A 72,089-nucleotide genomic window follows, 5' to 3' on the forward strand; every position below is an offset into this window, starting at 1 on the left:
GCATGAGATGGTATCTCAATGTGGTTTTGATTTGCATTTCTGTAATGACAGTGATGATGAGCTTTTTTTCAGATGTTTGTTAGCCACATAAATGTCTTATTTTGAGAAGTGTCTTTTCATATCCTTTACCCACTTTTTGATGGAATTGTTTGTTTTTTGCTTGTATTTGTTTAAGTTACATGTAGATTCTGGATGTTAGCCCTTTGTCAGATGGATAGATTGCAAAAATTTTCTCCCATTCTGTAGGTTGCCTGTTCACTCTGATGATAGTTTATTTTGCTGTGTAGAAGCTCTTTAGTTTAATCATAGCCCATTTGTCAATTTTGGCTTTTGTTGACATTGCTTTTTGTCATGAACTCTTTGCCCATGCCTATGTCCTGAATGCTATTGCCTAGGTTTTCTTCTAGGGTTTGTTATGGTTTTAGGTCTTACATTTAAGTCTTCTTTACATGCATTTTTGGGTTTGTTTAACAAAGAAAGTTTCAGGATCACTATAAAATATACTTTCTTAATTATCTGTACAGACATATTGACTAAGCTTAAAATTTGGAAGTAATATTTACTGTTTCTTAAGTTCTATTTTTGTTTATGTGAAGAAGAAAGGGCACACCTCCCCATTTGTATCTGCATCCATTTGATCTTTGCAATAGCAAATGTAATCCAGATTTAGAAAAGGAAACATAGCAGAAAAAAATTCAGTGAAATGTATATATTGTGACACGGTTAAAATAAAAGTTAAAGGTTACTTCCCCAAAGTCTTTAAAAACTAATTCTGAAGGCCTGAGTCTGACAGATATGTATTCATATAAAATAAACAGAACAAAACTGATAGTTAAGTAGATCTTAAATACTTTTTTATGACTCTTTCTATACAAAAAGTCACTAGGTCTAAAAATTGCCTTAGACCTTGAGAATGATTAATCCTTGCTTTGTTACCCAGGCTGGTCTCGAACTCTTGTGCTCAAGTGATATTCCTGCCTTGGCCTCCTAAAGTGCTAGGACTATAGGCCTGAGCTACCACACCCAGCCCCATCTTCTTTTTATCTTCTGAACATCTTTTATTTACCTCTCCTGTTTTATCTGAAGTTGTAGTTTTATGCCTTTTAAATTCTATTTTGTTGTTTTATGAATGTTAGGGGAGGAAAAGGATAAATACACATGGTTAATCTTCCATGTGCAGTCGGAAGTCCCAGAGCCCATTATTTTATTCACTATAGTATGTTGTTTTGCAGTGTTATTTATTCTGAAGTGCAGTGGAGAAATAATAGAACAAGGGCTGACTAGAACAAAGGTTAGTCTTAACAAGTAAATTTTATTTCCTGACTGTAATTATTTCCACTTTAAACCAACACAGCTTCTTCTGGGTAAACGTGCAATCTTACAGAATTATTCTCTTTATTCTTGTTTCGTAAGACAACTGGATGTAAGGTAACTAAGGGAAATACCTATATGGTTAGTGTCCATTTTGTTGTGTTATAATTTCTGGGCCTAGTTAGCAATTTGTTAATATCAGTTGTACATCCAAAGACTGCTGAAGTCAAAGCAGATGAAGTTGGGATTGTCCTCTGTTCCCTTTCTGCATCACCACCACCAGGATCATGGAGGCCCTACCCCACCAGCATCAGCTGCTATTTCTAGGTGTCAGTCAATGCCACGTCTTGCTACTTGAAGGCCATGGGCAGCACTTTCTACCCACAGTTCCAAATAGAATGTTAGACAAGCTCATTCTTTTCCTTCATACCTGACAGTGGAATCAGACACCTGACATAGCGCCTTTCTATAATACTATTCTTTGACCTGTTGATCAGTAGTGGACAATGTCTATTTCTCCTTTTTAATGTTTTTCTTTTGATAGATGCATCTCATACATCATATATTGTATTCCATGAAACTAAAACAATAATTGATTCTTCTGAGTTTTAAGTCCTATATTAAAGAGAAGTGAAGTCCTATATTTGAAAGAATAAAGTAAAATAATGTAAAATAATAAAATAAATTATTATGATATTCTCCTCATGAGTTCAACTGTTCTCCTACATTCTCCTAAATGCTACATGAGAATCAGGACAAGGTGTGAGCATATATTACCTTCCCTAACAACTCAATAATTCATGGATGCTTGCTTTCCTATTCCCCTTCGTGATAAAGTGTTGCTAGTCTCCCTGCCCATGAGAATTTGTCATTCTTCCATTGTTTTTGTTGGTTTGCTTCATTTTGTTTAGATGGGGGGTTGAAGGCATGAAGGAGGTGAAGCAAAAACATTCTGCAATTTATATTTCATTTTAATTATATATAAAATGTTGTTGTTTTCTTTTAACTTAGAAACCAATTATTTGGCATTTGACTTGTCCAGTTAATTGTGACAGTTCTCTAAAATATACATCTCTAAAAATCTGAAAGAAGAGCCTGGAGTGAGAAGATCATAGTTCTCACTCCAGACTCTTCATCAGCATTCCCGAATTATTACCCTAAAATGTGTCTATTCATTTTCTATAATTGACCCTATATAATGCCTCCGTTCAATTCAATTTAATCCTATTTTATTTTAAAATTCAGTCTTTTTCCATGTTGCTAATGTGCTACAGCTGAGTCACTTGGAAGGCAAATATAAGGAAGTAAGAAGTTCTGGTCCCTTAACTTCCTCAACTTACCTTATGTAAAAAATTAAATAGAAATAGCTTCTCAGCTTCAAAATTCTTTATAAACCACTATATTGTCCATCCAAAACCATATATATAATGTATGCTTTTATACTGTTGGTATTTGAAATGTGTGAGCACTATGTCACATTTTCATTCACTCCCTCTCTCTTTTTTTTTTTTTTTCATTTTCTGTCTTTGTGCAATTTTGATTAAAGTAAATTACATTCTTTATTAATTTCCCCTTGACTTTCTAGTGGGCAGAATGCCAGTACTACAATTTAAATAAATGAAAAACTTCTCTCAAAGTGGGAAAATCAGAAATACATACTGTGTCTTGTAACAGAATTAGAATCTTTTAAGTGTAGAAGCTGAATTGCTTCTTTCCTAATTACAGTGTTAAAGTATGTGGAATTATTAAGTCACAATTGAGTAGATATGAATATTTTACTTACATTAAATACCACCTGCTGTGTGCTTGAATAGTTATTACTGAAATATTATGCAAAAAAGGTGCCTAAATTATTTATTGAACTCTTAAAGTGTTTAGTGTCTCTGACTGTAACAAGGCACTATCATTTATTCACAGCTGTCAATTTTGGATTAATTCAAGGGTTAATTATCCATTTTATGATTTGTCCATTTCTTCCTCTTCCTTCTCTCTCTGTCTGCCCGTTGACTGTCTTCCTGTGTGATGGCATCTGAGCCGTGGCAAAGAAAATGAAACTAATGTTAGATGAAATGCAACATACCTCTATTAAATGCAAAATGCTTCTACGAAAAAGGTCTACTAGTACTAGAATTTTTAATTTGGATCTGTATTAGCCTGAAGTCAATAGTTTTATTTCATATTCAAGAAGTACATATCAGCTAAAAATGCCCTATGAGAAGAGCCATTATTCTAATTATGACAATAAATAAATAGAATTTGTTTTCAAGAATAGAGATGCATCTTGATATACTGTAGCACTGTAAAGTAAAGCAAGCTGTTTGGAGTCATTTAAAATTATACATTGCAATTAAAACATAAGGCAATGATTACAGTAAGCCTTATCCCTTATTCATGTGTTGGGCTTTTAAAAATTATTTTAGAAAATATTTTTAAAGTTCATACATAAAGGAGAAAATTTAAATATAGTTTCTGTAGCATGGGACAAAGAAAATATAGATGTTCTTTCTATAACACAAAGAACATGAACACAGAATTGCAATAGTAATCACATACACCATTTGGGGGCATCTTAGTATCAGTATGGCAATGGACTGAACCCTGGAGATAAAAAATGATAAACTTGTAGCCCATAAAAATGTCTGTTTCACCAGTTATTTGCCTTACATTTAAAAAAAAAGCAGTAACTAAATTGTTGTTATGCTTTTTTCATATCACAGGCTGTGACTGCTGTGTTAATTGGTATTTCAAACATAGATTAAACTCCTACTCCATCCAGACATTTGAGTTTGGTGTCTCAGCTTCAATCACTGCTAAGAAGAAAGTGATTGTAGTCTCAGCAACTACATTTCTCATGATTTAAGTCTGTCCCAGTACTAGAAAATAGTTTTCATCTCAATATTTATCTATTCTTTAAATTATATACCCAGCAAGGAGTTACTTTGTATCAGCTATGCATAAGATCATATTATGGAAAATTAGCTTATATAAGTTCAAGACAAGTCTCTGGATTTTATTTTTTAAAGTGAGGAAGTATCCCTCTTCAAAAACATTTCTATTAGGGAAAGGCCAATGGCAGTGAGATGATCTTTCCTCTATCCTCACCCCTAAACTGATATTTATTGAGGGTTAAGGCAAGCTCTTTTACTTACCTTCTCTATATTTCATATTGTTCTACTGTGAGATGAATAAAGTCATAATTACTACCTGCCTAACTTAAAGAGTGTTATAAAAGTTCATGAGATGAAAGCCTTAAAACATTTTGATCTCTCCAGATCAAAGGTGCTTCATAAATATGAAGTAGTTTTATTTTCATAAATTGAGTTGAATAAGATGTGCATTATATCTAAGGCAACTGTAACTCATCACTTGCTATTTCTTATAAATACAGAATAATCTAATTAGCACAGTGGTGCCTTCTACTTGAAATTGCTTTGCAGTATATGAAAAGACCAGGGCACCCCAAAGCATACAAATAATTAATCTCCTAGAGTTTTTGAGGGGAAACAGCACTCAGTTCTCTGCTATCACACTGTATTTGCGAAATTAACATTCCTTTGCAGTTAAATACTCTGGTCCTACAGCATTTAAAAAAAGAGAGAAAATAAAAAAGAGCAAACACTCTGCTAATTGAAAGAAAGAAATGCAGGCCAGGTGTGGTGGCTCACACTTAAAATCCCAGCACTTTGGGAGGCAGAGGCGGCTGTATCACGAGGTCAACAGATAGAGACCATCCTGGTCAACAAGGTGAAACCTGGTGTCTACTAAAAATACAAAAATTAGCTGGGCATGGTGGTGCGCACCTGTAGTCCCAGCTACTCGGAAGGCTGAGGCAGGAGAATTGCCTGAACCCAGGAGGCGGTGGTTGAGGTGAGCCAAGATCGTGCCATTGCACTCCAGTCTGGGTAACAACAGTGAAACTCTGTCTCAAAAAAAAAAAAAAAAAAAAAAAAAAACAATGCTTTATTTGTCTGGTTAGAAAGTATATATCTTTATTTATTTATTTATTTATTTATTTTGAGACAGAGTTTCACTCTTGTTACCCAGGCTGGAGTGCAATGGCGCGATCTCGGCTCACAGCAACCTCCGCCTCCTGGGTTCAGGCAATTCTCCTGCCTCAGCCTCCTGAGTAGCTGGGATTACAGGCACGCGCCATGCCCAGCTAATTTTTTGTATTTTTAGTAGAGACGGGGTTTCATCATGTTGACCAGGATGGTCTCGATCTGTTGACCTCGTGATCCACCCGCCTCGGCCTCCCAAAGTGCTAGAATTACAGGCGTGAGCCACCGCGCCCGGCCAGAAATTGGGGCAGGTGCAATGGCTCACACCTGTAATCCCAGCACTTTGGGAGACAAGACAGGCAGATAACTAGGTCAAGAGATTGAGATGAACCTGGCCAACATGACGAAACCTCGTTTCTACTACAAATACAGAAATTAGCCAGGCGTGGTGGCACGCGCCTGTAATCCCAGATACTCGGGAGGCTGGGGTGGGAGAATTGCTTGAACCCAGCTGGCAGAGGTTTCAGTGAGTCAAGATGATGGCACTGCACTCCAGCCTGGTGACAGAGAGAGACTCCCTCTCAAAACAAATGAGCAAAGACACAACAAAGTCTTTCTACAAACACATGATAAAAGCAAGGAACTAACAAACTATTTTTTAAATCAATTTAGTTATAGTTACCCACAATTAACTGATTGGAGAAAAATGTAGACACATTAGGAAGGTCATTGTTATTTACTGTGTGGAAACCACGGCTGTGGTAGTGATTAGTCTTTGTTTGGGTGGCAAAGCACCTCCATCTTTTTAGGCATTTTTGGCATTCCAAATCATGTGAGTCCTGCTGGAAGGCAGCGTATGCTCTCTACTGGAGAAGTTGAAACAACAGAACTTACTTTTCCAGCGTCATTTGTAGTAAAGACACAAGCACATGACCCACACTGTGTCACTGAACTAAATGGACCCCAGGATTAAAAAGGGAATCTGATTATGCACACATGCTGAGACCTAAGGTACTCAGTCTGAAAAGTAGTTTCTTGGGCATCAGCTGCAGCACTGGTGTCCTGTACAGTAGAACTGACCATGCCAGTTGCAATATTTAACATCCTGTTAAATATTAATATCCTGCAGTGGCAAATCATGTCTGCAGATGACAAATAATTTCACAAATTTGGATGTATGGTTCTTGTTTGTGTAGTCCCACACTTAAATCTCTAATTGTTCTAGCAGTTATGTGAATGAACTAAATCCATTTTAAGAAACATTTATCCTACAATCAGAGAAATAATTTTATGTAGCTCACAGTTTAGGTTCCTAGATGATGCAAAGTGAAATTAGTAGCTATTTGGTAATATTAACCACATTAAAATCCAACTAATATAAAATACTAAGAAAAAATTATTTAAATACCCAAAAAGGGGAAAGGTTAACAATTTACAACTTATACTGAAAAATAAGGTTATCTTTATCAACTCTTAATAAATAAAATGGTTGCATTCAAATAAATGACATTTTGGGATATGATATTTTATAGTGAAAAACATGTGGATCTCAAAGACTGTCAAATCTGAATTGATAGCTGTCTTTCTACTTTCTACCGTGTGGCTTTGGGTAAATTATTCAAACTCTCTTACTCTTGGTTTTCTCCCTCGGGTGTATCATCAGAAAGTTACTATTTATGTTAAGGATTGGTTGTTAGGTTAGAGGTGATATATTTCAAATGATTAGCACAGTGTCTTGGGCAGAATACATGGTTCACAAAATTATATGATGTATTACTTGATATAAATGAGTCAATTTCTCAAGCCTTTTGTTTTCTAAGGTTTTAGCTCTGTGTGACACTGAGCCAGTCAGCCCTGTTGTTTTCCTTCCTGATGGTTTTGATTCTCTGATCTTTTGACAGTTACATATTTTTTATGTCACTCTTGGTTATACAAGAAGAAGATAAAGAGAGAAATATGTTAGGTTCTCTAAATTGTATTATAAAATAAAAAAAGTAAAAATATTTTTCTAAAGTGTGATTCTTTATCCTTGTTTGTGTTTTCTATCTTTCCTGACCAACTATGATAGACCTTGTAGGCTGGCTACCCTAACTTAATTTTCCAACATTTTACTTTTTGACTGTTGAAGCTCAAGCAAAAGAGGTAGAAGATAGAGATATGTTCCCAAACTTTTAGCATCCCTCTTCACATTAGCTTCAGATATCTTTTGATACAACAGTAATTTTGGATAGTTTTCTTGATATGTGGTCTGACAAGAGACTCTGACTTGCATCTTCTGCCCCAGATACTTCTACATCTCTTTATGTACACTAAAGAGTCTCATTTTCAAGGACACATGGATAATAGAATTAAAATTTCACATAATTATTCATTGGCTTAATCCTACATTTATATGTCCACTTGTCTCATTCAATTATATTTACTACCATCATGACTACAAAAAAAAAAAGCATTTTTTTTTTATACAGGCTTTCCACTTTACCCTGTTTTAAGTAGTTGCATTATCTACTTATTAGAGCCTTACCCTTACACGACAGTTCGTTTTTATAGCCCTCATTTAGTTTTGGTGGTAAGTGCAAATTTATATTGACTGCTCACAGTAAGTTTTTCATCAGTGTCCAACAGAGGGACTTGTTTCTCTAATCTGTACTATACATTGCTCCCAAACGGTCTGAAGCTTAGATGCTTTGAAAGTCAGTTTGGCCTAATAAAATGCTTGGTTCACATTTTCATTTCTTGAGAACTGAAATATATTTCTTCCAGCATAATGCATTGTTCTTGAAAAATTTGATCTTGTATTATTTATTGCTGTTTGTTTTGTTTTCCCTCATAAATAATTTGAATTTTACTGAATATTTAAATAACGTTTCTCTCTTCCTCTCTCTCTCTCCCTCTCCTTTAAAATCTAATAATTATACTAGATATATCTTGGTATTAATTTTTCTGAGCCAATAATCTCAGAAGATATTTCAAAATCAATTTTCAAATCTTTTTAGAACTTGTTTTTACTGACTTTATTTTGTTTTGCACTTTAGAGTCTCTTATTATAAATGTGTTTTATCATGTTTGCTGAACTTCTAAACTTGGCATGTAGTCTATACATACAGATTTTTATCCTTACCTATTTTGTCCTATTGATTTTAATCATATTGGTATTAACATCCTATTATTATTTTTTTCAATCACTCTTTGTCCTCATTTCTTCTGGATTTCTTTTTTCTTTTTACCTTCTACTTCTCTTACGACACACATATCCCTATTTAACCTATTTTGCTTTTCATTTGGTCTTTGTTTTTGAAATAATGTTTTCTTTTTATTTAAATCACTTCATTTCAGAATTGCTAATTCTGATTTTTAAACAATTTTGTTTAGCATATCCTATCTTATTTAAAAATATACATTGCTTCATGTTTCAGTAATGCTAATCTGTTCTGTGATATCATCGTTCTGAAAGGTTTTTCTTATCTACAGCAGTGTTGTTCTGTACTTCATTGTATTACATTTCCTAGTCAAGTTCTGTTCTGCAAAACCACACATTCAATTTGGCATCGTTGATACAAGTGATCCCTAGTTCTTTGCCAGGGTTCTTCTTTAATCCCATCTATAAATAGGTTCTGTATAGTGGTTTGAATTATTCCAAGTTGTCCTGCATATACGTCCACCTCTCCCATCCCCCAAAAGAAGAAAAAGAAATCCAATCAGTTCAAGCAGAATCCATTTAAGATTTTATAAGGGGTAGGATTGGAGAGAGCATTTACCTTATACATTCTCAGGAAACTGCTTTAAAAAATATATAAGAATTATCTGATATTTTGGGTATTTTAAGTCATAAAATAAGTACAGGGAATAGAAACGATGAGTATTTTTTCCATGGAGTTCTCTATCTCTACATATCTTTTATCTATTAAAGATGGTCTGTCCATTATCTATTTAAAGAAAAAAAAAGTGTTTTCGCTGAAGGCAGTTCCATCTAATATACTGGTTTTTATTGTTATTATTTCGGATCTCATCACTATTTTAAATTAAATTAAAAACATAATATCTATCTGAATCCCATTGCTTTGCTAATATTTCATACATAACACAGAAAATGTAAAATCTCAGGATACTCCTTAATACAAATAAACAAAGTAGATAAGAATGATTAGATATAAATTAGAATTGTATTCCCTACAGTAATATTTTACATCTTTCTGTGAAGAGCACATCTATGACTGACTTGTCAGTTTAATTATAATGTGAAAAGAGATTTTTGTTTAGTTCAATATTCTTTCATCAAAATAAAATATTTGTTTTCTCTCTTTTTTCAGTCTAAATTGTATTACATGATAAAAGCATTTTACTAATATTTGTATATTGAGTTTCTTTATATACAAATACATTCAGATGTGCTTCGATACGTATATTTCATTATTGCCTATAGAACAACATATGTAAGCACAAGTATTTCTCTATCATCACAAGGGAAGGAATGCTTATCTGTTTTTCTCACTAATTATATCAACCTCCAAGAAGAACAACTGGAACATATATAAATAAATAGCTCCAGAAATAGTTATTGAATAGTAGTTTATGACATATCAGCTCCTCTCTGCCAAATTCTTCTTTATAGTGTGATTAATGCATGATTTGGAGGTATGGAAGATTAATGACATACAGAATAACATAGTATAGTATCTATGGAAAACTGAAATGTATGTCACATAACATTCACATAAATGTTTTAAAATATATTTAGCATTGCTGCAAGCTAAAATACCCATTTTCTTGAGGATTCATACTGAGTACTGAAATGGGGAGATGTGATGCTTTTTCTTTCCTTTTTATTATTATACGTTAAGTTTTGGGGTGCATGTGCAGAACATGCAGGTTTGTTACATAGGAATACCTGTGCCATGGTGGTTTGCTGCACCCATCAACCAGTCATCTACATTAGGTATTTATCCTAATGCTAGCCTCACCTAAACCCCCACCCCACCACAGACCCCAATGTGTGATGTTCCTCTCCCTTTGTCCATGTGTTCTCATTGTTCAACTCCCAAGTATAAGTGAGAATATGTGGTGTTTGGTTTTCTGTTCTTGTGTTAGTTTGCTGAGATCGATGGTTTCCAGTTTCATTCATGTCCCTGCAAAGGCCATGAACTCATCATTTTTATGTCTGCATAGTATTCCAGAGTATATATTTGCCATATTTTCTTTATCCAGTCTATCATTGATGGGTATTTGGGCTGGTTCCTAGTCTTTGCTATTGTGAACAGTGTTGCAATAAATATATGTATGCATGTGTTAGTAGAATGATTTCTAGGACATATGCCCAGTAATGGGATTGCTGGGTCAAATGGTATTTGAATGTTGGCCTCTCTTGCTAGGTTGGGAAAGATCTCCTGGATAAAATCCTGAAGAGTGTTTTCCAACTTGATTTTATTCTCCTTGTCACTTTCAGGTACACCAGTCTAGTGTAGGTTTGGTCTTTTCACACAGTCTGATATTTCTTGGAGGCTTTGTCCCTTCAATTTCATTCTTTTAAGTCTAATCTTGTCTTCACGCTTTATTTCATTAGTTGATCTTCAGTCTCTGATATTCTTTCTTCCACTTTATTGATTCACCTGTTAATACTTGTGTATGCTTCACAATGTTCTTGTGCTGTGTTTTTAGCTCCATCTGTTCATTTGTATTCTTCTCAAAACTGGTTATTCTAGTTAGCAATTCCTCTAAGCTTTTTTCAAGGTTCCTAGCTTCCTTGCGTTGGGTTAGAAGATGCTCATTTAGCTTGGAGGAGTTTGTTTTTACCTACCTTCTAAAGACTACTTCTGTCAATTTGTCAAACTCATTCTCTGTACAGTTTTGTTCCCTTGCTGGTGAGGATCCTTTAAAGGAGAGGAGGTGTTGTGGTTTTTGGAATTTTCAGACTTTTTCTGCTGGTTTCTCCTTATCTTTGTGGATTTATCTAGCTTTGGTCTTTGATGTTGGTGACCTTTGGATAAAGCTTTTGAGTGGACGTTCTTTTTGTTGATATTTATGCTATTTCTGTTTGTTAGTTCTCTCTCTAACAGTCAGGCCCCTCTGCTGCAGGTCTACTGGAGTTTTACGGGGGTCCACTCCAGACGCTTTTTGCCTGACTGTCACCAGCAGAAACTGCAGAACAGCAAAGATTGCTGCTTGTTCCTATGGAAACTTTGTCCCAGAGGAGCACCCACCATAGTCCAGCCAGAGCTCTCCTGTATGAGGTGTCTGTTGGCTCCTGTTGGTACTTGTCTGCCAGTCAGGGGACACGAGGGTCATGGATCCACTTGAGGAGCCAGTCTGGCCCTTAGCAGAGCTTGAGTGCTGGGCTGGGAGATCTGCTGCACAGAGCCAGCAGGCAGGGACATTTAAGTCTACTGAAGCTGTGCCATCAGCCACCCCTCACCCCAGGTGCTCTGTCTCAGGGAGGTGGCAGTTTTATCTATAAGCCCCTGACTAGGGCTGATACCTTTTTTTCAGAGATGCCCTGCTCAGAGAGGAAGAATGTAGAGAGTCAGTCTGGGTACAGAGCTTTGCTGAGCTGCAGAAGGCTCTACTTAGTTGGAACTTCCCGGTGGCTTTGTTTACACCGTGAGGGGAAAACCGCTTTCTCAAACCTCAGTAATGGCCCCTCAGCCCCACCAAGCTTGAGCACCCTAGATCAACTTTAGACTACTGTGCTGACAGTGAGAATTTCAAGCCAGTGGATCTTAGCTTGCTGGGCTCCCTGGGGGTGGGATCAGCTGAACGAAACCACTCAACTCCCGGGCTTCAGCTCCCTCTATAGGGGAGTGAACGGTTCGGTTTTGCTGGCATTCCAGGTGCTGCTGGGGTATGAAAAAAAACTGCAGCTAGCCTGGTGTCTGCCCAAATGGCTGCGCAGTTGCTTGAAACCCAGGGACCTGGTGGCATAGGCACCCAAGGGAATCTCCTGGACTGTGGGTTGTGAAGACCATGGGAAAAGCATAATATCGGGGCTGGGGTGCACCATTCCTCATGGCACAGCCCTTCACAGCTTCCCTTGGCTAGGGTAGAGAGAGTGCCCTGACCCCTTACGTGTCCCAAGAGCTGTTTCTATTAGGCCATCTTGCTAGGTCCTTGATGCTTTTTTATATCATTAAGGAATGACCTTTGTAAGCAGTATTGCCATGTTTTTGATGAAGTCCATGACTCTAATTATATATTTCCTTGGACTGAAAAATTGATTATAAAAATAAAAGAAAAAATAAAAATTGATTATAAAAATAAAAGAGCAGTTTACACCAAATAATAACTATTTTTCAATAAATATATTTCAGGTTTATTTTCAAGGCTATGATCTTGCCTATTTTTTGTGGCTCAAAATCCAGCCATCATTCCACGAGAGGGCTGGTGTTTATATTGTGCAAGGACATTCTGGATGCAGTAAGATGCCAAAACATTGAGCCTGAAGAGCACCCCAAATGTTCTTACCCTTCTGTGATAGTTTAAATTATAACCCATACAACTCTGGGTCGACTTTTGCTTTGACCATATCATTGAAAACTTTGCTGCCTTAATTTGCAAAAATCTCTTCATTCTATAGATCTTTCACCCAGAAATCAAATCAGGTCAGCTGCTGGAGGGTTTACAGACAATAACATTCTTACCTAAAACATAACTACTTTTACTTCAGTTCTTGAATAGAATCTCATTTGTCTGTTCATTTAAAAATAATTATCAACTTACCAGTCATATCAAATGGACTCTACTTGTCATTTTGCCAGTGATTTCCACATCTAGCAATTTTATTGGATTCTGCCAATTTTAGCTGTCCAGAAATTTGTAATTTTCTGTTTTCAGTATCAATAAAAGGTCATTTGGGGTATTTTCCACAAATAAATTGTCATATTCATATCTTAAGCACACGAGAATGAGGATTCTTGTCCTAAGAAAGAAGTTACTGGAGGATTTGGCACCCCAGGGGCTTGCCTTACAATAACTTAAGCTCCATGACATTTGTTTTAATAATGCTTTATCCCCTTACCCTGTTACTGTTGGACCTGATGTCAGGTTTAGCTATTGGTGAAATGGTTGGCAATTCTTGAATGTACTGGGAGCTAATGCGCTCTTATGGGTAAGTATAAAAGAGAAAATCTGTTGAACAATTACGTTTTTTCCTTGAGATAGTCTTGCTCTCTCACTTAGGCTGTGGTGCAATGGTGCGATCTCAGCTCACTGTAACCTCTGCCTCCTGGGTTTAAGCAATTCTTCTGCCCCAGCCTCCTGAGTAGTTGGGATTACAGGCACGGGCCACAATAAAAAAATTAAATTTTTTTTTTTTTATTTTTGTAGATACGGAGTTTCACCACATTGATCAGGATGATCTCAAACTCTTGACCTCAATATCCATCCAACTCAGCCTCCCAAAGTGCTGGGATTACAGGAGTGAGCCATGCACCCAGCCAAACAATTACTTTTATGAAGAAGAGGACCTTGCTCTTCCTATAGTCTGCCTATGATTAAGGAAAGTAGAGGCTGGAAAAAAATGTACTTTGAATTATTTTGATAAATTACTAATAGATTATCCTCTGACTCTCTTTCAGCTCAGAATTCCAAGGTCATGAAGTTAGCTGTGGGGGAAATTTGTTTATATATTACAATTTTCATGATCCTCCTATTGTTTATCTTCAATAATATTTCCTAATTTTTAGATAGATTATCTAATATGCATTTTTTGCATTTTCTTTTCCAGTCCTTCACTGTAGATACAAAAGTGAAGTCGCATATGAAAAATAACATCTTTGTATATGATGCAACATACTAAGAAGGCTATTGTTGCTTCTCCTCTACCTCATATTAGAAGAAATGTTGACTCAAATTTTTAAGGTTATCCATTTCTCTCAGGATGCAACAAATCCTGAGCTCAAAGAGAGAGGTTCCATACAGTTCATTTATTTATTGATTGATTTTTATTTCATTTTAGGTTTTGGGGCCATACAGTTCATTTATTCACTTCCATGTCGTTGTACCACTGATGTGCAAAAAAATATGAAAAATACATATTCCTATAAGTGTGATTTGACCAATTGATTTTTACAGTAATTCTCCACAGCAACTAACACAACTCATACTCAGGGGAGCCTGTCATTCTGGGCCTGATGGCAACAATGAAATGTGTTCCAATGTCCACTGTAGTAGATTGTATGCTGTTTATAAACACCTACTTCTTTTGTCCAGAGAAGGTTTTTATTTCCTTTTACCTACTGGAACCAGACTTGATCATATTACTGTCTTTGGCCAATGAAATGTAACAATCAATTCCTGGAAGAAGTTGTGCATTCTCTCTCTCTTTATGCCCTTAAGGACTGCAGTGCTCTAGATAGAGATGATGTTGGCATGGGCCCCCAAGAGAGGATAACTGTGAGGATTCTGTTCCTCTTGTGCTCACAGAACTAAAGATGAGAATGTAGTATAAGTGAGAAATGAGCTTTTATTGTTATTGACCACTGAGATGTTTGCCTGTTTGATTTTTAGAAACATAATTCATAGCTAACTTGTGTCAGAGGAAATGCCTTCTGCCTCATGGTCCCCAATTTACCAACCAAGGTATTTTTGTGTTCTTTAGAACTCTACCATCACTTTGTTGTTTCTGTTGTATTTTATTAGGCTATTTTAAGGACTTAATCTACCATAACTTTGTCTGCATATTAGTATGTAGAAAATTATTACTTTCCATTATGCAATTAGTTTTGTTTGCTTGTTTTCTCCACTCACAACATATAACAAATATTCTGTTTGTCAACATTTGTGACAGCAGATAAGGTATGCTTACTTTCTGCTGATTCTCAGCCACAATTATGAGATTATGTAATGAGAAGACTATGCTAGAAATCATATATCTCTCTAGAGTTTGAGACAAACTAACACCACAACCAGTTTTCCAGCGTATGTATGGTGTGATTCAAAAACAGCAATTGGAATTTCTTTGCTAGGCAGAATATTATCAAATCAGTGTTCTCGGTTCCTTTTATGGAGATCTTTTAACCTGTCATAGATATATTATTTCAATTTAATAATGAAATAATTTTGTATGTTCTCCAAGGATGAGATAGAGACCACAAAATGCTCAGTTCATAATTGATTATATTGGGAAAAAATAACTAAATTGAACCTAATGTTCAATTTTTGAACTTATAAAAATTCAGTAGACATTGCAGTCATTGTTTAAAATTTAAAATATTCAAGACCATTAAAATGTTGTTGTAGTGGGTTTCTATTTCAGTTTTCAAGCAATATATTGAGAAATTTTAGACAATTCCAGTGTCATATGTCTTTTAATATGTACTTTGACTTCGTTTTGCTCAGAAACTATAGTTGAGGACATCTCTGTACTGAAATTGGCGGTTGTGCTACAGCAACTGATTATGAAGGGCATCAAGAAGGCTCTCAGGTATGTGATCTACGACCAGATGACAAACAACCATCTTGGACACTTGTCTTCCTTCTAATTGTTCATGTATGTTGAGGAAGGGGACAAAGTACAATATGAAAAATTTTTAAATAATTTTAAGTCTACCTTTGGGCCACTTATACAACTATAGACTCCAGGAGTGCTGTAGAAATGGGCCTACTAGAGGTAGTGGGAGGATGTCATTCTGAAAGACCAGCAAAAATGGGTTTACTTATCTGCAAGGATCTAGAAAGATGGTCGATAACCCATGGTGTTCCTAGGACACAGTGGAAACCCACAGTAGGCAACTCATGAAAACATCATTTGATTTCTAAAACCAATTATCAGGAGTTTCAAGAAAAATACTGATGTCAGCTGCTGTAATGGTAATTCATATTGTCTCAGACAGTTTTCAGACCTCAGATCTAGAGCTCTTTGATTGAAAAGGAGTTCAGGTTCCTTGATAAAGAGCTCTTCCATGCCACAACAAGTGTTTAAAATAAATATTAACCCAGGGTTCCCTCCAAAGAACCTAAAATATTTAGGTTCAAGACTAATTATTATGACTAGCTAACGTAGAGGAAGAATCTTAGATCTCAGTAAGGAACAGATTAGCTAGATAGGTTGGTTTGAACAAAAAATAGAATTTGGATACATTCCAATCTAAATTACAAGTAGCTCTGAAAAATAGTAGTAAATGGAAATATTTTCATTAGCTAGTCTTGAGCCATATACTTGAGCATTCACTGTGAGTGGAGGAAAAAGTTGTTAATGCAATGGTATGTAAGGACTTTGGGGCAGTGACAAATGGCTTGGAAAGATAATTACAGTTTTAGAAGGTGCAAGGGTAGATGGCATAAGTCAAGAATTTCTGGAGGATGTATTTGTGGATGGATTTCTGGTAGTGGGTTCAAAGGAAACAGGTCTTTGTGTCTCATATTAACCCAGCTATTCAATGTCTGACTTCATTGGTCTCTTTCATCAGCAGAGACAAATGTTGGGCCCATGATAGAGAAGCATTTCCCCTATTATATACCATGTTACTCAAAAGTTACAGGCCTTAGAGAATGCTGGAGTAACCTCTTAAACATATAAATATGGCAACAAAAGTGGGATAACATCCTGCAGAAGGTTGTTGTATACTTCCAGATGACAGGCATACACTGAACTAATAGCCATTACAAGATGTTATGTCCCAAAAATGCAGAATATGAGTTCATGAGATTTCTCAAAGAACTAAAAATACAACTACCTTTTGACCCAGCAGTCCCATTCCTGAGTATATACCCCAAAAACTATAACTCATTCTCCCAAAAAGATACTGCACTCATATATCCATCACAGAACTACTCACAATAACAAACACATGGAATCAACCCAGATGCCCATCAGTCATGGATTGGATAAAGGAAATTAACTATACACCATAGAATACTATGCAGCTGTAGGAAAGAATGAGATCATGTCCTTTGTAGCAATGTAGATGCAGCTGGAGATCATTATTCTAAGTGAGTTAATGCAGAAAAAGAAAACCAAATATTGTATCTTCTCACTTTCATGTAGGAGCTGAAAATTGAGGGTGCATGAACATAAAATAGGAACAATAGACATGGGGACTGCAAAAGGAGAATGAAGCCCAAATCTCAGCGTCCCATAATATATAACGAACCTGCGTGTATACTCCCTGAATCTAAAATTAGAGAAAAAGAAAGCAATTTTAAAAATAAAATAATATGGGTCCATGAACTAAACAGTGAAAGTAAAATTGGTCTCTCTCATTATTATTCTCAAAGAGACTGGAAAAATTTGTGTTTCCAGCAACAGTGTTTAGTTCAATTAGACCAATATCTTGGTTCTGAGAATTAAATTATTCCACCAGTTGACACAGTAGAATTTTCAAAGATGCTAATAGCAAGTAGCTGTTAATTTGGGGTTTCTCAAAAAAGGATACATTGGACTTAATGTGAGAAAGCAGTAAATCTGAGTTGGACAAGTTGTATAATTTGGATATTTGATGCCACTCGGATCTCATGATGAACTGTAGTCCCCAGTGCTGGGGGTGAGGCCTGGTGGAGGTGTTTGGATCATGGTGGCAGATGCCTCATAGCTTGGTGCTATCTTTGGTATACTGAGTTCTTGAGAGATGTGGTCGTTGTAAAGTGTATGCCACCTCTCCCTTCCCGTATCTTGCTCCTGCTTTTGACACGAGATGTCTCTGTTCCTACTTCTGCTATCAGTTAAGCTTCCTAAGGCCTCCCCCGGGCAGATGCTGCTATGCTTCCTGTGCAACCTGCAGAACCCTCAGATAATTAAGCATCTTTTCTTTATGAATTACTCAGCCTTGGCTATTTCTTTATAGCTGTGTAACAAGGGCCTAACACAGCAAGGCACTGGCACAACTTAGGCCTGTTACCCGACCTATATTCCCTGTCTGTTCTGGATTCAACTGAAGCTTCAGAGGGTTCCTGTGAATAGTGCTGGCTTTCCACCTCAAAATTCTGTGACTTCTTGCTTGAGGATTTGTGAGACTGCTAGAGCATGCTTAGAATCATGGGCAGAAATATCAAATTCCTGAAAATTTAATAAAGAATGAACTAGAGTGAACCTTTTATTCTCTTTTACATGACAGTACTGTTTTAAAAACCAAACACATTTTCTCAAATATTATAGATTTAAATTCCAAGAGTATCAGTTATGAATTGTAACATAAATGTATTAGACTTAGTTGTGAGATTTCCTAATGTTCTATTTTTAAAAACATGACACACATTTTAATCACACGAATTATTTTTAAATTTATTGAGTATTAATTCTATTTATTTGATTCACTTCTCCACCTCTATATTTAATTACTAACATTTCTCAGGATAATTAAATTCATTTTCTAAAGTAAATAAGCAGCAAACTATCTCAGGTGAATTTAAGTTTCTATTTTAATACTTCAAAGCCTAATAGAGTTGAGAAACACATAAAGATGATCCATCAGGATATAGAATCTGGGTGCTTCATGCCTCCAGATTAATTATATCAGAGTCACAGTTGGGGACACTAAGCATACTTGACACAGCTAGTTTAGCAGTCTCTTCTGGCATTCTTGACCTCAGTTTGCCCTGTATTGTATAGTATTTCCTGGTATTTCAGCTGTCTTCCTTCATTGTCCCAGACTTTGGCTGTATATTCTGCACCCTGTGGTTTGTGAATAATTGGCTAACACTCTGGTTCTCATTTTCAGAAAAATTTTTGCTTTTCTTTTGGGCAAATTGTGTCATATGGATCAGGTCTATGTCACCTGTAAGTCATAAAAATTCAAGAGGGCTCTCTGCTTTCTCTCACATATATAAATGTGCCAATGCAATTGTCAGAGCCTGTTCATGAAGGCTTTAAATATGATAATGAGTTTGTACAGCTTTCTTTCTCAATAGCTTTATTTGATCCATTGCAAGACTTAATCATAAATCTCTTAAAACCTCTAGTATTTACCCATCTCAATCCATCACACCATCATCGTAATCCAAGCTACCATCATCTCCTCAATAACCTGACTTCCTGCCTCCATTCTCATCACATCCACTCATTAGTAGCCGGATGCCATTTTTGAAATGTAAGTACAATGATATCAATTCCCCTCCTACCACATTCATTCACACTTAAATCATTCCATGGGCTCTGCACAGTGCTTAGTCTTTAGTGCTTTCAGCACCTGGTATGCTCCATAATTTTTCACTTCTGATAGCTCTTCTTCCTACAATCCTTTCCTCCACTCTCCACCTGTAATTAATTTCTATTTATTGTTCAGGTCTCAGTCAATTGTCAAACATACAAGCGAGGTTTCTCTGTAGTACTTGCATATGCTACCACAGAATCTCGGCTTTATTTATTTTATTTTATTTTTGTATGATTGTTTACCTCTCGGTTCTGTGTGGTTAAAGACTAGGTTCAACATTGTATTACCAGCACTTTCCACATTTATTCAACAAATTATTCCATTTTTATTCCACAAAAATTTCTTCAATACATTTTTGTTGAATAAATACATTGCCTACTAACTACCAAGTTCCATCTTGGAAAGGCAGATATAAATATATCCTCTCACATCTAGACTTCATTTAAACTCTGAAAGCAAGATTGAGAAACTTTCTCCTTTTTTTCCTCCACACTTATCAGTAAGTAGTAAGGTAGGTTTTCAGAGTATTGTAACCATGGGTCTCTGGAACTTGAAACAGGGCTCAAGTGGGTCTGGGTTTTAGAGGATGTGAGAGACTGGAATAAGGATATTAAATCTAAAGAATAAAGGAATATGATGTTTCATAAGCAATCATCAATATGGTGGCCCATGGAGTTAAAAAAGGAAAGTAATAAGATGGTATTTAGTCTAATTTTTTTCTGTCCTTTGTTACCAACAATTAGTGGTTAATTTCTCTCAGAGATTTGTAAAAATCAGAGAAAATGTTGGTCTGCACCGAGGACATGGATATTTCTTATAACATCGATTCTACAGGAACATGCATTTTAGACTTTAAATTGAATAAATTGACTAACCAAAACCTCCAGGTACACAACTCATTCACAACCTGAAGACTGTGTTTATCAAGGACAAGTTACTTGACAACAGTTTTCAGTATTAAATCTCAAAAACATCTGTTTTTGAATGAGCAAAGAAAATATATTATTTTTGAAGAGGAGGTACTATAAAATAGTGCTTTATACACATTACTGAAAATTGTTGGATTTATTGTATATAAATTATTCATCACTTTTCCTGGGCAATGTTATGATTTTAAAATAATGACTAGGTTTTCGCTTCATCTCCATAATATAACTTTGAAAATACTTCCAGTTCTGCTTTTTAAAATTTATTTCAGCATTAATGAGTCAGCAATAACAGCTACTCAGATAACTACTGGACTACCTCAATATATTTTAGTAACAAGCCATCCATTCTTTTACAATTATATTTTATTATCTAGTTGCAAAATATATTATTTAAAACAAGCTACCTACACATACCCTGAATTTGCCCAAATCTCAACTGCCTCCAGTTTCATTAGCAATTTTATCACAAAACCATCGGCATTTACTTGCACCTTATCATGGAGGCCTTTAGAATCATTTATACTTTTGCCCAATTCCTTTATTATTCTTGCTCAAAAAAATTTTGGAGGCCCCAGGAGTTGTCCCATTTATCTTTTATGTTTGTCTGCTTGATGCTATTCTTCCAGTTCCCTGGTAGTGTCACCATCTTTAGCAGGCACTCGAATGTTTTATCTGGTCAAAATGGGCCCCTTTGAAGTATTTGCATCCCTCTCAGCTTCCCCCCATATTGTCAGGCATTATTAAGCTCCTGTAGGAAGTGTAGACTCTTGACAGGTGATGCCATTACTCTCTTGAATACTGTGGGCTTTCTGCAGCTGTTGTTCTTTTTACACTTCCAGAAATGCCTGGAGTTAGTAGTGGTTCCAAAGCTGCTTCATTAACTGTTGGTAAAGTACAGAACAATGTATTGCTCTTTTTGGTGATACTTCTCTCAGACTTAGAGAGACACACATACAGAACTAATTTTGTCCTTTCTTACATAGTTTGAGGCAAACATTGTTTTTTTCTGTATGTATTTTATTTTATAGTAATTCTTCAGCATCCATGGGGGACTGGTTCCAGGACCTCGAGTAAATATCAAAATTCACAGATGTTTTTACATAAAATGGAGGATGCCCTTGTATAAAATGACATAGTATTTGCACACAACCTAGCACATCCTCTAGTAAACCTTAAACCATCTCTAGATTCTCAATATTACTTGTAATGCCTAGTACAATGTAATTGTTATGTAAATAATTGTTATACTATAATGTTTAGAAAATAGTGACCAGAAGAAAAATGTCTATGTATGTTCAGTAGAGATGCAACCATCCTTTTTTCACCAAATATTTTAATCCGAAGTTGATTGCACCCACAGATGTGGAACCCACAAATTTAGAGAACTGAGGTACTTTATTTATCATCTACCTATTTTCCTTTTCTTTCTTTCTTTTTTTTTTTTTTGAACAAAATACATAGTTGATTTATTTAAGTCTTAGGGATAACAGTTGAAAAGTTTGAGTAAGATTTGCTGCTAAAAACAAGACATTAAGGATAATTTAAATATATGCAAGCAGTCATTTCCTTCAGTTTCATTAACATTTAGTAGCTTATTTTAATTATTATACTTTAAGTTCTGGGTTACATGTATAGAACATGCAGATTTGTTACACAGTTTTACACATGCCATGGTGGTTTGCTGCATCCATCACCCCATCATCTACATTAGGTATGTATCATCTACCTTTTTTCTATAGTTCTCAGGCATGAATCCATTAAAAATTATGCTGTGATATAAATCTTAGCATTTCTGGAAAGTAATGTTCCCTATAATTGTGCCTTTAATGCAAAAACCTTTTGGTCTTAGCAGATCATAGCAAAGGTTCAAATTCTACTTTGAATCAATCAGTGGATTCCTCTAACCCCAATTACTATTAGTTTGAGCAAGAACAAGTTTTAGAACATTTTATTACTTCCAAATTCTGATGAGGAGAGTACTGAACTGAAATGTCCTCTTCCAAAATATACCATATTGATTTTTAAAAAGGACATAATATAAAATATCATGCAAAATAAATAGATAAAAATAAAATCAATAGCATATATAACTTATAATGCAATTTATTTTACATAAAGAAGCCTTGAAAATCAAATGAAGACTGCTGTGTCTATTGTCCATTTGCCACCATTAAAAACACTGGCTAACTTGAACACAGAAAAACAACATGTTATATAAAATATGAAATATAATAATTACAACATTGTAACAAATGCAATTTATTCATTGATCGTTCTATTCACAATCAGCATTTTAAATTCATATACATTTCCTTAAAAATATAAAATAAAAAGCACTATACTATAATGTGAAATACATTTTAAAAATCTAATTACTAAAAGATCTTTCTGGACTTGCAAATAGCAATATGATTAAAATAATAACCTCAGGATCCATTTTAATAGCATTGACAAAAATAGCATCAACCAAAGCACTTTCAGAAATGCAATGACTTTGGATGCTGACTACTTGGAATTAGGCCAAACTTCACAAGTTACAGGCACATTTTGGAGATCCAAGATGGCCAAATAGAAATAGCTCTGGAATGCAGTTCCCAGCAAGAACAATGCAGAGGGTGAGTAATCATCACATTTCCAAATGAGGTTTTACTGCCAACAGACCAGGAGATTCCTGGCCTGAAAAGTGCCATGAGTTTCCAGCATAACTGTTTCAGCCCACACTGCAGGTCTCCACACAAAATCTCACACAAATCTGGATGACCATTTCAACAGGTGCCTGGAATGCCTGGGAGACAGAGTCGCCCATTCAACTGAAAAAAAAGGGGGCTGAAACAGGAAGCTAGGTAATCTGGCTCAGCAGGTCCCACCCCTACAAAGACCAGCAATCTGAAATGCTCTGGATTGAGAGTTTCACAGCAAGCATAGCTGGAACCAGGACTGTCTGGTTTGGTTGGGGGAAGGGTGTCTGCCATTACGGAGGCAGTCAGCCACTAATGAGGCATTCTGCCATTACCGACTCATTCAGCCATTACTGAGGCAATCCACCTTTACCAAGATAGACTGCCTTTACCGAGGCAGTCCACCATTACCGACGAGGCAGTTCTAACTGTACTTCTGTAAACAAAACCACAAGGAAGTTCACACAGCAGCTGGGCAGAGTCCATGGCACCACAGTAATGCCTCTGCTGGCAGACCGTGACTAGACTACCTCCTTGCAGGGCATCTCTGAAAAAATGCAGCAGCACACCAGGAACTTATACACAAAGCCCCACCTTCCCAGGACAGAGCACCTGGGAAAAAAGGTAGTTATGAGTTCTGCTGCAGCAGACTTAAATGTACCTGCCCAGAATCTCTGAATGGCACAACAGAGCTCCCAGCTCAGCACTAGGGCTCCTATGAGGAACAGACTATATCCTCAAACAGCTCCCTGACCCACATATATCCAAAGAGACACCTCATAAAGGAGAGCTCAGGCTGACATCTGGTGGGTACCCTTCTGGAACGAATTTAACAGAAGAAGAAACTGGCAGCAACCCTTACTGTTCTGCAGCCACTGCAGGTGATCCCCAGGCAAGCAGGGTCTGGAGTGGACCTCCAGCAGCCCTACAACAGAGGAGCCTAGCTTTTAGAAGGAAAACTATAAAACAGAAAGAAATGTCTTCAACATTATTCATAGCCAATATCATACTGAATGGGCAAAAACGTCAAGCATTCCCTTTGAAAGAAGGAACAAAAAGAATGTTCCCTTAGAGACCACATCCTAAAGTCATTAACTACAAAGACCACAGGTAGATAAATCCACAAAGGTGGGAAGAAACCAGTGCCAAAAGGATGAACCACCAAAAACCAGAATGCCTATACCCTTTGAGGGATCACAGCTCCTCACCAGCAAGAGAACAAAGCTGGATGGAGAAAAAGTCTGATGAATTGACAGAAATAGACTTCAGAGGGTGAGTAATAACAAACTTCTCTGAGCTAAAAGAACATGGTATAATGAAATGCAAAGAAACTAACACCCTTGAAAAAAGGTTAGATGAAATTCTAACAAGAATAAACAGCTTAGAGAAGATTATAAATGACTTGACAGAACTGAAAAACACAACATGAGAATTTGCGAAGCATACACAGATTTCAATAGCTGAATTGACTAAGCAGAAGAAAGGATATCAGAGATTGAAGATCAACTCAATGAAATAAAATGAGAAGGCAAGATTAGAGGGAAAAAAACAGTGAAAAGAAATGAACAAAGCCTCCAAGAAATATGGGATTATGTGAAAATACCTAATCAGTGTTTGATAGGTGTATCTGAATGTGACAGAGAGAATGAATCCAAGCTGGAAAACACTCTTCAGGATATTATCCAGGAGAACTTCCCCAACCTAGCAAGGCAGGCCAACATTGAAGTCCATGAAATACAGATAATACCACAAAGATATTCCTCAAGAAGAGCAACCCAAAGGCACATAATTGTCAGATTCGCCAGGGTTGAAATTAAGGGAAAAATGCTAAACTCAGCCAGAGAGAAAGGTCTGGTTACCCACAATGGTCTCTCAGCAGAAACCCTACAAACCAGAAGAGAGTGGGGCTCTTAAGAATTCTTAAGAAAAGAAATTTCAACCTGGAATTTCATATCCAGGCAAACTAAGCTTCATATGTGAAGGAGAAATAAAATCCTTTAGGGACAAGCAATTGCTGAGAGATTTCATCACCAACAGGCCTGCCTTACAGGAGCTCCTGAAAGAAGCACTAAACAAGGAAAGGAACAACCAGTATGAACCACTCCAAAAATGTACCAAATGGTAAAGACAATTGACACAATGAAGAAAATGAATCAACTAACTGGCAAAACAACCAGCTAGCATCAAAATGGCAGGATCAAATTAGCACATAACAATATTAACCTTATATATAAATGGGCTAAATGACCCAATTGAAAGACACAGACTGGGAAATTGGATAAAAAGTCAATACCTGTTTGTGTGGTATATTCAGGAAACCCATCTCATGTGCAAGGACACACATAGGCTCAAAATAAAGGGATGGAGGAAGATTGACCAAGAAAATGGGAGCAAAAAAATCAGGAGTTGCAATCCAAGTCTTTGATAAAATAGACTTTAAACCAACAAAGATCAAAAGCGACAAACAAGGGCATTACATAGTGGTAAAAGGATCAATGCATCAAGAAGAGCTAACAATCCTAAATATATATGCACCCAACACAGGAGCACCCAGGTGCATAGAGCAAGTTCTTAACAACTTACAAAGAGACTAAGACTCCACACACTATAAGTAGGAGACTTTAACACTCCACTGTCAATATTAGACAGATCAATGAGACAGAAAATTAAAAAGGATATCCAGGACTTGAATGCAGATCTGGACCAAGCAAGCCTAATAGACATTTAAAGAACTCTCCACCCCAAATCCACAAAATATACATTCTTCTCAGCACCACATCACACCTACTCTAAAACTGACCACTTAATTGGAAGTAAATCACTCCTCAGCAAATGCAAAAGAACAGAAATCATAACAAACCATCTCTCATACCACAGGGCAATCAAATTAGAACTCAGGATTAAGAACCTAACTCAGAACTGCACAACATCATGGAAACTGAAGAACTGGCTTTTGAATGTTGACTCGATAAACAATGAAATGAAGGCAGAAATAAAGATGTTCTTCTAAACCAACGAGAATGAATATACAATGTACCATAATCTCTGGAACACATTTAAAGCAGTGTCTAGAGGGAAATGTATAGAAATAAATGCCCACATGAGAAGCAAGGAAAGATCTAAAATCGGCACCCTATCATCAAAATTGAAAGAGCTAGAGGAGCAAAAAAAAAAAAAAAAAAAAAAAAAAACAAACTCAAAGCTAGCAGAAGACAAGAAATAACCAAGATCAGAGCAGAAATGAAGGAGATAGAGACAGAAAAAAACCTTCAAAAAATCAATAAATCCAGGAGCTGGTTTTTTTAAAAGATCAATAAAATAGACAGATCATGAGCCAGATTAATAAAAAGAAAAGAGAGAAGAATCAAATAGATGCAATGAAAAACAATGAAGGGGATATCACCACAGATTCCACAGAAATACAAACTACCATCAGATTACTACAAACAACTATGAACACAAACCAGTAAGCCTGGAAGAAATGCATAAATTCCTGGACACTTGCACACTGCCAAACCTAAACCAGGAAGCATTTGAAACCCTGAGTAGACCAATAACAAGGGCTGAAGTTGAGGCCACAATACCAAAACCTGGAAGAGACTCAACAAAAAAAAAGAAAACTTCAGGCCAATATCCATGATGAACATAGATGCAAATATCTTCAATAAAATACTGGCAAACTGATGGCAACAACACATCAAACAGCTTTTTTATCATGAACAAGTAGGCTTCATCCTGGATTTGCAAGGCTGGTTCAACATACGCAAGTCTATAAACATAATTCACCACATAAACAGAACCAAAGACAAAAACCACATGATTATCTCAATAGATGTATAGAAAGCCTTTGACAAAATTCAACAGATCTTTAGGCAAAAAACTCTCAATAAACTAGGTACCAATGGAACGTATCTGAAAATAATAAAAGCTATTTATCAAAAATCCATAGCCAATATCATACTGAATGGGCAAAAATTTCAAGCATTCCCTTTGAAATCTGGAACTAGACAAGGATGCCTCTCTCACCACTCCTATTTAATATAGTATTGGAAGTTCTAGCCAGAGCAATTAGGCAAGAAAAAGAAATAAAGTGTATTCAATTAGGAAAGGAGGAAGTCAATTTGTCTCTATTTGCAGATGACATAATTGTATATTTAGAAGACCCTATCATCTCAGCACAAAATCTACTGAAACTGATAAGCAACTTCAGCAAAGTAGCAGGATACAAATCAGAGTGCAAAAATCACAAGCATTCTTATACACCAACAACAGACTAAAAGAGAGTCAAATCATGAGCGAACTCCCATTCACATTTGCCACAAAAAGAATAAAATACCTAGGAATACAACTGACAAAGGGTGTAAAGGACCTCTTCAAGGAGAACTACAAACCACTGCTCAAGGAAATAAGAGAGGACACAAACAGATGGAGAAACATTCTATGTTCATGGTTAGGAAGAATCAATATTGTGAAAATGGCCATACTGCCCAAAGTAATTTAGAGATTCAGTGCTATCCCCATCAAGCTACCTATGACCCTCTTCACAGAACTGGAAAAATCACCTTAAACTTCATATGGAACCAAAAGAGAGCCCACATAGCTAAGACAATCCTAAACATAAAGAACAAAGCTGGAGACATCATGCTACCTGACTTCAAACTAATACAAGGCTACAGTAATCAAAATAGCATGGTAGTGGTATCAAAACAGAGATATATACCAATAGAACAGAACAGAGGCCTTGGAGGCAACACCACACTTTTACAACCATGTGACCTTTGACAAACCTGAGAAAAACAAGCAATGGGGAAATGGTTCCTTGTTTAATAAATGATGTTGGGATAACTGGCTAGTCATATGCAGAAAGCAGAAACTGGACCCCTTCCTGACACCTTACACTAAAATTAACTCCAGATGATTAAAGACTTAAACATAAGACCTAACATCATAAAAACTCTAGAAGAAAACCTAGGCAAAACCATTCAGGACATAGGCATAGGCAAGGACTTCATGACTAAAACACCAAAAGCATTGGCAACAAAAGCCAAAATAGACAAATGGATCTAATTAAATTCCAGATCTTCTGTACAGCAAAAGAAACAATCATTAGAGTGAACTGGCAACCAACAGAATGGGAAAAAATCTTTGCAATCTACCCATTCCATCTGACAAAGGGCTAATATCCAGATTCTACAAAGAACTAAAACAATTTACAAGAACAAAGCAAACAAACCCATTCAAAAGTGGGTGACAGATATGAACAGACACTTTTCAAAAGAAGACGTATATGAGGCCAACAAATATATGGAAAAATGCTCATCATCACTGGTCATTAGAGAAATGCAAATCAAAACCACATTGAGATATCATCTCATGCCAGTTAGAATGAGGATCATTAAAAAATCTGGAGACAACAGATGCTGGAGAGGATGTGGAGAAATAGGAACACTTTTACACTGTTGATGGGAGTGTGAATTAGTTCAACTATTGTGAAAGACAGTGTGGAGATTCCTCAAGGACGTAGAAATAGAAATTCCATTTGACCCAGCAATCCCATTACTGGGTATATAACCAAAGAATTATAAATTGTTCTATCATGAAGACACATGCACATATATGTTCACTGCAGCACTGTTTACAGGAGCAAAGACCTGGAACCCACCCAAATGCCCATTGATGATAGAATGGATAAAGAAAATGTGGCACATATATACCATGGAATACTATGCAGCCATAAAAAAACAAGGAGTTTGAGTCCTTTGTAGAGACATAGATAAATCTTGAAACCATCATTCTCAGCAAACTGACACAGGAACAGAAAATCAAACACTGCATGTTCTCACTCATAGGTGAGTGTTGAACAATGAGATCACATGGACACAAGGAGGGGAGCATGACACACTGGGGTCTTTTGTGAGGACTACTGCAGGAATATCGGGGGTAGGGAGTTTGGGGAGGAATAACATGGGGAGAAATGCCAGATATAGTCACGGGGGATGGAGGCACCAAACCACATTGCCATGTATGTACCTATGCAACATTACTTCATGATCTGCACAGAACCGAAAGTACAATAAACAATATTAAAAGAAAAAAAACAGTGAAAATGAAAAAAAAACTGAAAAAAGGGCACATTTTTCTTCAAGTCTCCTCTCACTTCAGACAATAGCTTCATGTTTAGAGATTCTGGGGTACCAACACTTCTGATCTTCTGGTGACAAATTTCAGGGCTCCCACTACCCTTTTGAGTTTAATTATTTGCTACAAAGACTCACAGAGAGCACTGAAAATATTACACTTATAAACACAGTTTCATTTAGCAAAAGGTTGCAAATTAAACAAGTCAAAAGAAGAGTCAGAGTAGGTGAGGTCTAGGAAGGTCCCAAATGTAAAGCTTGTGTATCTTCAAGAACATGTCACCTTTCTGGCATATCAATGTGTTACAATACCCACAGATTATGGTTTCCAGCAAAGCTCACTCAAGTTTCAGTGCCCAGAGCGTTTGCTGGGGTTTCATCATGTAGGCATGACTGATTGTGTTACTGGCCACAAGATTTAACTCAATCTCCAGCCTCCTTCACTCCCAGGAGATCAGACTGATAATTTCATATCTGAAAGCCCCAACTGTCTAATCGTTTGGTTCTTCTTTCTGACATGGTCAGCCTTCATCTTCCTGAGTCTCATTAGCATAAATTACCTAAGGGCCCACCAGGAGTCACTTTATTAGCATAAACTATTAGGGGACATTATGACTAACAAAGATGGTACTAATAATTTTAAAACTCCAAAGATTTAGAGGCTTTATTCCCAAGAACCAGGATGATCATTAACCAACTTGTTTATTATAAGATAGAAATATCTGTCCATGCCATCTATTTTTTTGTTTAGACTTTCCTTTTCACATTTCTCTTTTAGCCAGTAATTTTGAAGTACCACTCACTCTGTAGTGAACTATTTTATTCATATAAAGTTTATTACATTTTTAGTAATAGAGCAAAATTGCCTCTTGAAGACCTTCCTATTACCATTTTCATTTCTTTCCTATCAAACCCACTGTTATTATATTATACATTGGTAGTTCCCCAGCAAATAACATCTTCATCACTTGTGAAATAAACAGAATAATCCCCAAAGTCCATGTCAAAATACATAATAATTACACTTTTAAAAACTAAATACAAAAAATAAAATCTTGTAAGCAGTTAAGGAGAAATGACAAATTACCTGCAGGAAAACACCAATTCAAATGAATTTCTCATCTAAAACCATGGAGGCCAGAAGAAAGTAGTATGATATATTTTTTCAGTACCAAAATAAAAGATTTGTCAACCATGAATTTTATACCTGGTAAAATTATCTTTCAAAAATAAAAAATAAAGAACATTCACACACAAAGGGAAATTAAGATAATTTTGTAATGAATGGACTTACTCTTAAGAACTGACTAAAGGAAGTTCTTCAAACAAAGAAAATGATAAAAGAGTAAATCTTGGAACATCAGGAAGAAAGAACGAACAGTGGAAAGAGCAGAAACACAGATGCATGCAATACATTATTCTTTTACTTACGAGTTTTTACATGACTATTTATATAATGTAATCCTATGAGTTTAGGTATGAGTGTGTAAATATATTGGCCATATGTAGTGGCTCACACCTGTAATCCCAGCAATTTATGAGGTCAAAGCAGGAGGATCACTTGAGCCCAGGAGTTTGAGACAAGCCTGAACAACGCAGTGGAACCTCATCTCCACAAGGAAAACAAAAATTAGCCAGGCATGGTGGCATGCACCTGTGGTTCAACTTACTTGAGAAGCTCAGGCCAGAGCATTGTTTGAGCCCAGGAGGCAGAGGTTGCAGTGAGTTGAGACTACACCACCGTACTCCAACCCAGGTGACAGAACAAGACCCTGTACTAAAAAAAAGTAAATAAAATAAATATATTATTTATAATTCATATTTAATGGCCAAAATGCAATTTAGATCATGTGATCCTAAAGCCAGTGATATTTAAGATTTGATAAAATGTAGGGACCTTAGTGGAGGTGAGGTTTCCATACTTCACTTGAAGTGGTAGAATATTGGTACTAATAGATTGTTAACAGTCAAATATATACATTATAATATACTGAGTGAGATGGAAAATAATTGGAGAGTTTTGTCAGAGAAGGGATGTATTATGGCTAACATTAACACAAATAAAACAATCAGACTAGTGGGTGGAGAATTATTTCCATGAGGATAAGGATGATTAGTTAGGAAGTTACCTCATTAATTCATGTGAAAGGCTTGGCATAGAATAATAACGTTAAAGATAATGAAAATTACTGATTCTGAATGTATCATTTCTTATTAATTTTTTCATTGATATACAATAATAGTACATATTTATAGGGTACGTAGTTATGTTCAATACATACAATATATAGTGATCACATCAGAGTAATTAACATATTCATGACCTCAAATATTTATCAATTCTTATAACAAAAATATTCAGTTTCCCTTTTAGCTACTTGACAATTTATAATAAATTATTGTTAACTATAGTCATCCTACAGTGCTAAATAATGCTAGAAATAATGCCTTCTACTTGTCCATAGTTTTGTATCCTTTAACCAGTTTCTTCCTATTTCTTTCTCCTCACTACCTTTTCTAGTCTCTAGTAACCACCTTTCTACTCTATACTTCTCTATGAGATCAGCATTTTTAGCTTCTGCATGTAAGTGAGAACATACGGTATTTGTCTTTCTTTCCTAACTTATTTCACTTAACATAATCTCCTTCAGGCTTATCCATGTTGCTGTGAATTACAGTATTGCATTTTTTATGGGTGAATAGCATTCTATTGTGTATACATGTTACATTTTCTTTAAATACTGGATGTATCTTGAAGGTAAAACTGTCAGTGTTTGTTAACTTATTGGATGGTGGTGTGACTTTATAAAAAGGTTAAGGATGAACCAAAATATGCAGTTGGCTTCATTCAAATAAAGCAACTGCTTGAAAAAAAATTAGGACAACAGTATTTCATATTGGAAACAACTACTAGATGTCTGTTTTGAATAAAACTCATCCACCTGCCGGGGTGCTCTCATGGTAGCCTCACCACCAGGAATAAAATTAGGAACAAGGCTTCAGTGACACCACCATAGTGTGAAAGTTTAAGAATTTTTAATACATGTAGACCCTGGAGAATACATAGCATGCCTGGAGGCCACACACAAGTTCAATAGAGCCTGTGTTTCGCAGAGAGTGAGAAGAGGCCACTCTCAGTATATGGTGGGAAATAAAGTGTGAGTCACCTTAAATTTGTGGAAAAATGCCTGAATCATCCTATTAAAGGCAGTAGAAAACTAAACTTGCACTCAAAATGAATGCTGAAGCAAAATAAAGTTAAAAGCATTCACTGCAATGTTATTTAAAGCTTTTGTGTAGAAATGTCTGTGTGTGTATATATGCAACATATATATATATATACATATATGTATAAAATGTAAGAGTTAAGGGTAGAAAATATGCATGTGTGTATATATGCAACATATATATAAGAGTTTAGGGTAGAAAACATGTATGTATTTATAACATATATATCTATATATTATATAAGATTTAAAGGTAGAAAATAGGACTAGAGTTATACATAGGGAATTCTAAGTGTACAGATAATATTAAAGTCATTAGGATAAAATCACATTAAGATTTAAGGTACAAAGAGAAGAGGAATGGCAGGTGAATGGCGCTAATCCTGGTGAAATCCAAAATCAGAAGTCATGAATAGAGGGTAAACCAGCAAAATGCACTGAGAAGGAACAACAAATAAGGCAGAAACACTGAAAAACAGATGTCTGGAATCCTAGCTTGAAAAAAAAAAAAAATAACAGCTGTAGAGGTAAGTGGTTAACCCACTGTGACAAATGCTGCTGAAAACTCAAATCAGATCATGACTGAGACTTGGCAATTATATTGGTCATGCATCTTTGTCAGGATCTAAGAGTAATTTCAATGCCCATAAATCTCGTGAGATGACAGTACAGATTAAATGCCAGTTTCTCTCTTGATAAAGACATATGAAACACCACACACCTGAAAGGAGATAAAAAAGGTAAAGATATTTTCTATCCACATCCCCACCTTCGCTTCATGCATACTCTCTGTTTCTAGACTCTCAAATTTTGTGTGTAGTCAACCAGAAAAGCACAAAACATCTCCTTAATTCATAGGTGTTGCTTCTGAAGTGAGTATAATCATGTCAGCTGTGCTATATTAAGAAACTTTTGAAAATCAAACTTCACAAACCAATAGTGCAATAAACAAAAGCAAGGGGTCATCAAGGGCACAGTGCTTTGCATTTGATATTCCACATTCCCTCCACCTAAGTGAAATGTTGAAAGCAAGCTATAAAGAGAAAAAAATCAATATCCATAAAGTTCTGGGATTTTAAAATCCACATAAAATCTATCATTCTCTGACAGAGGTCCAAATATTGAGAAGATGCAAAGATCCCAGAAATGTCAGTAAAATCAGGCAGTGCTTGATAAATGGTGACTGGTTAATGAGAATTGTACAGAGAATTGTGTATATCAAAGTTTAAATCTAAGAAGTGAATTAAAACATCACTCAAGAAGATAGGTAATGAAGCCAAGGAAAGTCCACATTCCCTGTCAGTTGAAACACTGATTCTGGGTAGATTGCTTCCAAGCATGAGGTTTATGGGAAAAAGTGCTGCAGAAATGGGACCAGTATGTCATTCTGAAGGCACGACAGACTCAAAATTGGGGAAAACATAACTCTGGAAGTGTGCTACAGGAGGAATCAAAAAGAAAATGATTTGTTTTTTTTTAAAAAAAAAAAAACAAAAATTTGTAAGGATAGTGAAAGCTCAAGATTATTTGTAAAGATAAAATGATAGCAAGATTACAAACAAGATTTGAATAAACAATACAAGTGAACAGGAAATGTATATTGATAGTGGTAAAAAGAAAATGAAGAAAATAGAAACAGGTTACTATGTTACAGCAAAAATAAATAGAAAGATGGATGTAATCAGAACTGTCCTATAGAGAAAACTTTCAAACTTAATAATAAATAACAAATTATGTAATCACTAAGTTCTCAAAAGAACAACTACTAAATAGACATAATAAAATTAGAGAAGTCTTTCTATGTTATCAAAATCACTACAGACTTTTAAGCAAAATAAATTTGAGTCAGAAAATTTCATGTAACTAAATAGTTTTATAGTTTGTAAATCTGTGTTTACTCAGATGATTAATGACTCTGAAATTTTACCATACATGCCTTAATTGTTTTATCAAAAGCAGGTATATAAATCAATTATATATATGTGTAGACTCACACCCACACACATGCACACACACAAACACACATCCCAGGTGGCTGAGAGCTGGATTGGAATGTACACCTTAAGATTGGTGGGGTCACTGCAAAAAATAAACAATAAATTGATGGTGAGCAATATAGCCCAATTAATTCTCAATATATTTTGTAACTAAATACAAATATCAGAATCATCTTTGAAATAAAGCCTAAAACATAAGGCTTTATTTGAGAGTGTGGTACAACGACCTCTTCTCTAAATCTTAACTTATAGTAGCACAGACATAGTTTTGTTACAATGATAATAATAAAAGATCTCAAGTAAGAAAAACTATTTGAAATTCCAAGTCTCCCACCAACTATATATGTATTATAAGATATCATGTAATCATTGTCATTCAATTCTTTTTTTAACTTTTAAGTTCAGTGGTTCATGTGTATGTTTGTTGCATAGGTAAACTTGTGTCATGGGGTTTTGTACTGATTATTTCATTACCCAGGTATTAGACCTAATACTCATTCCTTGTTTTTCCTGATCCTCTCCCTCCTCCAAACCTCCAGTGTGTGTTGTTCCCCTCTATGTGTCCATGTGTTCTCACCATTTAGCTCCCACTTGTAAGTGAGGACATGAGTTATTTGGTTTTCTGTTACCATGTTATTTTGCTAAGGATAATGGCTTCCAACTTAATCCATGTCCCTGCAAAGACATGATCTCATTCTGTTGTAGTAAATTATCCCAAAATACCATAATCGCTAGCACCAATATCAAAATCAAATATATGAATTTTTTTTTTGGTCTGGGAGGCATCTTTTACTTGTTGAATCTCATCTGTGTCACTTGGTCATGAAACACATTTATTTAGGACACACTTGATGCCATTCTTATATATCTGCACTCATTTAATAATGGTATGCTGTGGTATATGCCCAAATTTATGGCTTGGTGGGTAGGATACCACTCAATTAATGATGGTCAACTCAGGTTGCATAGTGGTTTATTGTCACCAGGCCATGTCTTCAGTCTCTACTAAGGTATTAAGCCTTCTCAAAATGAGAAAAGTTAATTGCAGAGGATAGAATCGCCTTATCTGAAAACCTTAAGAATTTGTGCTGAGCTGTGATTCACTACAGTGTATTTCTGAAGGCTCCATGGCCTTCTTATTTGCTGTGAAAACTTTAGGCAGCATTGAATCTACTGAGTCACATGGTCCAAGTGGCCAAGCAGCTTTCATGGCACTGTGGAACTAAAGCAAAACTCTCCTACTTTTGCCTCCTCAAAACTAGATGCTACTCAGGTAAGTCAACAAAATGGTCACAGAAATTTGCCCAAAGAGGTTGAACCTTGCCCCCAAAATTGAAAAGGGGCTACATGTTCTTGTAGTTCTTTCTTAGATGTAGGATGGACAAGATTTAGCAACTTTTCCTTTATTTTAGGAGTGATATGACAACATGCCCTATACCAAGTCTCAGTAAACTATAGCTTATGGGGCAAACCCACTCCATTTCCTATGCTATAGATAAAGTTTTACTGGAAAACAGCCACATTTATTTGTTTTCATGTTTACTGTGGTTATTTCATGTTTCAATGACACAGTTGAGTAATTGTGATAGAGATGTGTGATACAACTTAACATGTTTGCTACCTGTCTCTTTAAAAATTGTTTGCCAAACCCTGCCCTAGACCACTGGACACCTAGAAATTTCACCCAGTGACAAGCTATTGAATTTTGTGGGATTTGTTTTATACCTCCTGACATTCACATATCTTATCAATTTATCTGTGTAGTTGTTACTTTCCGCTCACCAGATGAAAGGCATATAATTAATTTAATGAAGCAGGTTGATATCTTCTAGAATGGAGAGATGATATATATTCTTATGACTAAATTATGTCAATGGCCTGGACTATTGACACAACTTCAAGACAAAATAGTGAATGTATAGTGATGGCCGTGTGAGCTGACAGAAAATTGCCTCCTGACGTTTACTTACAGCTATAGGAAAAAAAAATGTTTTTCTATTTAGAAGTTGCATATACATGCAAAATAATGTATTGATATGTTCCAGAAATGAAACTCTATCTGGCACCACAGATAGGTGAAGTCATCACCTATTAAGTTACAATAATTAACTATTATTATCCAAGATACATCTCTCTTTCTCATTGTTTAAAAAGGTCTGTTAAGTGTGAACATGGCGGGAATCACTATCACTTGCTTCTTTTAAGTTTTAGCAGTAGCACTAATACTACATATTTTTCCCAGAAATGCAAGTGCTTAGATTTATTATTCTTGTAGATTAAGGAAGATCTTATGATTTTTCTTTTTTTTTTTTTTTGCTATAACATTAACCCTCATGCTATACATTGAGGCACTAATATAAGAATTGTGACAGTTAATGTGCATATCTATTTCTATCAAGCATTTCAGAACTGAGATAATCACAGGAGAGTTCAAGGGATGCATTTGACACAGGATAGATCAAGAGGTGCAAGGTAGAGAAATCTTAACTAAAAATTGATCTCTCAAATGTCATCTGTTCTTCCTCTGACAAGTACACTAAGGTAGTGTTTTGATCTTCCAAAATTTGTGTAAATATATAGAAAATATGCAACAACTCCAAAAAAGTCTAATTATTTTCCATTACTCATTCTCAGTGCTATGGACCAAATTGTGTCACACCAACATTCATATATTGAAGCCTAACCCCAAATGTGATGATGTTTGGAAATGGGGAATAATTATCTCTAAGGGAGATAATTATGTTTAGCTGAAAATCCTACTTTCATAAAAGACACCCGTAGAGCTTAAGGGTGCTCTCTCTCTCTCTTTCTCTCTCTTTCTCTCTCTCTCTCTGCAATGTGAGGACACGGTGAGAGGGCCATTGTCTATAAGCCAGGAATATAGCCCTTGCTAGAACCTTCCAGCCTGTGGGGAAATAAATGTATTTTGTTTGAGTCACCCAGTCTATGGTATTTTGCTGTGGCAGCTTGAGCTGACTAAACAAAATCTGGTACTGAGAAATGGAGTACTGCTGTAACAAATACTTAAAAATGCAGACTGGAGCTTTTCTGAAAGGTAGAACTTGTGAACAGTGAAATTGACTATTGAGCTGAGGATATTTCTAAGCAAAGTGATAAAAGAGTAGCTTGGTTCTGAGCATATATTTTGCATAACTGAATAAACAAAAAAGTGGAAAAGAATGCATTAGTATTATATATAACAAATGGATAAATCTGAAGCAATGCTTTTAAAAAAGGAGCAAATTATAACATAACAGCACAGATACGACATATGTAAACTTTGAAAACACACTAATAATGGCATATTCTCTTGGTAAACCTATGTATATGTAATATAATTATAAACTACATAACAAAAATAATGCACCATCTTCTGAAAAGAACTCATTAATGGAAATAAAAATTAGCAAGAATAAGTTTCTTGTGAATTATTACACAACATTTCATCTATGTCAATACATGTTTGGCGAAGAGGTTTTGACCAAATATGGCAAATGTTTAGTAAACCTGGATGTAAGTACCTGGGGCTTTGTTATTCTACCTTGTATTATGTACGGATCAAATATTTCTTTCAGGTTCGCAGCCAAATCTACCAGAGGTACAAAGATGAGCTGGAACCACTTTTTCTGAAACTATCACAAACAATACAAAAGAAGGAATCCTCCCTAACTCATTTTATGAGACCAATATCATCCTGATGCCAAAACCTAGGTACACAACTGAAAAAGAAAATTTCAGGCCAATATCCATGATGAACATTGATGTGACAATCCTCAGTAAAATACTGGCAAAGCAAATCCAACAGCACATCAAAAAGCTAACCCATCACGACCAAGTTGGTTTCATCCCGAGATGCAAGTCTGGCTCAACTATGCAAATCAATAAACGTAATCCATTACATAAACAGAACGAAAGAAAACCACATGATTATCTCAATAGATGTAGAGAAGGCCTTTGTTAAAATTCAACAGCTCTTTATGCTTAAAACTGTCAAAAACTAGGTATCCATAGAACACATCTCAAAATAATAACAGCTATTTATGACAAAGACAGCTATTTATGGCAAATGTTGGAAGCATTCCCTTTGAAATCTGGCACTAGACAAGAATGCCCTCTCTCAGCACTCCTACACAGTGGAATATTGGAAGTTCTAGCCAGAGCAATCAGGTAAGAAAAAGAAATAAAGGGTATTCAATTAGGAAAAGAGGAAGTCAAATTGTCTCTATTCGCAGATGACATGACTGTAAATTTAGAAGATCCCATTGTCTTGGCCCAAAATCTTCCTAAGCTGATAAGAAACTTCAGTAACGCCTCATGATAAAAAATCAAAGTGCAAAAATCACAAGCATTCCTATACACCAATAAAAGAGAGCCAAATCATGAGCAAACTCCAATTCACAATTTCCACAAATGGAAAAAGATTCCATTTGTTTATTCTGTGCTCATTGTTAGGAAGAATCAATATCATGAAAATGGTCATACTGCCCAAAGTAATTTATAGATGTAATGCTATCTCCATCAAGCTACCATTGACTTTCTTCACAGAATTGGAAACTACCATCGTAAATTTCGTATGGAACCAAAAAAAGAGCCCACATAGCCAAGACGATCCTAACCAAAAAGAAAAATGAAACCAAAGATGGAGGCATCACATTACCTGACTTCAAACTATGCTACAAGTCTACAGTAATCATAACAGCATGGTACTGGTACCAAAACAGAGATACAGACGAATGGAACACAACAGAGGCCTCAGAAATAATGCCACGTGTCTACAATCATCTGATCTTTGACAAAACCGACAAACACAAGCAATGGGGAAAGGATTCTCTATTTAAAATATGGTGTTAGGAAAACTGACTAGCCATATGCAGAAAGCTGAAACTCGATCCCTTCCTTACACCTTATGCAAAAATTAACTCTAGATGGATTAAAGATTTAAATGTAAGACCTAACACCTAAAAATCCTAGAAGAAAACCTAGGCAATATCATTGGGGACGCAGGCATGGGCAAGGACTTCACAATTAAAACACCAAAAGCAATGGCAACAAAAGCCAAAATAGACAAATGGGATTTAATTAAACTAAAGAGTTTCTACACAGTGAAAGAAACTATGATTAGAGTGAACCAGCAACCAGCAGATGGGAAAAAACTTTTTGCAATCTACGCATCTGACAAAGGGCTAAATCCAGAATCTATAAAGAACTTAAACAAATTTACAAGAAAAAAACAATCCCATCAAAAAGTGGATGAAGGATATGAACAGACACTTCTCAAAAGAAGACATGTATGCAGCCGACAAATATGAAAAGAAGCTCATCATCACTGGTCATTAGAGAAAGGCAAATCAAAACCACACTGAGATACTATCTCATGCCAGTAATAATGGCATCATTAAAAAATCAGGAGACAACTGATGCTGGACAGCATATGGAGAAATAAGAATGCTTTTACACTGTTGGTGGTAGTGTAAATTAGTTAAACTATTATGGAAGACAGTGTGGCTATTTCTCAAGGATCTAGAACTAGAAATACAATTTGACCTAGAAATCTCATTACTGGGTATATACCCAAAGGATTATAAATCATTCTGTTATAAAGACACAGGCACACATGTTTATTGTGGCACTGTTCACAATAGCAAAGACCTGGAACCAACCCAAATGCCCATACAAACAGTATAACCTGTTATACAGATTTGTAACCTAGGAGCAATAGGCTATGGCATTTCACCTGGGTGAATAAAGAAATGTGGTGCATATATGCCATGGAATACTATGCAGTCATAAAAAAGGATGAGTTCATGTCCTTTGCAGGGACATGGATGAAGCTGGAAACCATTATTTTCAGCAAACTGGCACAAGAACAGGAAATCAAACATCGCATGTTCTCATCAGTAGATGTTCAACAATGAGAACACATGGACACAGGGAAGGGAACATCACACACTGGGGCCTGTCAGGGGATGGGAGGCTAGAGGAGGGATAGCCGGGGGGTGAGGGGGATAGAGGAGGAATAGCATTAATAGAAATAACTAATGTAGATGATGGTGTGATGGATGCAGCAAACCACCATGGCACGTGTATACCTATGTAACAAACCTGGACATTCTTCACATAACCACAGAACTTAAAGTATAATTAAAAAATATATGAGGACTAGGTGTGGTGGCTCACATCTGTAATTACAGCACTTTGTCTGGCTGAGGCAGGAGGATTGCTTGAGCCTAGGAGTTTGAAACCAGCTTGGACCACACAGTGAGACTTCATGCTGGGCATGATGGCATGTGCCTGTAGTCGCAGCAACTCAGGTGGCTGAGGCTGGAGGATTGCTTCAGCCAGAAAGTTCGAGGCTGCAGTGATCTGTATGATGCTACTGCACTCCAGTCTGGGTGATAGTGGAAGACACTGTTTCAAAAAGGAAAAGAAAATTATATGAGTAACAAACCATAACAAAATTTTTAAAATACTATAGCCCAATTAACATCCCATGACATTTTAACCTTCAATCATAAATTACAGATAGTGAGAAACTTGAGAATGGAATACATGCTTAGACCTTGGGCAAACATAGCAAGGACTGGAAAAACAGATGCAGTCATGGTCTGCATAATGAAGTTTCAGTCAATGGTGATCTACATGTAAGATGTTGGTTCCAGAAGATTATAATGGAATTGAAGAATTCCTATCACCTAGTGACATTTTAGCACAACACATTACTCATGTTTGTGGTGATGCTGGTGTAAACAAACATACTGTATTGCTAGTTCCATAAAAGTGTAGCACATACAATTATGTACAGTACATAATACTTGATAATGAACTAATGTGTTACTGGCTTATCTATTTACTGTAGTATACTTAAAAATTTTTATTTCAGGGTCTACTCCTACTATTGATAAAAAACAGTTAATCATATAACAGCCTTGGGCAGCTCCTTCAAGAGGTGTTCCAGAAGAAGGTATTGTTACAGTACGACATGGCAGCTCCATGAACACTATGACCATAAAATCTTTCCAATATGACAAGATGTGGAGGTGGAAGACAGTGATATTGATAATCCTGACACTCTGTAGGCCTCGGTTAATGTGTATGTTTGTGTTTTCATTTATAACAAAAAGTCGAAAAAGCAATAAATAAATGCAAATTTAAAAAGTAAAAAAAGCTTATAGAATAAGGACATTAAGAAAGAAAATCCTTTTGTAAAGATGTATAGTGCGTTTTTGTTTTAGGCTATGTGTTATTAAAGAGGAGTCAAAAAGTTTTAAAAGAATGTTTATAAAGTGAAAAAGTTATAGTAAGTTAAGGTTAACTTGTTATTGAAGACAAATATTGCTTTATAAATTCAATGTGGTCTACGTCTACAGTGTATATAAATTATACAGCAGTGAGCAGTAATGCCCAAAGTCTTCACATGCATTCACCATTCACTCACTGACATCCTGAGCTACTTCCAGTCCCACAAGCTCTATTCGTGCTAAGTTTTGCATACAGATGTACCTTGTTTAATCTTTTATACCATATTTTTATTGTACCTTTTCTATTTTTAGATGTGTTTAGATATGCAAATACTTACCATTGTGTTTCAATTGCCTGCAGTATTCAGTACAGTATAACCTGCTGTACAGGTTTGTAGCCTAGGAGCAATAGGCTATGGCATTTCACCTGGGTGTATAGTAGGTTACATCATCTAGGTTTGTGTAAATGCACTCTATGATGTTTGAGTAATGATGGAATTGAGGGAATGTATTCTCTTTCCTGGTCCACAAGGGGGCGTAGTTTTAAACGCAAGAACTTCCCAGTGCCATGCCCCCTCCTGTCTCTCTTCATCCTGGAGATTTAATGGTCTCTGTTTCCGGTGTGGGGAAAGGGTAGACAGTCAATCACTCCAGTGGAAGATCTAAGGAACTCCTTTCATTGGCCAGGGTTCTTGGAGAAGGTGGGGCTTCCTCCCAGGTTAAAAGTCCCCTTCTTCCACACTCCTTTGGACTCCCTGTTGGGATCCCCTTCCATGAACACGCTCCTGGAAGCTGCCTTTCTCTCTCCTGGGTTTCCCCTCTGGGGTCCCCTTCCACCCAGTATGGAAGCTTTCTCTCTTCCTCTCCTTTTTCTCTTTCTCTGAATAAATCTCTGCAAACTCTGTTTGGGGTCCGGTATTTACTTTATGAGTGCACTGTGCTGTGGTCTCGTCTCCCATTCTTGAGAGAGTGATAGACAAGAACCTGGAGAAACGTCCTCTCAGGGGAGCTGAGGGCTCCCCTGAACCCCTGAACACCAGCAAAATCACCCAAGGATACGTTTCTCAGAATGCATTTTCATTGTTAAATGGCTGATCCAAATGGTAAAGAACATGTAGTCAACCTATGTGGGCCTACATATTTTCTTGGAGACTTAATTATAGAAGCTGGGGAAAAGAAAACTTTAAGTTAAAAGGAAATGCTTTTTTATTACTAGAAAAGAGATTTGGGGTCTTTTTAAAATTCGCCACCCTAGAATTAATAAAATTAAAACATTATGCATTTTAAAATAAAGCTTCTAAAAATCATGGCAGAAAGTTTTATAGATTTATATAATAAAACTTTTTTTCTAAATAATATCACATCACATCTCATTAGGTGTTTGAATTTAACTTAAGTGCTTTAGATTAACTGTCTCTTTTACTTTTGACGTTTTAAATCAGTGAAATTTAATAAAACAGTAGCCAACTGACACACGCAGTATTTTTTCCTACTCCTTACAAATGTGGTATGAGTATCAATATAAAAGTCAAATGGCATCACACCAAGTTTAAATCATATGCTTTTCTTTTGAAGATAAAGACTTTCAATGTACTTAAATTCAAGGCTGAAAATGTCAATAATTTTGAAAGTAAGATTAATAGATTAAATGATAGTGAGACAAGAAGTCTATCAGACCACAAGTTAGGGTATGATAATTAGATGCCATTTTCCTTAGCAGTTTCACCTTTAATGCTACTATGGAATGAATAAAATAGTGTGGTCTCATATTTAAGATTATAGTTGGAAATTAATTTACAATAAAAGGAAACGATACCAGCAACGTCAGAAGAGATTTTTTAATCTCGAAATTTAAGCATGCTTTACCAAATATTTATTTTGTAATGAGTATGGAGTGATTAATAACAAAAAGATTTTGAAAATTTCTTATTCTTTCTCTCATATAATAGGATGATCTATATGAAAAGAAAAGTTAAAATTTTGAGAAGACAAGGTGAAATACCTGCTAGAGCTCAATCACCTGTTTACGAGATGCTTAGTACATTTTGTGCAGCTGTAAACTAAGCGAGAGTGAATTGAGATGAGTGAGGAGAAGGTGATCAGGAGAATGCAGTGAAACAAAACCAGGAGAACCACACACGGAAGACTGGATATAATTGCTATTCTGCCACTTCATAGCTGTTGTAATTATGGATATTGTCTACCTTCTCTCACCTTATTTAATTAATAAATGCAACAAAATCCTTTTTGTCTCATCTCATAAGGTTTTTTGTACATAATTGCTGTATGGATTCAATAAGAAATTTTTTGAAATTGTTAACAGATTTTGAAAGCTACACAGTGTTTTGCACAAATAAAAATTAACATTTTAACTTATATAATACTAGTGACATGATAGATACACAAAAGTAAATAATATGTTCTGGCACAAAGTTCATGGGGTCAGTAGATTAGCTGTGCAATCTCTTCAGAGGGAGGAATTTGTTTTAGTAATATCAAGGAGATTTCATTAAGCATCAGAGCATCATTAGGGTGACTGTATATATTGCTATTAGGATGCTTATGTTCCGAGAAGTATGTTTCATGATGCTATTATTTTGAACTTTATACAGATAGTGGCAGGTTTGGTTTGGTAACACTACTAAATAGAGCAAGAAACAAATTTCCTTTCAAATTCTTCCTCACCCACATAGCATCTCTATGATCTTAGGGGAACTTAGCTCTTTCCATTCAATGTTCCTAAGTCTCTAAAATAGAGATGTTAACTACATGGCAATGCTAGCAGTCAGTAAATGAACCTCTGTAAGCCTCAATTTTCCCATTTCCAAAAGATGAATAACAACAGCAACTAGTTAAATATGTGGAATGAGTCTTATATTATTGCTTTTTCAAGTCATCATAAAGACCCAAAATAGCTATTTTTATGTTATACAAACTGAGGTATTGCTCAGGCTCTACTCTTTGAGACAATACAGAAAAAAATCAAAGATTAACCAGTGCTGTGCTGTTGTACTAAATTCTGAGTTTGATATGATCAGGGAAAGTTACACAATATAATTTTTTAATGTGATAGATCATTTCAGATGAGCAGTTTCACTTGAAATCAATAGTATTTTATTTTCTATTCATTTTTGCATATTTAACAAATTAAAATGGATTTTTTATTTGTCAGCTTATTATTTAGTGATTATTGAATACATTCAAATCTTTATGATCAAGAGAGAATTACTTGGAGGAACAAATTCAAATTCAGATAATTTTCAGCTTAATATTAATTCTCCTGTATTCCAATCAAAGTACTACTTCACAAAATAGTATAGGATTATTAAAAATAAAGTGTATGATATATATCAAGGTGGTGGTGTGCAACACTCAGTCATTTTGAATATCTTAGCAGTCCAGAATCAAGTGTGACTGAGAGATAAGCCCATGCCTACTCTTCTGGTTGCAGGTTCAGAATTGGAAAGCCATCTGGAGTGCTCTGAGTCATGAACAGTGACTGTTGGTCCATGTACACAGGTGCACCGCACAGAGAGAGGCAGATTGATCCAGTTGGCTAATAATAGAACATCTAGTGAGGAGTGAAATCATGTTTATTTCATTTTCTAATTTTTAAAAAAGATTTAGAACATTTGAGGGTATATAAGGTGCAGAATACTCTGCTACATACTATAGAGAAAGAAGTATTGTGAGGTAAATCAAATATAGACCTGATGTTTGCCCTTGAGAATTTTCCTTTGTAAGATAGATAACATTTGTGCAGACACCAAAAATAATATACTTAAAAGATGAGGACATGTAAGCAGTCAGGCAATCCTGGAAATAATTTCAAAGATGTTTCCTCTGGCCCAAAATGTGCACCAGAATTTAGTGATATGTCAGTATTGATGTTGTAGGTTATTAGTCAAAGTGAATTGACTGAAGCATGGATCAACAAAAAGACAATTTCTGGGGGTGAAAGTGCACATCTAGGCATTATCTATTTCTTCATTTTTTTCAGCGTTGGATAGTTACACACAATTTCTAAAGTTTTATTTCTATATGTCTTTCAGTTTCAGAGTATCCTAAATTTATTTACTGTTTTGTATGCCGGGTGACTTTTTAAATTTATCAGATCAGGGGATTTCCTGCCAATGTGCCATTCAATCACAAAACAAGTACTTGTTATTTCTTTCTCTATGTGATTCTGGGCCAGAAATATAAAGTTTGGTAAAAACACAGTCCTTATCTTCGGGAAATCAATGTAAGTATTGATATACTAAAGAGTATTCAGTAAAGATCTAGAGAAGAAACGGAAGTCTTTACACAGAACAGTCTTTTTTGTCTTGTTTTGATAATTGAGTCGGACTCATTAGGAAGAGAAGGAGAAGATAAACCATCATTCTCAGCAAACTGATACAAGAACAGAAAATTGTTCTCACTCCTAAGTGGGTGAGAACACATGGACACAGAGAAGGAAACATCACACACCAGGGCCTGTTGTGAGGTGGGGGTCTACGTGAGGGATAGCAGGGTGTGGGGAGATTGGGGAGGGATAACATTAGGAGAAATTCCTAATGTAGTTGATGTGGGGATGGATGCAGCAAACCACCATGGCACGTGATACCTATGTAACAAACCTCCTGCTCGTTCTGCACAAGTACCCCAGAACTTAACATATAATAAATAAAAAAAGAGAGAGATAAATTTTAAAAATACATTCAGTCTTAAAAGTGTATGATCTCCGAGGTGCCTGTGAAACTGCAAGTAGGTTACATAGTTGGATGGAGCACAGGACTGTTAAGGAAAGGCAGGAAATAAAGGCTGAAAGAAGTTTAGATCATATATTAGTTTGTTATTGCTGCTATATACTATTATTATAAACTTAATAAAACAATACAAATTTATTATCTTAGAATTCTGTAGTTCAGAAATCCAAGTTTCCATGAGGCTAACTTGACGATTTTGGCTGGGCAACTTTCTTTTGTGGAGGCTCTATGGCAGCCTTGCTCCTGTGAATTGCTGGCAGACAGAAGTTTCTTGCAGTTGTGAGATTGCTGTTCCCTGCTTCCCGGCTGCCTGTCAGTTCTAGAGGCTGCTGACAGTCCCTGGCTCATGATGTTTCTCCAGCTTCAAAGCCAGCAATGATGGGCCAAATCCCTCTCAAATTTAGAATCTCTTCTTTCTTTTCTTTCATTGTTGCTTCTAATGGAGGCCTATTCCTCCTCTTCCACTTTCATAGGCCCATTTGATTTCATTGGATCCACTGAATGTTGGAGGATAATCTCCATATCTGAAGGTCAGCTGATTAGTAAACAATGCTCTTTTGCAATATAAAGTAACAAATTCACAGGTTCTGGTATTTCAGTCTTGGACATCTTTGGAGGCCATTATTCTGCCTACTATGGGTTGCATGTAGCAAATTACATTGAAGAAAATAAAGACAGGGACCTTTTATTTCATTTTATATTATTTAGTGTACATCTGCCTACGCAAGCTTCCCAATTTTCTTTGCGCTGTTTTAGCATATTATATTTTTTCTAAAAATTCCTCCATTTTCTTTATGTTACAAAACTAATTAGCATGTAGACATTTATATTATTTTGTAATTATTGCTTCAAACATTTGTTAGTAAATATTTAGTTCTTTTTATTCAATTTTCTCCTTCCTTATTCTCCATCAACACCACTAGTCTACGCTTCTCATTAATCTCAAAAAACCTGCTGTTGATTCTGTAAGTCTTATTTACATATTGTTTGATTTTTTTATCATTAATGTTTATAATTTTTATTATTTTATTCCTTGTTTTAGCTTTCTCTATTCTTTTTTCAGCTTAAATGCTTGCTAGTTTATTATCTGTATTTTCTCTAATCTGTTTTCTCATGTGTCTAAGCTACAACATTCTACATACTTTTTTAATGCAGATTTTGACATCTCATGTTTTCATTGCCATTTAGCTATATTTTAAATTTCCCTTATAATTTGCTCTTTTAACCAAATAGTAAATTGCATTTTACTTACTTTGCAGAAATGTTATATTCTTTGAAGTATTTTAAAAACTTGTTAAATTATATTTTAAGTACATTGTAAAATAAATAAAGGTCATAGTTGTATGTTGTTGATTCTTTGAGAAAAATAGACATATTTTGTAGATTTTGCGGTAAACATTAAAATTTTCATTGGAACTTAGTGCAAATGTGCATTTTCTGCTTAGATATAGTACCATATATAGCTATTGCTTAAAGTTTTATAGCTGGGCTATTTGATTACTATTATTATTATTTGAGACAGATACTCACTCTGTCACCAGGCTGGAGTGCAATGGAGCGATCTCAGCTCACTGCCACCTCTGCCTCCTGGAGGCTGGGACTACAGGTGTCCACTACCATGTCTGGCTAATTGTTTTTGTATTTTTAGTAGAGACAGGTTTTAACTATGTTGGCCAGGCTGGTCTTGAACTCCTGACCTTGTGATCCACCTGCCTCAGCCTCTCAAACTGCTGCGATTAGAGGCATGAGCCACCGTGCCCGGCCAAGAGTTTAACTATGGGAAAAAATAAAAAGTGGAAAATCTGTTCAACTAATTTTATTAACTTGTTAAATATAATTAAATAAAAACTAATTTATGAATACTAGGAATATGTGGTATATAATTTTGGAAAATACATATCGCTGACAGATACAGCAAATGATGTACATAATGGAAATACTTTGGGAAGATTTCTATTAATGTATTTAATTTAATACATTATCAGTAAAACTTTACTATTTCCTCTAATGTTTAACAGGTTATTGGAGGGGAGGATAAAACTAAAACTAACACCAAAAATTAAAATACTTAGGAAGTGAGATAAAGAGCTAGCATTGTTAGAAAGAAAACTAAATTATAATAAAGTAACAAAAATAGATTTAAGTAAATGAAAAAGTATGCCATGTACAGGATGGATAGCTACATTTTATATCTAACCTGCTTACTTTCTCCAAAATAATGCATATTATTAGTGCAATCAAGGTAGCTTTTCCAGCTGGGTACCCTGAGACATGTGACAATCTTATGCCAGCTTGAATGTAAGAGAGTATTTGGATGCAGATGTTGCAGTCTTCCCAATGTACCTTAATGTAGCAGTTTCTTGTTTTAAACTCTATAAAAATCAACTTTGTTTAAAAGGATTAGGGTAATTTCACTGAGAGATACTGAAAGTACTAAGAAACCACAGTACTTGCACAGCTTAGTACTGGTGCAAGAACAGAAAATTTGACTGAGGTAATAAAATGGAAGGCACAAAAATACACATTGTATGTGAGAGATAATAGAAAATGATTTGTAACAGATGTGGAAAGACTGGGCCACATAGAAAGTAGTGTTGAGAAAAATAGCAACGCTTTCTACAGAGGAGAGTACAACTATGTTACCAATTTATTCCAAATAATATTGTACTTGACATGTGTTAATGCCATGAAGATGCAAGAAATAATAAGATGATAGAAAACAATGGGGACATATTTTTTTTGTCAACAAAGGCTGGAGACACTTCTTAAATGAGATCTCTAAAGCACAAACAACATAATAAAAAGGCAGATTTCACTACACACACAAAAATAAAAAGTGTATCTTTATAAACAGGAACTTTATATAGCTGTGCAAACTTCCTGAGTGATCAGAGCAAAGTGCAAGTTAATATATGAAAGTAATGTGGATACAACCTGCTGATGACAAGGCTGTGAAGAAAAGGAATCCTTGACAATATTTAGGGACGCTAAGCAGTTATGTGTATACTTTACAATTCTCTGATCCTAATCCTGAGTATCATTTCTGTTGGTTTGCCTGCGTCCCCACCCAAATTTCATCTTGAATTGTAGCTCCCATAATTCCCGCATGTAGTGGGACTTGGTGGGAGACAATTAAATCACCAGGGCAGGCACCACCATACTGTTCTCGTGGTAGTGAATAAGTCTCAGGACATCTGGTGATTTTATAAAGGGAAACCCCTTTCACTTGGTTCTCATTCTCTCTTGTTTGCCATCATATAAGATGTGCCTTTCACCTTCCACCATGATTGTGAGGCCTTCCCAGCCACGTGGAACTGTGAGTTCATTAAAGCTCTTTTTCTTTGTAAATTACCCAGTCAGGGACATGTCTTTATCAGCAGTGTGACTAACACAGGTGGGGGTGGGGGAGTTCTCAAAGGACCTGAGAAGACATGAACAGGATTTATATAAAAACTCTGTAGGCCAGGCGCGGTGGCTCAAGCCTGTAATCCCAGCACTTTGGGAGGCCGAGGCGGGTGGATCACGAGGTCAAGAGATCAAGACCATCCTGGTCAACATGGTGAAACCCCGTCTCTACCAAAAATACAAAAAATTAGCTGGGCACGGTGGTGTGTGCCTGTTATCCCAGCTGCTCAGGAGGCTGAGGCAGGAGAATTGCCTGAACCCAGGAGGCGGAGGTTGCGGTGAGCCGAGATCGCGCCATTGCATTCTAGCCTGGGTAACAAGAGCGAAACTCCGTCTCAAAAAAACAAAAAAACAACAACAAAAAAAACCTGTCATGGCAGTGTCTGTCTCTACATTTATAAATAACCGATGGGCAAATGCTATTGAAAGCTAGAAGTAGTAAGAAGCAAGGGACTAAAGTACTTGCAGCGCATAGGCAGATCTAAAATTGTAATGATGAGTGACAATAGCAAATAGAAAGATGGAGTAAGACGTTTTGTACTATAGCAAAAGTTCATGAACTTCTTGTCCCTTGGTTTGATTTCAAACCCCACTAATTAGTTTAATAATCTTGATGTTCATCAAAATCTGTCTGAGTCTCAATTATTTTCATCTGGAAATTAGGGGTAATTATACAGACTGCTGTGATAAGTAAGTGAAATAATGTTTGTAAAATTATTCAGCAGTAAGTAGCACTTTTAGAATAGACAGATACCATCTTACTGCAAATGATATCTACCAGAACCTTTAAGAAATATACTTACTAGTAAAATACTGCAATTTTTCTCATTGAAGGAAGAGACAAGATAACATGCCACTATATGCTATATTTTATATATTAAGCCTTTTTTATTGTCCAGTGAAATAGGACAAATAGAAAATTAGAAAGTAATTAGATTGTACTTTAAAACTAGTTATGATATCAAGGGACTAATAGAAGCTACTCTTCTCATAAATTCCAATGGGAGCATATAGAAGATAGATAGAATTTTAGTCATGTCACAATTCACAGTGAGCCCTATTAGTCCTCAAAGCCATCCTACAATTATTTCCCCACTTGAATAAGTTAGACTCAAGAAAAGTTTTCTCTCCACAAACTGATATATCTAAATTATTCCTAAAACAACATAGAGGCTACTTTGATCATTGTTCATAGAAGTTAGCTATTACAGAATGCTAACACCTCCAAAGTGTCCCAAGTATAGCAGCATTGATGTTGTGAGCTCTGATAGACTTCACACAATGGTAGTTGAGAAGATAAGAATGTACTTAAGGTTATCCACTCTGAATATTGTTTATCAAAGATCATTGGCAAGCACGAGCTCTTTATTAATCTCCTTCCATCCAAGTGAAATTACACTGCTCCTTTCTAACTCCAGAACTAAGTAAACACACACACTTGGGAAAGATGTATAGGACACATATCCCCTTTCTATATACAGTCATACACCACATCATGATGTTTGGTCAAGGATAGGTTGCATGAATGACAGTGGCCCCTTAAGATTATAACAGCATACTCTTACTGTATATTTTTATGCTTAGATAAACAAATGTTTACCATTGTGTTCCAATTTCCTATAGTGTTAAGCCTAGTAATCTACTGTACAGGTTTGTAGCCTAGGAGCAACAATGCTATACCATATAGCCCAGGTGCGTAGTAGTAGGCTCTGCCATCTAGGTTTGTGTAAATACGTGCCCTCAATCTTAAGTGACTGTATATCTATAAATATATATACATACATATATATGCATAAAATGAATATAATCAGGCATCTACTAAAACAATAGAATTCTCAGTAAAGAGTATATCCAGATAATAAAAGCAGGCCTATATGAAATCGTTCTCATCTATGTAGCAATATCTGGCATAGTAATATTTGCGTCATCCTCAAGATGACACAATCTTGAGGATGATAAAACCTGCAATAAGTCTATCATTTAATTTTCCTTGTTTTGGTTTATTGGCTCAATAAGGCCAAAGTTTTGCCATTTTATAAGTGTTTATTAATAAATAACAAAATTGTACTTATTACTGTAAAACTAGTATGCATTCTTATTTTAACAAAGCATCAACAATTTTAAATTATCATGAATAATTCGCAAAATTTTTAACTAAGCATGCTCATAACACCACAAGAACTTAAAATTTTAAATTTTTACTGAAAACCTCATAATTAAGAGGGTATACATTTATTATTATACAGTATTTAGATCAGGGTCTTTAGATAGTGTGCTTACACACATACAGATTTTTAAATGAGAGCTTAGTTTCTTCTTTTTAATCTCATTCTACAGAATTTAATAGAAAACCAAACACACTTCTATTATGTATTGATCTCTGTCTCAACTTCCTAATAAACATTAACCCACTGAATCCTCACCAAAACCTTTTGAGGTAAGGGCTATTATTTTTTCTACTTTACAGAAGAGAAGATTAAGTCTGAGAGAATAATTAACTTGCCTAAGCTAAAGAAGCTGGATGGTAGTGGGGAGAGAATGGACCTCAGAAAGTCTAGCTCCAAGGCTTGCTCACTTAGCAACCAGACAGTACTATCATCTCTCAGAGATTTCCTTTATTCTCTCTGCTTGAATTGTGGTTTTGTCTTGACCAAATGTAACACTTGAATATGAGACTATTAGTATATGTGCCAGAGTGATTGAAACCTGTGTTTAGTTCGATAGCTTCCTGCACACCGTGAGTGTAAGAGCAGAGTCATATGAAAGAAATAAAACAATTGTTCACTTAGGGCACAAATAGATTCCTATCCTTCCGGGCCCTATATAAACCTATGCAAGGATTTTTCTTCATGAATTTAAAGGTATCTGGTTTTGTATATGTGATTTATGAAAATAGGCTGAATGAATTCTGAAAAACAAGTGATTTGAAAGCTTTTTATTTGCTTCTATGGGAATATAACACAGAAGCCAGCAGCAAGCAAAAGTTTTTTTCTGTTGCTTGTATGTTGGAAATGCCCCTGAGGTGCCTTATAATAATACACTATGAATAATTCTGTCTTAACAACCCAAGTTTAATAAGAACAAATAATTCTTTTTTTCATATTGAGAATTGAAGGAAAGTTCTTTGGTCTAACAGTCTAAAAATTGTTTTCTATATTGAACAAGAGTGAATTATATTAAAGCTGACTAATGGATTCATGTACTTTTTTTTCTATGGTGGATCACCTTTTCAAAAACAATTGTTCTCTGGTAACCTTTTAAAGCTACAGCATTTTTATCAAGTAAAATTATGCCTTTGTTAACCGTCATAATCTGGCTGTTTATTTTATACTTGTACTTTCTGCTATAATGTCAAATATTTGAAAACATAGCTGAGATATAAGTAATATTTAATCTTTTTCTATTATAAATTATGTAGATAAAGGTAAAAGTTTTAAAGTACCATTATACTCACATATATCTTCAAAAAAATTGTTAAAATTAAACAAAATGGTTAATTTTTTTCAGTGAATACCAAGATTAAAATATTTGCTGGAATCATAAAAGCTAAATAAAGCCATGCATTTAGTTACCTTCAATCTACTGTATAACATCAACTCAATTATAAATAATCATATTTAGTGTTATTTCTATCAACAAATTTTGATGAGATGGTCACATCAATATTTTTATGAAAATCCACAATGGGAATGAAGCTTAGTATGTAAAATAATGCAGATGCTTATAATTTCCAAACAAACAGACCATGAAATGGAGCTCAATTTCCCACAAGAATTCACCTTTCTTCACTTTTCTTCAGGCCACCACCCAACTGGAGGCTGAGTTTCTCCAGCAACTTTTCTGGTTGCTGACAGCCATGTGTAGAGCTGCCTGTAAACCATCGCGAATTTTATTCATTTTCAGTCAACAGATCTAAAGTAATTTTTAGCACTGTTTACAATAGCAAAGACCTGGAATCAACCCAAATGCCCATTGATAATAGACTGGATTGGAAAAATGTGGCACATATACACCATGGAATATTATGCAGCAATCAGAAATGATGAGTTCGTGTCGTTTGTAGGGATATGGATGAATCTGGAAAACATCATCCTCAGCAAACTGACACAAGAACAGAAAATGAAACACCGCATATTCTCACTCATAGGTGGGTGATGAAAAATGAGAACACATGGACACAGGGAGGGGAGTACTAAACACTGGGGTCTATTGGGGGGAAAAGGCGAGGGCCAGTGGGAGGGGGAGGTGGGGAGGGATAGCCTGGGGAGAAATGCCAAATGTGGGTGAAGGGGAGAAGAAAAGCAAAGCACACTGCCATGTGTGTACCTACGCAACTGTCTTGCATGCTCTGCTCATGTACCCCAAAACCTATACTCCAATAAAAAATTAAAAAAAAAAAAAAAAAAAAGAGAAGTATAGTGGAGAGGTAGGAAAGGTACACTGGGAATACTGTAACTTAAGTGTTCCTTTAGGACCCGTGTAAAGAAAATGCTTATCTCCACCACTTCTGTTTTAAAACCAAATATGTGGCCGGGCGCGATGGCTCAAGCCTGTAATCCCAGCACTTTGGGAGGCCGAGGCGGGTGGATCACGAGGTCAAGAGATTGAGACCGTCCTGGTCAACGAAGTGAAACCCCGTCTCTAATAAAAAAATACAAAAATTAGCTGGGCATGGTGGCGCATGCCTGTACTCCTAGCTACTGAGGAGGCTGAGGCAGAAGAATTGCTTGAACCCAGAAGGCGGAGTTTGCAGTGAGCCGAGATCGCGCCATTGCACTCCAGTCTGGGTAACAAGAGCGAAACTCGGTCTCAAAGAAAAAAAAAAAAACACATAAGTTACTGTGAAAGCACATCTATGTTTTTATAGTATCCTCTCTGTAGTGACACATTGTGAAATCTTATGGAATTATGACAATGAGTGTCTATCTAGACTGAATTACAGTATGCAAGAGAACTGACATTTAACAAATTTGCTGTTTGAAATATCACTTTATTAGGTTTATGATAATCCACTTTTTTTTTTTTTTTTGAATTGCCTCCTGAGTTCAGGCAATTCTCCTGCCTCAGCCTCCTGGGATTACAGGCACGCGCCACCATGCCCAGCTAATTTTTTGTATTTTTAGTAGAGACGGGGTTTCGCCATGTTGACCAGGATGGTCTCGATCTCTTGACCTTGTGATCCACCTGCCTCAGCCTCCCAAAGTGCTGGGATTACAGGCTTGAGAGATAATCCACTTTTATCTTTTAAGACCTATTAATCTCTTTCAGAATCCAAATAGGTAGATTAAATCACAGTAGCTAGGCATAACTATTCTAAAACTTTCAAATCTTGGATGTAATTCTCACACTATGATTGCCCCATGGAAGGGAACTATGCCTACTTACTTGTTTGATATGGAAGATAATTTCTAAGAACATAAGTTTGGCCCTTTATACCATAGGATATGGTAAGGATAATGGAACCAATGAATGAATTCTACATTTTTGTAAATATCTATTCCAACTACCTGCTCAGTTGAAAATGAACCATTGTATGAATATGGGGTCCCACTGTATTGACCGAGAGGCAGATTCATCCTCAAAATCCACTTATTAGCATACCAATATTTATACATTAAACTTGATAGCAAGATCCTTCTCAGAAATATGCGGACTCCAATTACCTCAAAGAACACTCAGTGTTTGTGGTTCACAACTGGCAAAGAGAGGGGCTCTAACTATCTATCGTCATGGCCTTAGTCAGGTATCCAGGCCTATGGTTTAGAAATCTAGAAGTAAGGCCGGGCGCGGTGGCTCAAGCCTGTAATCCCAGCACTTTGGGAGGCCGAGGCAGGTGGATCACGAGGTCAAGATATCGAGACCATCCTGGTCAACATGGTGAAACCCCGTCTCTACTAAAGATACAAAAAATTAGCTGTGCATGGTGGTGTGTGCCTGTAATCCCAGCTACTCGGGAGGCTGAGGCAGGAGAATTGCCTGAACCCAGGAGGCGGAGGTTGCGGTGAGCCAAGATCGCGCCATTGCACTCCAGCCTGGGTAACAAGAGCGAAACTCCATCTCAAAAAAAAAAAAAATCAAGAAGTAAATGTCCTATGCATGGCATCAACACTGTCTTAAACAGTTTTATAATTAGACAATTTTTATTGCCATTTTTCCATTCTACATTGCCTCTGACAGACAACTGTCATATTTCACCTCTGCCACCTAAGAATCTTATCAACTTCATTGAACTTAGGAAAACCTGTTCAGCTGCAAAATCTCCCACCCACATCCTCAGACTACACATAAGGACAACTAAAATTATGTTTTGTCGTGTTGCTGCTTGCCTCTCCTTGAAGTGGTATTCCGTGAAAACATTCAGGGGACATGGTAGGCTATGGTTAAATAAAATATAACAGTATAGGATACAGTTCCTCTAACATTTTTAGCTTTTTAAATTAATTCATTTATGTAATACAATTTAATTTTTGGCATCCAATTTTCAATTTTATCGGAAACTTGACTAGAAGTTCAAGTTCTAGTCACCCAAGCAAATGAATACCAACTAGACCACTTAAAAATTCAAGATTTATTTTACTGACTGCTTTATCCACAAATATGGCCTGATGTATAATAACACTCTCAGAATACACATAAAAATATATTCTTGATATATATTGTCCATATGTACTATAAGATACTTGGAGTTATTTGATAAGTATTTGAGCATTTTGAGAGACATCAAATAAATAGCATGCCTCTTTTCATGAATTCTGAAAACTCTTCTGAATTAAAATAGGGAAAAAGTTAGATGGAACAAGATGTTTTTTTCAAAGTTGTTTAAGCCAGCTAAGATTCTAACTATTAACACCCATCATTAGTCAGAAACCCAGTCGGTTTCCCTATATTACATGCCTTAACTTGAGAAACAAAGGGAACTTTTACTTTGTGAAAGTAATACTACATTCTTCCAAAACGAGAATTTATGAGAAGCTGATCTAAACATGTAATATTTGTTGTTTTTAATTTAGCATAGAGAGTGTACACTTTCGAAACAGAGTTTTCAAATTCAGCAAACTTAGTAATGGACTATTCCAAATTTGGCCATGTTGGCTATATTGACCCTGAACCTGTAGGACAATAAAAGAAAAAAGCTGAGAAAAAAATGAGAGAAGTTAAAGGTGCTCTCTGGTTCTGGCATTTGTGCATTGAGGTTATTTTTTTAATTTATGTTTTCAAATGAAGTTAAAGCAACCAGGCCAGCATCTGGGCTATGTATAAGACCCAGCAAGGATTTATTTAGTTATTTATTTTATGGTTTTTGTTTGTTTTTTCTAGATGGAATCTCTGTTGCCTAGGCTGAAGTGCAATAGTTCAATCTCAGCTCACTGAAATTTCATTGTCCTGGGTTCAAGCAACCCTCCTACCTCAGCCTTTGAGTAGCTAGGTAAACAAGTGCCCACCACCTTGCCTGGCTAATTTTTGGGAGGCCGATGAGGGCAGATCACCTGAAGTCAGTAGTTCAAGACCAGCCTGGCCAACATGGTGAAACCCTGTTGGGGTTTCTCAAAAAGTGCTGGGATTACAGGTGTGAGCCACCATGCCTGGCCCCAGTAAGTATTTATTAGTGGTTATTAGGTACTCACAGAAACAACTGGAAGATAGGGGAGTGACCAAACTACGTAGGAAAACTAGCATGATTACATAACTTACTCTGAGTAAAAAACAAGAAATCACCATTCTTACCTATCAATCCAGGGTAAGTCCAGTCTTTTAAAGACATTCTTCTAAACTATTCCCCAGACAAGAATGTGGCTTAATAGATATAGTTGTATATTTCTTAGAAATTTATGGCCTTGCCGAAATATATTGTAGCAAACAGCATTCATGCATTTAATATTTTGGAGCTCATTTTTATCAAAATTTGTGTAGTTGTAAAATTTTAACAGGAGAATTTCTGAATGCTTAAAGTGACTATGTACACATATACATACCTTCTTTAAAATTAAGATAACATATAATCCCATATTTTTCTTGTTTATTAAAGAGTGTTTTTCTTGGGTAACTTTAAAAAAAATTCAACATGTTCGGGCTATAATTAATAAGTGTTGGTTTTTGGAGAAAGAACCAGCATTTCATTGAATACTTTTGATATATTAAGATAATATGTAGGCTAGGCATGGTGGCTCACTCCTGTAATCCCAGAACTTTGGGAGGCTTAGGAGGGTGGATCACTTGAGGCCAGAAGTTCAAGACCACCCTTGCCAACATGGTGAATCCCAATCTCTACCAAAATTAGAAAAAAAAAAAAAATAGCTGACCATGGTGGCATAAGCCTGTAATCCCAGCCACTAGCAAGGTTGAGACAGGAGAATCACTTGAACCTGGGAAGCAGAGGCTGCAGTGACCAAGATCATGCCACTGCACTGCACTCCAGCCTGGGTGAAAGACACTCTGTCTATATATATATATATATATATATATATTTTTTAATTGAAATTTTTACGAAGAAGATTGTAGATTCACATGCAGTTGTAAGTTCAAAATACAGCAGAATTCTGTGTATGCTTTATTCAGTTTCCACCAATGAAATATGTAAAACCATTGTATATAGATCTCAAAACTGAACTGTGACTATTTTAAGTCAATTTTAAATAGAAGGGTACTTACAACAGAGAATACATAACTTGTTCTAAGTAACACAGTGAGCCAAACTGTGCATTCAAAGCCAGATCTATCTATTCACAAAACCCGTCCTTTTTCTAATGGCACAATTAGAACTCACAAAGATAGCATATGTTAGCCTTGAGACAAGAGCTTGATGCACCGGAGAATGCATCAACTATTATGTGTCAATATCAACATACTCAAAAAGTATTTCACACAGTCCTTATGAAATAAATTAAAGAATTGAGGATCCACTTGTCTTCAGATATCAGTTTCTAAAGTACCTTATTTTAGACATTAGAATGCACAAAAATTACCTGGGAAATTCAGGAAAATGCAAAGTTGCAGTAATTCTTTGTTCACAACTACTAAATAGTCTACCGTGAGAGATGATTATTGTTGCTACCCATTGACACATACAAATCCCTTAAAATCTTTGCCATGTGGGAATGCTTTTCCATCCACATTGTGAGCCCTCTGTCCAGACTGACCAAACTTGGGAGAAAACAAACTCTAAAACCTGAAGCAGAGCTTCCATCTTCATGGCCAGAGGTGAACTGCAAAACCAGTGGGAAAGAATACAAAATCTTTAATACAGTTTGTAGTGAGGCTGCTTCTGAAAAGCATTTATCTACGGTCTTTTATAAAACTCACAAATGTTAATTAAGCTCACACTGGGAGTTAGTGCCAAGGCTTTCACCCTGAGAATTCTCAATTATCAAGGAAAATACAGTAAATAACATGCTCATGGGCCGTTTGACATTGGCAATGAAATTACTGACCATTCCTGAAATTAATTCACAATCTGGTCAGTCATTATTCAAGGTTTCAGGGTTTCTTTATTCCATAGCTTCAGAATAGGTAGATAAATAGTTGTAGACTTGTTTTTCTGTTAATTCAAAGGTATTTTTTTCTGTTGATAATGGGAAGAAAGAAGAAGAAGAAGAGGAAGAGGAAGAAGAGGGGGAAAACAACTCTGGAAATAAAAGTCCAGAAACAACTAATTGAATAGGATGAATGCATACCCAGATAAACTGACATAGAACAATCAACTCTGAAATTCTTCAGTCCTTAAAGATAACTTAAAAATATCCAAGAGGTCCTGCACGAAACTAAAACCAAAACCAAACAGAAAAATAAGCTGCTTACCAAGGAAAAAGATAACACTTGTTGGAATTAGGCATCTGAAAAGTAACAAAAAAAATAATTAAAAAAACATACCAGTTGAGCATTATTCCAGGAACACAAGGAGAGGAAGTTGAAGTCAATAATATTTTAGCTTAGCAATAAGAAGCCGTAGAAAAAAATTTATATGTTCGAAAACACTTTCAGTGATGTAGACATGGATTTCCTTGAGCAATGTACTAAAGGATAAATTTTATCTAAGAAGTAATTAGTTAGGTACTAGAAAAATGTTTGCCAGTAAGAAGTAAGCCTAGTTAACGTTATTCTAAGACAAAAGCCTGGCAGAGCCTAGCTGCCATCCAAGTGCTTTGGAAGGCTGAGGCAGACCACACTTGAGCCTGGGCGACAGAGTGAGACTCTTCTTTGAAATAAATAAATAAGACAAAAACAAAGCCGTGACAAGGATTAGATCAGTCAGATTGGTGACTTTATTTTCTACTTTCCACCTTACTATAGGTGACTGTTGATGAACATTCTTCATTATATTTAAAAAAATCCCATTTCTTCCAGTTTCCAGTAAGAATTTTCATACTTTCTTTAAATGCTTATCTGAGATATTCTCAAAGCTTTTAAAATTTTTCAGTTTCTTCAAAGATCTTGATGATTTCACATATACTTTCTACAACTCTTTTTAGTTTCTAAATCCACTCCAATATTGCAGGTGCCGATATTTTTTATTTAGGTTTGTGTTTTGCAGCCCCAACACCCACTCCCAAGATTAAAATAGGTGTTATCTAAAGCTGTGTAAACAAGTGCCTTAAAACATAGTGACTTAAAGTAGAACATATGATTTTTGCATATTGATAAGTTGAGAGCCAAATCACAAATGAACCCCCATTCACAATTGCTGTAAAAAGAATAAAGGACCTAGGAATAAAGCTAACTGGGGAAGTGAAAGATCTCTAAAAGGAGACTAAAAACCACTGCTGGAAGAAATCAGAGATGACAAAAACAAATGAAAAAACATTCAATGCTCGTGGATAGAAGAATCAATGTCATTTAAATGGCCATACTGCTTAAAGCAATGCATAGATTCGATGTTCTTCCTATTAAACTACCATTGACATTTTTCAAAGAACTAGAGAAAACTACTCTAAAATTTATGTGGAACAAAAAAAAAAGAGACTGAATGTCCAAGTCCATTTTATCTAAAATTTTTCTAACCAAAAAGAACAAAGCTGGAGGCAACATGCTATCATGATGCTACTATACTACATGGCCATAGTAACCAAAAAAGCAGGGTACTGGTACAAAAATAGACAAATAAACCAATGAAACAGAATAGAGAACCCAGAAATAAGACCACACACCTACAATTATCTGCTCTTTCACAAAGCTGACAAAAACGAGCAATGGGAAAAGATGCCCTAATCAATACATGGGCCTGGAGATAGCTGGCTAGCCATATGCAGAAGACTGAAACTGGACCCCTTCCTTACATCATATATAAAAATTAACTCAGGATGAATTAAAGACTTAAATGTAAAACCCAAAACTATAAAAACCTTAGAAGAAAACCTAGGCAATACCATCTGTGATGTAGGCATGGGCAAAGATTCCATGAAAAAAATGCCAAAACAACAAAAGCAAAAATTGGCAAATGGGGTCTAATTAAATGAAAGAGCTTCTGCACATTAAAAGAAACCATCATCAGAGTGAACAGGCAAACTATATAATGGGAGAAAATATTTACAAACTATGCAGAAAGGTCTAATATCCAGCATCTATAAAATAAATTATTAAACAAATTTATAATAAAAAGCAACCCCATTAAAAAGTGGACAAAGGACTCTTCAAAAGTTGACATATATGTTGCCAACAATCTTATGAAAAAAACATCTATATCACTGATCATTAGAGAAATGCAAATCAAAACCACAACGAGACACCATCTCACACAAGTAAATGACTATTATTAAAATGGCTATTTTTAAAAAGTCCAAAAATAACAGATGTTGGTGAGGTTGTGGAGAAAAAGGAATGCGTATAGACTGTTGCTGGGGAGTGTAAATTAGTTCCACCATTGCGGAAGACAATGTGGTGATTCTTCAAAGATCTAAAAACAAAAATACCAGGAGACTCAGCAATCCCATTACTGGGTATATACCCAAAGGAATATAAATCTGGATGAAGAAATGTGGTACACATACACCATAGAATACTATGCAGCCATAAAAAAAGAGTAAGATCATGTCCTTTTCAGGGACATGTATGGAGCTGGAGGCCATTATCCCTGGCAAACTAACAGGAATAGAAAATTAAATACTGCATGTTCTCACTTGTAAGTGGGAGCGAAATGATGAAAAGACATGGAAGCATGGAATGAAAGAACTAACATTGGGGCCTATCAGAGGCTGGAGGGTGGAAAGAGGGAGAGGATCAGGAAAAACAACTAATAGGTACTAGGTTTAATACCTGTGTCATGAAATAATCTGTACAATAAACCACCATGACGCAAGTTTACCTATATAACAAACCTCCACTTGTACCCCTGAACTTACAAGTTAAAAAAAAAAAAGCAGAATAGATGAATTATCTAAGATTTCTGAAGGTCAAAAATTTAGAATAAGCTTAACTGAATAATTTGGGCTCAGAATTTCACATCTGGCTGCAGCTAAGCTGTTGATCAGGGCTGCAGTGATCTGAAGGCTAGACTAGGCCTATCTATAGGAGGATTATCTTCCAAGGACTCAGTGGTACTTAGCAGGAAACCTTAGTTTTTTTCCTGCCATGTAGTACTCTCCATAGATCTGATTGGTTAATCTCATGACAAGACAGCTGCCATCCCACCAAGTGAGTAATCGGAGAGAAATAAAGGTCGACATCACAATTCCTTTCATGACTTAGTTTTGGAAGTGATGCACTATGACTTCAACCGTATTTATTCATTTAAAGAAAAGTCATTGAGCCCAGTCCATAATGAAGGGAAAAAGTTAAGCTTATTTATTGTTAGGTACAACATCAAAGAATTTGTGAACATATTTAAGATAACCACAAGGCAGAAGAAGGAATTTTTAATATATACTGGCTATATTGAATGACATGGCAGAGATTTCAGAGATCTAACTGATTGTGTCAGATAGAAGATTTTTGTAGTAAGAGATTTTAATGGAAATTATTTATATTAAAAAATAATAAACATTGTTTATTTTAATTCAAGTCCTTAGAAAGATTTCAAATCCCTGAGATCATTTCAACTTGTTTGGGTCAGGGAATACTCAGCTGTGGCCAAGAGGAATAAACATTTTCTCTGTTTCCATATTAGATTTTTCTTAAGTTTAAATGCATCATTGAATAAAAGAGTAAAACACACAGGAAATGAATTTAAGAAACAAAATCAGTTGGAATAAATAAAATGTATTTTGATATAATCTATCTTACACTTCTTTAATAAGTTTCCTATGAACAGTGAAATAAACAAGATTATTATGGTTTGAGCAAAAATTGTACAAAGATTATCCATACATAGGGAAAATAAGAATGATGATAGCAATAAAGATAACCTTATGCACTGAGCTGAATTCTTATGCGCTAAGCACTCTGATGAGCAATTTATATGCATTGCCCCATTTAATTATCAACAAAATCACACGAGATTGATGCAACAAGGAAGTAATTATTTTTCTTAGGAGAATTAAGTTTTGCACTATGTTAATATACATGGATATGAATCCAACTTCTCTGAAGTTTGTGGAACTTCAGAGGCTTTTCTTATATTCCATCTCCTTATTGAAGTGTCGACTGATTCATCTGCTGATTACAGTTATGATTATTATTATTATTATTACACATTATCATGCTTTTGCATTCACCAAATCTCCCATGTTTTAAAAACAAACAAACATGTTTTCTACAATTTTGGGCAGTTAAAACTGAAACAATTATGCAAAACTTGTTTACAATAAGAGAACAAATTTTACTTTTTTAGTGTTCAAACTATGTGGTTTCTTCATCTCTCTTAATTCATATCTAGTTTTCCCAATATCAATTAATTTTATTGTTCTTATTATTTTTAGTTCATTGACTAAAGCTTATCTGATTTATCTCAAACAATGCCAGTGCCATGTTGAAAATAATTTTTTTTAAATTATAGAATATATAGCATACACAAAAAGGTTTATAAAGTTTAAGACAGTATTCAAATATAAAGCATCATTAAGGTGTTATTCTGGTCCTACTATGACACAAGTGGGGAAATATGTTTTTAATATTATTTTTCTCATGAGTGCAAAATGTGTATTAATTAGAGACTTCAAAATATTTTAAAAGGGTCTCAACAATAAAATATCTACAAATTAGCATGGTTAACTATCTCCAATAAGTTTCTAGTTATATTCATATCTATACATGTTTTCAAATATATACATATACACATATACATTTATATATAAGTATTTAAAAAAGAAGATCACAAAATGTAAAATTATTTTATTTAAGGTTTTTATCTAAAATATTCCCCTGTGCTATTAAATATTTTTTCAAAACACAATTTAAAAACCTATACAGTATTCTTGAAAACATATATACTGCATTTTATTTTACAATTTCTCTATGGTCTAAATTATAAGTGAGGAAACTTGATCACCTTAAACGTATTGAAAATGTATTTTAAAAGAATTCATAGTGTTGATGTATGAATGCAGTGGAATGTCTTCTTAATATATTCCTCAAGAGAATTCATCAGCCTTCTTTAGATTGGCTATCTAAGTCCCCAGGGTTCTATTTTTCACTTGGAAATGTTTTAATATCTAGCTACCAATTATAATAGCACTATCACCGTACCTGAGGCATTTAATCACATATGATTATCCCTTCTTTGCCCAACTATATCTGAATTATCTTGGAGAGAAAAAAACTGTTATTCTCCACATGGTTGCAGTAAAACTAGTGTAAAAAAAGTAATATAAAAGATCAGGTAGAAAGGCCCTGCGAAGTGCAATAGAAATTGCACCTAGATTTAGGGGATTGGTTTCTACTCCCTGCTGAGCACTCAAATATTTTTGCGCCCTTGGGAAAGTCACTTAAATTTTCTAGACCTTTGACTCCTCAGCTAATAATTTATGTCTAATAGTAATTTTTGACTGTGAATTTTTTAAATTTTGCCTTAGAGGAAATAAATGTCTCAATAGATGCAATCTAATTTCCAGGTGATATGTCTGAAGTCAAGTAAAAATTATACAAATTAATTCCATATACTTGGCTAAGTTTACCACTGAGGCTTTTATAATTAGAGTCTGAGTTACTTGGGATGATTTATTGGCACATGTAGTTAGAGTTCAGACTATTTGTTGTTTTTCTACAATTAACTTTTTACCCCTCCAATTACCTGAACACATTTGTTGTAAAGTCTACAATAAACCTTAATATTACTTTTTATATGAACATTAGATTTCTATTTTTATCACTAAAGCAGACCATTTTATTGGTGAAAAATGTAAATCAGAAATTATACTGGAAAAAATTTATGTTGTTATAATATTCAGTCTCATAAGGATGAGATTTTAAAATTGTTTTGGCAGAAAGCATCTCCTAATATCTGATATTTTCCAGTCTCACAAGATATTCTAAGCATGCAGAGGCTCTTTCTGCCAGGGTGGCTTGGAAAAATAAATGGGAGGAAACTAGCTCAGCTTATTGTGTATGAACAGTGAAGTGAAAGGGAGCCTGGCCTAACAGCTATTAAAATATATTAGAAGGCTATAATACTAAGACTGATAATGGCCCTGGAAAAAAATTGAAACCAAAGAAACAGAAATCAGAATCTAACAACCCAAAACAGTCCAACGTTAATAGAAAAAATAATTATTCAAAGCTTAGATTAGGGGACTCTTTAGGCACTGCATCTAAAGCAAAATTATATGCTTTATTTCGCAATTTAACCAAAATGAATTTGGTATGAATCAACGTTAAAGCAAGGCTATTTATGAAATTTAAAATAAAGCACCATAAATGATAGAATAAAGTTTAATGTATTTTTATTACTATTACTACCATGCAGAATTATTTTATTGGCAAAACATGAAAAATAAAAATCCATATAGAAAAATAGTTAATGTGACAGCAATAGCCACTGTAACCAAGATGAAAGAAGGAAAACAAAGATAAAATGACAAAAACTGAAGAAAGCAACTGTGTCACAGTCAGTATCACAGGTAAAACATTACTTAATACCTTTAACAAGTAAGGAGATCTTATAAGTCAATATAAAAATTTTATGTGGAATAAGAGGGAAATGACATGGAAATTGTATGGATTAAGAAGGAAAAAAGAACAAACAAAAGGCAAATAAACACATGTAATATATTTGACCATAATTTTAAGTTTGTATATTTGACCACATTTGCAAACAAAATAAAGTAAAGAAAAAATAGATTTGCCTGTAAAATTTCTATTATAAGTTACGTAACACATGATCCCAGATTATGGTGCAGAAGCATAGACTTCCTTTGGCCCCATTTATTGTCAAAAGCCTTCAAAGTTCATGTCTTCCATTCTAATAATTCACTTCCAGCAATTTATCTCAAGTTAAAAATGGACAAGTGTGTAAAGGTGTTGTTAAAAGGCTATTTGGAATAGCTTGTATCAGCAAAAAAATGGAAGCAACTTAAATGTCTTTCAGTTGGAGACTTATTAAATTAATCATGGTATATTTCTAAAAGGAAAGCTATATTGGTCAAAATAATGTCAATTAATTTAAGTATTCATTAACAGGTAAAGATGTATAAAGTATGTATTTATAGAACTTTTATTTTTTATTTAATGTATTGCCTGAACTTTATTTGTGTGTGTGTGTGTGTTGTTAGTTAAAACATTAAAAAAAAAAAAACCCTCTACTCAGAAAGTCTGAAAAAAATTCAATATTAGTTCCAGCTCTTAAAAGTCTTTCAGTCTTTTTTTTTTTTTTGATGAAAGAGTTTTTGCTACAATTTTGGTCTCATTACTCATTATTGGCTCTTGAAGTTTTCTATTTGTTCTCTCTTATTTAGTCTAGCTAAAGACTTGTTAATTTTGTTTATCTTTCAAAACACCAACTAAAAAAATAAAAATAAAGTCTTTCAGGAAAGTCAGTGGGGTACATCGCTGAAAAACAGACAGCTGCTGACAGTTCTTTGGTGGAAAAATAAGCTGCAGACTTACACAAGCTGCCCAAATAATTATTAAGCTGAGTTTGTTTTTCAGAAATAGGTTTCAAGAAATGTCAAAGAAGCTATACAAATACCCCGTAACAATACAAAAATGTAACAGTGAAGTTCAAATATATAACAAAAGCCAAATAGAAAAATACTTTGTGAAACACGTATTTTATTCCTAGAAAACTAAAATGGAGAAACCACTCCCTGAAGGGTAACATGCTTAAAATGAAGACTAATAGCAAATGGAACAATACTCAACATTTCCCCAATGACTACGCCATAAAAAGACAGCTTAGGAAAATGATCAACATTTTTTAAATGTAAATGTGTTCTTTAATGTGTTTTTCTTTTTCCCAAACCAATTTGATTCTACTTAGATAAATCTGGTTATCATTCAATGTATATATAAATTAGGGTAATGTTTCTTCTACTCAGTCCTACCCTTTTATTTTTTACACCTTTTTCCTAATTTTCTCCAGAAACACTTTTCTTTGGGTTTGACCACTTAAAAGGTCTGGAAACCAGAATGAGTATCAGCTCTTATTGGAATAGCACTTAAGAAATGCAATCCTAGAAAAGGCAAGGTTTTAGCTGAGGTGGCTTGACAAAGTTAAGCATCCGTTCTCAATGTGACAATGACTCTGATGTTACTAACTAGATCAATGGCTGCTATTGACTAGATCACATAATGCTGCATAGTACTTGAAATTTCTCTGGTGAGGTATTGCAGAGTTATATGCACAAACGTCCTAGCACTTAAGGTTTCAATAAATACAAAGCATCATTTTCATCTATTTTAGTAGAAAAGAAACCAAAAATACTGCCAATCTGCTTTGCTTATTGAACTGGCTTGGAGTGCTGTTCACAATGTAGAAGACACAACAGTTAAAGAGTGGCTACTACTAGCTCTTTGGACTTCAGCGCCTATTGTTCTCCGGGCCTCCGCAATGCTTTAGCAGTATTAGTCAGATTCTTCATTAGCATCACAACTGCCCTGGGACCAACACCCCAAGGAACTGGAATGACATAATCAGCTTTTTGTAATTTCTTCAAAATCCACATCTCCAACCAACTTGGGTTTAGTAATTATGGAATCTTGAACTCTATGTATTCTCATGTCAATGATTGCTGCTCTTCTGGATATCTGCTGTGATCAGATTTGGAATGCCTGTGGCAGATGCTACAATATCTGCAAGAATTATATTTTTCTTCAACTGCTCTGTGGGAATGTATTGATGAGATATTGCAACAGTGGCATCACCTCCAGGATTTTCGTATGCCCCATCTGTGTGTAGTAACATTAAAATGAGCATCCCAACATTTTTTGACTTCCCAGCTGCAATCACATTCTTCTCTAGGGCTGGAATGCCAGTTCACTTCATTATTTCCCACATACCCTATAGGGGAGCAGGTAGCATGGAATACTGGCAAGAACACGTTCACCCAACATTAACTATGTGAAAGCAATCAACATCCTTGTCTGGAAACAGCATTACAGGTCTTTCTCTTAATGTGATCTGGAATAGACCCCTGAACAAGGAGCCATCTACATTATCATGATTCTTCAGTTTACTGATTAAATTCAACAATACTTCCTCTGAAATTGAAGCTGGTTTTACAACTGTGACACTGTCAATTTTTACATCTTCAGTTGCCCTGGTTTTGTTGAGGGCATAGAGTGACTTGCAGGATTATCATCGACCAGAACCAGGCTTAGATGTGGTCCTTTGTTCCCAGAAGGCACCCACGCAACGCCTGCTGCAATTCTGCTTGATCTGCTGAGCCATTTTCCTTTAAGAAATGACAACAGCTTTCTTACTCACTTCTCTTGGTTTTATGTAAACACACATACACAGACACATATTTCTGATGCATAATAAATATATTTACACATAATTATCCTTGATATATAATAGATATATTTACACATACCCATAAAAAGATGATGGATAGATCTCCTTATATATGTATATATGTACCTATAAATAGTGAGAAGGACTTAACTTGCACTTAATAAAAGTTTTCCTTTGAAAGCAATATGCTTAGAGAAAATGGTAGCTGCACATTCAGATAAAAGTGGCATACTAAACTTGAGGCATGGTGTTCCGGGAGAAGCCAGTGTTCTGTCTCTTAGTCTTTGCTTCCAAGCGCATGTTCTGCACCTTAGGTCGATTTGTGAACTCCTGCGAGGTGGAAGGGAAGATGAGTGGAGGCCACCGCTCTGCATCGCATGAGCAGCAGAATGGCAGAGGAGGCAGGCATTAGAGCAGTTGCTGGGAAGCTATTGTCTGTACTTTTAAAGAGCCCCATTATATATCCATCTGTTTTCTCCTAAATAACATTGCTAAAAATGCCACTGTCAGAAATACTCAGTTTACACACACACACACACACACACACACACACACACACACACACACAGAAATATAAACATATCCTGTCATTATTTTTATAATTTAAGATAGCTGACAACATTTGTCTATAGACAAGTTTCTTTTTTTAAATTTTCTTTTAGTTTTGGGGGTACATGGGACGGTTTGTTAAGTAGGTAAACACGTACATATTGTGGTGGTTTGTTGTACATAGTTTTTCATCATGCAGCTGTTACGGCACTAACATGATCAGCAAAGTAGCTAGAGAAGGTCACGTTGAAAGCAAGTAATATTAATAAATGTTATAGATCATAACTTGTTATAAAATAACATAAAATATTTTGTTATAAATTAATGTCATTTACATGATTTAATACAAATATTTGCAATTTTGGCTAAAAATTAATAACTTTGAAATATTGATCAATATATTCTGTATTCCTTACATATTTAATATGTAGGCTTACAGATGTTAACTTTTACATACTTCACTCTGTTAAAATGTGGTCTTTGAACTTAAAGTAACAAGACTTTTCTGATGTTTTTGGAACTAAATATCTCTTAATATTCAAAGTAAGCTACCTTTGTAGTGAATTTCACAGTATACATTAGTTATGTGATTGTGTATCCATTTTTATACCTTCAGACATTTCATTAGATTCTGTATGGTGATGTAAAATTAACGTCTTTAAAAATAGTACTTTTGAAGTGAATTTGAAATTCATTACTGCTCAGAAAAGAAAAATAAAGGTTTGAGTGGGAGCTACTCATCATAACATTGTTTCACAGTCTTCTTCACTAATATTGATATTTAAAAGTATATTCACACATATCATTGGTTTGCATGTGTGTTCCATTATTAAATAGATTCTGATTAGGCTTTGTATATCTAGAAGTTTTGATATATATTTAAAATATGTATTATTTATTAAGAACTTCAATTCTTATAGCAGATTTCTAAGTAAGCTTTATAATAGAACTTGATGACAAGAAAAGTGGTAAGTGTACGAGTACATGATTAGAGACATCCAACACTGGTCTCTTTCAAGATGCAAAAAGTAAAGTGAGGAAGAAGTCCTAGGAAAACTCCATAAAAGAGCCTTTGTTTCATTATTATTACTTGTTTTAAAAGTTATCAAATATTATCTCAATCTGTTCTAATTTAGGGTATTTAAATTTTTCAAGGGACTGTAATTACCATGTCCCTTATCTTTCAATATAGTCCTTGTAGGTAAGATGGCCCAAGCATCAGTGTCACCGTTGTCAAAGCCACTTCGGTGAATGTTTACACAACAGTGTAGTTTATATAGCACGAAGGAGGTTTTCTGCACTTAATGACTGTCTTTATCTTCAGGATAAACACTTGTCCTCACATTTAGCTGGATCCCCTGATAAGTTTCTGATGAACTCAGATATTTTCATTTATCCACATATCTAGATGAAATGTTTCGTTTTTTTTATTTAACAAAATGCTGCCAGGAGCTCCTTTACTGTCATGTGACCTGCATAGTCAATTTTATACAACCCTGCCTTTGGAATCCTCCCACTCTTGGTTCAATGCTTGCTGCTGTTATCCTAAAATTCTTAATTGTTTTGCAAAGGGACTCCAAAGTTTCATTTTTCAGTGGGCTCCCAAAATGACGTAGCCAATCTTCCTAAAAGTTGCCACCTATAATGAATGATGCCAAAAACTGGAATCATGTTTGTGAGTTTTCTGGACTCTGTATGTTTTTAAGTTATTATTTTGAAAATATTATTTCAGTGATTCAAATGAGTTCCCCCCAAATTTTGCGTGTTGAAAACTCAATATCCAGTGCAACAGTGTTGGGGGATGGGGACTAATGAGAGGTAATTGATATATTATGGCCAAGTCCTGTGATTAGATAGATGTTGTTACTGCAAGAGCAGATTAGCTATAGCAAGAGTGGGCTCCTGGTGTCTCTCTCTTGCCTGTGCTCACCTGTCTTTCCATCTTTCTGCCATGGGATAACGCAGGAAGAAGGCCCTCACTAGATGTGACTGCCCAATCTTGGACTTCCCAGTCTTTAGAACCATAAACCACGTAAACCTCTATCCTTTAGAGGTTATCCAGCCTATGGCAGTCTATTTGTAGCAACAGAAAATGGACTAAGACAAGTATAGACTCACAGAGGTTTGCAAAATTAGTATAGAGAGGTAATATATATTATTCACCCAACTTCTCCAGATGATAAAATCACACAATTATAGTGCAATATCACAACAAAAAGTGGACATTGATACAATCTGTAAATGTTATCCACATTTAAAGTTTTTATATACACCCAATTGTGTGTGTGTGTGTGTGTGTGTGTGTAGTTTTATACAATTTTATCACTCAAGATTCATGTGGTCACCACCACAATAAAAATGAAGAAATGTTTTAAGCATCAAAAAAGAGCTTCCTTGTACTTTATAAAGGGATACATTTATAGGAAGATATATTATTATAAAAACATTACTTCATTTCCCAAATCAGAACACATTGTACATCACATCTGACATTAAGTATTCACTATTCTCTAAAGACCATTTAGTGCTTTCCACACATTAACTTTTTTAAAGCATATAAAAACCCTATGAAGTAAATATTATTACTCGAATTTAACAATCAGTATACTGATGAGTGAATTGTCAGAATATGTAAGGTCTTGATTCCTTAACAACTGTGCAATGCTGGCTCTCTTTAAATAATAAAAATATTTTTTAAAGTCACTTTTGCTATATATTTATCTTTAATATTGTTGAGGTATTGTGTTGAATTTAAATTATAAGCATTATTCTTCATTATTATTGAGAAAACATTTTCTTATTTATGACCCTTGATTCCAATCCTACATCATTTAGTAAATTTTGCCCTCAAACCTCCCAATTTTTAAATACCATATACTTTAAATAATTGCTTTGATTTAAAAAATATTAATGTACATAATTAATAATTTTATAAAATCCTGAAGGTTTTTATAATATTTTAAATTTGTGTAATCAG

General features: G+C 35.3%; 1 long non-coding RNA gene and 1 pseudogene across 1 annotated transcript; one reads left to right on the top strand and one right to left on the bottom strand.

Moving 5' to 3' along the window:
- The first annotated feature begins 14,195 nt into the window (after positions 1-14,195).
- On the top strand, positions 14,196-43,824 carry LOC144581861 (uncharacterized). Its single transcript, XR_013533278.1, has 3 exons — positions 14,196-14,879; positions 15,639-15,723; positions 43,543-43,824. It is a non-coding gene; the product is annotated as an uncharacterized LOC144581861 (long non-coding RNA).
- Positions 43,825-67,595: 23,771 nt separating this feature from the next.
- LOC100385300 (bifunctional methylenetetrahydrofolate dehydrogenase/cyclohydrolase, mitochondrial pseudogene) lies at positions 67,596-68,560 on the bottom strand (annotated as a pseudogene).
- Between the last annotated feature and the right edge of the window lie 3,529 nt (positions 68,561-72,089).

The sequence above is a fragment of the Callithrix jacchus genome, chromosome 3 (assembly GCF_049354715.1).
Source record: "Callithrix jacchus isolate 240 chromosome 3, calJac240_pri, whole genome shotgun sequence".
NCBI lineage: Eukaryota > Metazoa > Chordata > Mammalia > Primates > Cebidae > Callithrix > Callithrix jacchus.